The sequence below is a fragment of the Chiloscyllium punctatum genome, chromosome 21 (assembly GCF_047496795.1).
Source record: "Chiloscyllium punctatum isolate Juve2018m chromosome 21, sChiPun1.3, whole genome shotgun sequence".
NCBI lineage: Eukaryota > Metazoa > Chordata > Chondrichthyes > Orectolobiformes > Hemiscylliidae > Chiloscyllium > Chiloscyllium punctatum.
The window spans coordinates 83102550-83174638 of NC_092759.1; the positions used below are offsets into that span (position 1 = coordinate 83102550).

General features: G+C 48.6%; 1 protein-coding gene across 1 annotated transcript; it reads left to right on the forward strand.

The window, feature by feature from the left end:
- The first annotated feature begins 26275 nt into the window (after window positions 1-26275).
- On the forward strand, window positions 26276-33348 carry LOC140492682 (uncharacterized). Its single transcript, XM_072591713.1, has 2 exons — window positions 26276-31453; window positions 32824-33348. Exon 1 carries the CDS (start codon window positions 26571-26573, stop codon window positions 28083-28085), a length of 1515 nt encoding a protein of 504 aa, XP_072447814.1. The 5' UTR covers window positions 26276-26570; the 3' UTR covers window positions 28086-31453; window positions 32824-33348.
- The last annotated feature ends 38741 nt before the right edge of the window (window positions 33349-72089 follow it).

The window sequence follows — 72089 nt, forward strand, 5'->3', positions numbered from 1 at the left end:
GAAATACTGTGACACATGTCTGACATTCTTTGATTCTCTCTGACGGATTGTGACACTTTATGTCTCTCTCTGAGACACACTGTGACACTCTCTGACTCTCTCGCTGATGCACTGCGACACCCTCTGAGACACACTATCACACTCTCTGTCTCTCTTACTATGACACGCGTGACACTCTGAGACAAGCTTGGACACTCTCTGACAGAGTGTGAAAGCCTGTGACACTCTCGGATGCTCTCTGACACACTATGAGTAACACTGCCACACTCTCGGACTCTCTCTGACACTCTCTGAGGCACACTGTGGCAGTTTTTGAGACACACCGTGAAACAATTTGACATTCTCTGAACGTCTTAGAGACACTCTGACAGACTGTCACACTCTCTGATACTGTCTGAGACATACTCTGACACACTGTGACACTCTCTGACACACTGTGACACTCTTTGACTTTCTCTCTGACAATTTGACAATCTCTGACATGCTCTGAGACGCACTGTGACACTCTCTGACTCCCTTTGAGATACACTGTTACACTCCATGACAGGATCTGAGACAGTCTGTGACACGCTGACAGACTGTGATAAACTGTGAGTGTCTCTGTCTCTCTCTGATACTTTCTGAGATACGCTGTGCCAGTCTCTGACTCGCTCTGAGACACACCGTGATACGCTCTGTCTCGGTCTGAGACACACTGTGACACACTCTGACACCATGTGACACTGTATGAGATACTGCAACACTCTCAAACTCTCTCCGAGACTCACTGTGACACTCCCTGACACACTCTGAAACTCTCTGAAGCACTCCTGCTGACAAATTGTGACAATCTCTGACACACTGTGACACGTTCTGACTCCATCTGACGCTCTGAGACACTCTCTGTCACACTGAGACACTTTCTGACACTCTGAGACACGCGTTGACACTCTCTGACATTCTCGAAGACACACAGTGACATTCTCTAACACTCTCTGAGACACACTGTGACACTCTGACACACTGTGACACTCTCTGACTCTCCTCTGACACACAGAGATACTGTCTGACTCACTCTGAGACACACTGTGACACTCTCTGACTTTCTCTGAGACACACAAAGATGCTCACTGACACTCTCTGAGACACCCTGTGACACTCTCTGAGACACACTCTTGCACTTTTTGAGACACACCGTGAAATACTTTGACACTCTCTGAGCGTGTTGGACACACTCTGACAGACTGTGACACTCTCTGATGCTGTCTGAGACACACTCTGACACACTGTGACACTCTCTGACACTGTCTAACACACAGTCTGACATTCTCTGAGATACACGATGACAGTCTCTGACACTCTGAGACACGCATTGATACTCTCTGACACTCTGAGACACAGAGTGATATTCTCTAACCCTCTCTGAGAAAGGCAGTGATACTCTCTGACTCTCTTCGAGACACACTGTGACACTCGCTGACACACTGTGACACTCTCTGACAAACTGTGACACTCTCTGACTCTCTCTGAGACACACTGTGACACTTTGTTACTACCTCTGACACTCTAAGACATGCTCTGACAGAATGTGACACTCTCTGATTGTCTCCGACACTCTCTGAGACACACTGTGACACTCACTGACACACTGCGACACTCTCTGACTCTCTCTGAGACACACTGTGACACTTTGTTACTACCTCTGACACTCTGAGACATGCTCTGACAGAATGTGACACTCTCTGATTGTCTCGGACACTCTCTGAGACACACTGTGACACTCTCTGACACACTGTGACACTCTTTGACTTTCTCTCTGACACTTTGACAATCTCTGACATGCTCTGAGACGCACTGTGACACTCTCTGACTCTCTCTGAGACACACTGTGACACTTTGTTACTACCTCTGACACTCTGAGACATGCTCTGACAGAATGTGACACTCTCTGATTGTCTCCGACACTCTCTGAGACACACTGTGACACTCACTGACACACTGCGACACTCTCTGACTCTCTCTGAGACACACTGTGACACTTTGTTACTACCTCTGACACTCTGAGACATGCTCTGACAGAATATGACACTCTCTGATTGTCTCGGACACTCTCTGAGACACACTGTGACACTCTCTGACACACTGTGACACTCTTTGACTTTCTCTCTGACACTTTGACAATCTCTGACATGCTCTGAGACGCACTGTGACACTCTCTGACTCTCTTTGAGATACACTGTGACACTCCATGACTGGATCTGAGACAGTCTGTTACACGCTGACAAACTGATAAACTGTGAGTTTCTCTGTCTCTCTCTGATACTTTCTGAGATACGCTGTGCCAGTCTTTGACTCGCTCTGAGACACACAGTGATACTCTCTGTCTCGGTCTGAGACACACTGTGACACACTCTGACACCATGTGACACTCTATGAGATACTGCAACACTCTCAGACTCTCTCCGAGACTCACTGTGACACTCCCTGACACACTGTGACACTCTCTGACTCTCCTTCTGACACACTGAGTCACTATCTGTCACAATGTGACACTCTCTGACACTCTGAGACACGCGTTAATACTCTCTGACACTCTCTAAGACACACTCTAATATTCTCTAACTCTCTCTGAGACACACTGTGACACTCTCTGACTCTCCTCTGACACACAGAGATACTCTCTGACTCACTCTGCGACACACTGTGACACTCACTGACTCTCCTCTGACACACCGAGATACTCTCTGACACTCTCTGAGACACACTGTTACACTCTCTGACTTTCTCTGAGACACACAAAGATGCTCACTGACACTCTCTGAGACACCCTGTGACACTCTCTGAGACACACTCTTGCACTTTTTGAGACACACCGTAAAATACTTTGACACTCTCTGACCGTCTTAGACACACTCTGACAGACTGTGACACTCTCTGATGCTGTCTGAGACACACTCTGACACACTGTGACACTCTCTGACACTGTCTGACACGCACTCTGACACTCTCTGAGATACACGATGACACTCTCTGACACTCTGACACACTGTGACACTCTCTGACACTTTCTGAGACATACTGAGCCACTCTCTGTTATACATTGACACTCTCTCACTGTCTCTGAGACACACTGTGACATTCTCTGACTCACTGTTACACTATCTAACTCTCTCTGACACTCTGCGACACTCTCTGACATTCTCTGAGACACACTGTGACTCTCTTTGACGGACTGTGTCATACTGCAACACTCTCCGAAAATCTCTGAGACATGCTGTGACACTCTTGGACACTCTCTGACGCTGCCTGAGAGCATTGCGACACGCTAGGATTGACTGTGACACACTGCGACACTCTCTGACACACTGTTACACTCTTCTAGACACTGTGACACCTTCTGACACTCTCAGAGACATACTGTATCCCTCTCTAAGACATTGCCATAATCTCTGACTCCCTTTGACACATACTGTGTTACCCTCGGACTGTCTGTGACACTCCCTCACTCTCTCTGACACTCCCTGAGACATACTGTGACTCTCTCTGAGACACACTCTGACCCTCTTTGACACTCTCTGTAACACACTGTGATCGTCTCTGACTTTCTCAGACACTCTCTGACACCCACTGTGACACTCTCTGACACTGTCTGAGTCATACTGTGCCATTGTCTGATAAACCTTGACACTCTCTCACTGTCTCTGAGACAGACTGTGATATTCTCTGACTCAATGTGACAGACTCCACCTCTCTCTGACACTCTCTGAGACGCACTGTGACACTCTCTGACACTCTCTCTGACACCCCGTGACACTCTCTGGAGCACTGTGAGACATGCTGACCCTTTCTGAGACACACTGTGACCCTTTGTGACTACCTCTGACTCTCTGAGACATGCTCTGACAGACTGCGACACCCTCTGACTCTCGGACTCTCTCTGAGGCACACTGTGACACACGCTGACACGATGTGACACTCTCGAAAATCTCTCTCGGACACTCTCTAAGATACACTGTGACACATTCTGACACTCTCTGACTTTATCTCTGACACACTTTGACACTCTCTGACACGCTCTGAGACACACTGAGACACTCTCTGACCTAATCTGAGTCAGTCTGTGACACTCTGACAGACTGTGATAAACTGTGAATCTCTCTGTCTCTCTCTGATACTCTCTGAGATACGATGTGCCAGTCTCTGACTCTCGCTGAGACACACAGTTATACACCATGTCTCGCTCTGAGACACACTGTGACAGTCTCTGACACACTATGATGAACTGTGTCTCTCTGTCTCTCTCTGACACTCTCTGAGACGCACAGTGATACTCTCTGTCTTTCTCTGAGACACACTGTGACACTCTCTGACACAATGTGACACTCCCTGAGACACACTGTGACACTCTCTGAATCTCTGTGACACACAGTGATATTCTCTAACTCTCTCTGAGACATACTGTGACACTCTCCGACACACTCTGACGCGCACTGGCTATCTCTCTGACACACTGTGACAATATCTGTCACACTGTGAGACTCTCTGGCGCTCTGAGACATTCTGTGACACTTTGTGACTACCTCTGACACTCTGACACATGCTCTGACAGGCGGTGACACACTCTGACTCTCTAATACTCTCTGAGACACACTGTGACAATCTCTGACTCTCTCCGACACTCTCTGAGACGCGCTGTGACACTCTCTGACTCTCTCCGACACTCTCTGAAACGCGCTGTGACACACTCTGACACACTGTGACACTCTCTGACTCTCTCCCTCTGGCACCCAGTGACACTCTCTGAAGCACTGTGACACTTGCTGACCCTCTCTGAGACACACTGTAACACATTGTGACTACCTCTGACACTCTGAGACATGCTCTGACAGACCGTGACACTCTCTGACTCACTCTTTTACACCCTCTGACACTCATTAAAATACTGAGACACATTGCTGACACTCTCTGACTCTCTCTGACACATTGTGACACTTTCTGACTCTCTCTGAGACACACTGTGACACAGACTCTGACAGCCTCTGAGTCACACTATGGCACTCTCTGACTCTCTCATTGATACACTGCGACACTCTCTGACACACTATCACAAGCTGCAACGCCCTCGCTCTGACGCACGTGACACTCTAAGACAACTTGGACACGCTCTGTCAGACTGTGAAACACTGTGACACTCTCTGACGCTCTCTGACACACAATGAGAAACACTGCCACACTCTCGGACTCTCTCTCTGACACTCTCTGAGACACACTGTGACACTCTCTGAGACACACTGTGGCACTTTCTGAGACACACCGGGAAACACTTTGACACTCTCTGACCGTTTGAGACACACTCTGACAGACTGTGACATTCTCTGACCGTCTGAGACACACTCTGACACACTGTAACACTCTCTGGCACACTGTGACACTCTCTGACTCTCTGAGACACACTGACAAACTCCGACTCCCTCTGACACTCTGACAATTGCTCTGACAGACTGTGACGCTCTCTGCCGCTCACTGAGACTCTCTGACACACCGTTACAATCTCTGACAGACCGTGACACTCTCTGACTTACTCTTTGACACCCTGTGACACTCACTGAAATACTGTGACACATGTCTGACACTCTTTGATTCTCTCTGACGGATTGTGACACTTTATGTCTCTCTCTGAGACACACTATCACACTCTCTGTCTCTCTTACTCTGACACGCGTGACACTCTGAGACAAGCTTGGACACTCTCTGACAGACTGTGAAACCCTGTGACACTCTCTGATGCTCTCTGACACACTATGAGTAACACTGCCACACTCTCGGACTCTCTCTGACACTCTCTGAAGCACACTGTGGCAGTTTCTGAGACACACCGTGAAACAATTTGACATTCTCTGAACGTCTTAGAGACACTCTGACAGACTGTCACACTCTCTGATACTGTCTGAGACATACTCTGACACACTGTGACACTCTCTGATGCAGTCTGAGACACACTCAGACACTCTCTGAGATACACGATGACACTCTCTGACACTCTGACACACGCATTGATACTCTCTGACACTCTCTGAGACACAGAGTGATAATCTCTAACTCTCTCTGAGACACACAGTGATACTCTCTGACTCTCTCTGAGACACAGTGTGACACTCACTGACACACTCTGACTCTCGGACACTCTCTGAGACACACTGTGACACTCTCTGACTCTCTCTGGGACACACTGTGAAACTCTCTGACACAATGTGACACTTTCTTTCACTCTCTCTGACACCCTGTGACACTCTCTGAAGCACTGTGACACTTGCTGACCCTCTCCAAGACACACTGTGATACTTTGTGACTACCTCTAACACTCTGAGACATGCTCTGACAAAATGTGACACTCTCCGATTGTCTCGGACACTCTCTGAGACACACTGTGACACTCTCTGACACACTGCGACACTCTCTGACTCTCTCTGAGACACACTGTGACACTTTGTTACTACCTCTGACACTCTGAGACATGCTCTGACAGAATGTGACACTCTCCGATTGTCTCGGACACTCTCTGAGACACACTGTGACACTCTCTGACACACTGTGACACTCTTTGACTTTCTCTCTGACAATTTGACAATCTCTGACATGCTCTGAGACGCACTGTGACACTCTCTGACTCCCTTTGAGATACACTGTGACACACCATGACAGGATCTGAGACAGTCTGTGACACGCTGACAGACTGTGATAAACTGTGAGTGTCTCTGTCTCTCTCTGATACTTTCTGAGATACGCTGTGCCAGTCGCTGACTCGCTCTGAGACACACCGTGATACGCTCTGTCTCGGTCTGAGACACACTGTGACACACTCTGACACCATGTGACACTGTATGAGATACTGCAACACTCTCAGACTCTCTCCGAGACTCACTGTGACACTCCCTGACACACTCTGAAACTCTCTGAAGCTCTCCTGCTGACAAATTGTGACAATCTCTGACACACTGTGACACTTTCTGACTCCATCTGACGCTCTGAGACACTCTCTGTCACACTGAGACACTCTCTGACACTCTGAGACACGCGTTGACACTCTCTGGCACTCTCTAAGACACACAGTGATATTCTCTAACACTCTCTGAGACACACTGTGACACTCTGACACACTGTGACACTCTCTGACTCTCCTCTGACACACAGAGATACTGTCTGACTCACTCTGAGACACACTGTGACTCTCTCTGACTTTCTCTGAGACACACAAAGATGCTCACTGACACTCTCTGAGACACCCTGTGACACTCTCTGAGACACACTCTTGCACTTTTTGAGACACACCGTGAAATACTTTGACATTCTCTGACCGTCTTAGACACACTCTGACAGACTGTGACACTCTCTGATGCTGTCTGAGACACACTCTGACACACTGTGACACTCTCTGACACTGTCTGACACACAGTCTGACATTCTCTGAGATACACAATGACAGTCTCTGACACTCTGAGACACGCATTGATACTCTCTGACACTCTGAGACACAGAGTGATATTCTCTAACCCTCTCTGAGAAAGGCAGTGATACTCTCTGTCTCTCTTCGAGACACACTGTGACACTCTCTGACACTCTGTGCCTCTCTCTGATGCATTGTGACACTTTCTGACTCTCTCTGAGTCACACTGGGACAGACTCTGACACTCTGAGTCACACTATGGCACTCTCTGACTCTCTCCCTGATGCACTGCAACATTCTCTGGCACACTATCACACTCTCTGACTCTCTCACTCTGACACACGTAACGCTCTGAGACCGACTTGGACACATTATGACAAACTGAAACCCTGTGACACTCTCTGACACACTATGGGAAACACTGCCACACTCCCGGACTCTCTCTGACACCCTCTGAAACACACTCTGACACTGTCTGAGGCACACCATGAAACACTTCGACACTTTCTGACAGACTGTGACACTCTCTGACACTGTCTGAGATACACTCTGACACTCTCTGAGATACACGATGACACTCTCTGACACGCTGAGACATGCATTGATACTCTCTGACACTTTCTGAGACACACAGTGATATTCTCTAACTCTCTCTGATACACGCTGTGACACCCTTTGACACACTGTGACACTCTCTGACTCTCCTCTGACACACAGAGATGCTCTCTGACTCACTCTGAGACACACTGTGACACTCTCTGACTCTCTTTGAGACACACAGAGATGCTCTCTGACTCCCTCTGACACACACACTGTGACACTCTCTGAGACACACAGTGATACTCTCTGTCTCGCTCTGAGACACACTGTGAGACACTCTGACAAACACTGTGACACTCTCTGACAAACTCTGACATGCTCTGGTTATCTCTCCGACACACAGTGACAATCTCTCTGACACTCTGAGGCACACTGTGACACTTTGAGACTACCTCTGACACTCTGAGACATTCTCTGACAGACTGTAACACTCACTGACTCTCTCTGGTACACTCTGAGACGCGCTGTGACACTCTCTGACACACTGTGATACTCTATGACTCTCTCTCTGGCACCCTGTGACACTGTCTGAAGCACTGTGACACTTGCGGACCCTCTCTAAGACACACTAACACTTTGCGACTACCTCTGACACTCCGAGACTTGCTCTGACAGACCGTGACACTCTCTGACTCACTATTTGACACCCTGTGACACTCATTGAAATACTGAGACACATTGCTGACACTCTCTGACTCTCTCTGACTCATTGTGACACTCTCAGACTGTCTCTGAGACATACTGTGACAGACTCTGACACCCTCTGGTTCACACTATGGCACTCTCTGACTCTCTCTCTGAGACACACGTGACACTTTGAGACAAACTTGGACACGCTCTGACAGACTGTGAAACCCTGTGACACTCCAAGATGCTCTCTGACACACTATGAGAAACACTGCCACACTCTCGTACTGTCTCTGACACTCTCTGAGACACACTGTGACACTCTCTGAGACACACTGTGGCACTTTCTGAGACACACCGTGAAACACTTTGACACTCTCTGACCGTCTTAGACACACTCTGACAGACTGTGACACTCTCTGACACTCTCTGAGACACACAGTGTTACTCTCTTACTCTCTCTGAGACAAAGCTAAAAATCACACAACAACAGATTATAGTCCAACAGGTTTAATTGGAAACACACTAGCTTTCGGAGCGACGCTCCTTCATCAGGTGATTGTGGATGGCTCGATCGTAACACAGAATTTATCACAAAAACTTGCAGTGTGATGCAACTGAAATTATACATTGAAGAATTGATTGTCTGTTAAGATTTTTATCTGTTAGAATGCAGTGATAGTTTCACTTCTTTCATGTGTCTCTCTGAGACACACAGAGATACTCTCTGACTCTCTCTGAGACACACAGAGATGCTCTCTGACTCTCTCTGAGACACACTGTGACACTCTGACTCTCCTCTGACGCTCTGTGACAATGTCTGACAGACTGTAACATTCATGACGTACTGCAATGCTCTCTGACTTTCTCTGACACTCTCTGAGACACACAGAGATACTCTCTGAAACTTACTGTGACACTTTCTAACTCCCTCTGACACTCCCTTACACTCTCTGAGACACAGTGTGACAGTCTCTGACAGACTGTGACGCACTGTAGCACTCTCTGACTCTCTCTGAGACACACAGTAACACACTATGACACTCTCTGACACATTATGAGATAGTCTGTGACACTTTATTTCAGACTGTGCTAAACTATGACACTCTCTGACTCTCTCTGACACACTCTGAGACACACTGTGACACTCTCTGAAACACAGAGTGATACTCTCTGTCTCGTTCTGATTAACACTGTGACACTCTCTGACACAATGTGATACTCTCTGAGGCACTGTGACACACTCTGAGACACACTCTGACACGCTCTTCCTATCTCTCTGACACACTGTGACAATCTCTGTCACACTGTGAGACTCTCTGACATTCTGAGACAGACTGTGACACTTTGTGGCTACCTCTGACACTCTGGGACATGCTCTGACACTCTTTGACACTCCCTGACGCTCTCTGACAGTCTCAGAGACACGCTGCGACACTCTCTGACAAACTGCGACACACTCTGAAGCACAGTGACACTTGCTGACCCTCTCTGAGACACACTGTGACACATTGTGACTACCTCTGACAGACTGAGACATGCTCTGACAGACTTTACCACTCCCTGACTCTCTCTGACACTCTCTGAGACACACTATGACACTCTCTGACTCTCTTTGACTCTCTCTGAGACAACTGTGAAACTCTCTGACACCGTCTGACATTCAGAGACACTGTCTGACTCTCTCTGAGAAACACAGCGATATTCTCTGACTCTCTCTGACACACACTGTGATACTCTCTGACTCTCCTCTGACACACATAGATACTGTCTGACACAATCTGAGACAGTCTGTGACTCTCTGACAGACTGTGATAAACTGTGGCACTCTCTCTGAGACGCACAGTGACACTCTCTGATACAATGTGACACTCTCTGAGATACTGTGAAACTCTCTGATTCTCTCTGAGACACACAGTGACACTCTCTGACACAATCCGAAACGCTACGACTCTCTCCCTCTGACATACTGTGACAATCTCTTCCAAAATGTGACACTCTCTGACTCTCTCTGAAACACACAGTGATACTCTCTGTCTCGCTCTGAGACCCACTGTTACACTCTCGGGCACAATGTGACGCTCTCTGATTCTCTTTGGGACACACAGTGATACTCTCTGACTCGCTCTGAGACGCACTGTGACACTCTCTGACTCTCTCTGAGACGCTCTCTGACACTCTCTGACGCAATCTGAGACAGTCTGTGAGACTCTCTGAGGCACTGTGATAAACTGTGTCTCTCTATTTCTCTCTGACACTCTCTGAGACACACTGCGACACTCTCTGACACAATGTGACACTCCCTGAGACACACTGCGACACTCTCTGACTCTCTGAGACACACAGTGATATTCTCTAACTTTCTCTGAGACATACTGTGACACTCTCCGACACACTCTGACACGCTCTGGTTATCTCTCTGACACACTGTTACAATCTCTGTCACACTGTGACAATCTCTGTCAAACTGTGACACTTGCTGACCCTCTCGGAGACACACTGTGACACTTTGTGACTACCTCTGACACTCTGAGACATGCTCTGACAGGCTGTGGCACTCTCTGACTCTCTCTGACACTCTCTGAGATGCGCTGTGACACTCTCTGACACACTGTGACACTCTCTGACACTCTCTCTGACACCCTGTGATACTCTCTGAAGCACTGTGACACTTGCTGAACCTCTGTGAGACACACTGTGACACTTTGTGACTACATCTGACACTCTGGGACATGCTCTGACAGGCTGTGACACTCTCCGAATCTCTCCGACACTCTCTGAGACACACTGTGACACTCTCTGACACTCTCCGACACTCTCTGAGACGCGCTGTGACACTCTCTGATACACTGTGACACTCTCTGACTCTCTCCCTCTGGCACCCAGTGACACTCTCTGAAGTACTGTGACACTTGCTGACCCTCTCTGAGACACACTGTGACACTTTGTGACTACCTCTGACACTCTGAGACATGCTCTGACAGTCTATGACACAATGACTCTCTCTGACACTCTCTGAGACGCGCTGTGACTCTCGCTGACACACTGTGACACTCTCTGACACTCTCTCTGACACCCAGTGACACTCTCTGTCACACTGCGACACTTGCTGACCCTCTCTGAGACACACTGTAACACATTGTGACTACCTCTGACACTCTGAGACATGCTCTGACAGACCGTGACACTCTCGGACTCACTCTTGGACACCCTGTGACACTCTTGAAGTACTGAGACATATACACATTGTTGACACTCTGTGACTCTCTCTGATGCATTGTGACACTTTCTGACTCTCTCTGAGACACACTGTGACAGACTCTGACACCCTCTGAGTCACACTATGGCACTCTCTGACTCTCTCCCTGATGCACTGCGACACTCTCTGACACACTATCACACTCTCTGACTCCCTCGCTCTGACGCACGTGACACACTGAGACAAACTTGGACACGCTCTGACAGACTGTGACACACTGTGACACTCTCTGACACAATGTGACACTCTCTGACACTCTCTCTGACACCCTGTGACACTCTCTGAAGCACTGTGTAACTTGCTGATCCTCTCTGAGACACACTGTGATACTTTGTGACGACCTCTGACACTCTGAGACATGCTCTGACAGAATGTGACACCCTCTGACTCTCTCGGACACTCTCTGAGACACACTGTGACACTCTCTGACACATTGTGACACTCTTTGACTTTCTGTCTGACAATTTGACACTCTCTGACATGCTCTGAGACGAACTGTGACACTCTCTGACTCTCTCTGAGATACACTGTAACACTCTCTGACAGAATCTGAGACAGTCTGTGACACGCTGACAGACTGTGATAAACTGTGAGTCTCTCTCTCTCTCTCTGATACTCTCTGAGATACGCTGTACCAGTCTCTGACTCTCTCTGAGACACACAGTGATACTCTCTGTCTCGGTCTGAGACACACTGTGACACACTCTGACACCATGTGACACTCTATGAGATACTGCAACACTCTCAGACACTCTCTGAGACTCACTGTGACATTCCCTGACACACTGTGACACTCTCTGACTCTCTTTCTGACACACTGTGTCACTATCTGTCACAATGTGACGCTCTCTGACACTCTGAGACACGCGTTGATACTCTCTGACACTCTCTAAGACACACCCTAATATTCTCTAACTCTCTCTGAGACACACTGTGACACTCTGACACACTGTGACACTCTCTGACTCTCCTCTGACACACAGAGATACTCTCTGACTCACTCTGCGACACACTGTGACACTCACTGACTCTCCTCTGACACACCGAGATACTCTCTGACACTCTCTGAGACACACTGTTACACTCTCTGACTTTCTCTGAGACACACAAAGATGCTCACTGACACTCTCTGAGACACCCTGTGACACTCTCTGAGACACACTGTGGCACTTTTTGAGACACACCGTGAAATACTTTGACACTCTCTGACCATGTTGGACACACTCTGACAGACTGTGACTCTCTCTGATGCTGTCTGAGACACACTCTGACACACTGTGACACTCTCTGACACTGTCTGACACGCACTCCGTCACTCTCTGAGATACACGATGACACTCTGACACTCTGACACACTGTGACACTCTCTGACACTTTCTGAGACATACTGAGCCACTCTCTGTTATACATTGACACTCTCTCACTGTCTCTGAGACACACTGTGACATTCCCTGACTCACTGTTACACTCTCTAACTCTCTCTGACACTCTGCGACACTCTCTGACATTCTCTGAGACACACTGTGACTCTCTCTGACGGACTGTGTCATACTGCAACACTCTCCGAAAATCTCTGAGACATGCTGTGACACTCTTGGACACTCTCTGACGCTGCCTGAGAGCATTGCGACACGCTATGATTGACTGTGACACACTGCGACACTCTCTGAGACACTGTTACACTCTTTTAGACACTGTGACACCTTCTGACACTCTCAGAGACATACTGTATCCCTCTCTAAGACACTGTGACAATCTCTGACTCCCTCTGACACATACTGTGATACCCTCGGACTGTCTGTGACACTCCCTCACTCTCTCTGACACTCCCTGAGACACACTGTGACTCCCTCTGAGACACACTCTGACCCTCTTTGAAACTCTCTGTAACGCACTGTGATCGTCTCTGACTTTCTCTGACACTCTCTGACACCCACTGTGACACTCTCTGACACTGTCTGAGTCATACTGTGCCATTGTCTGATAAACCTTGACACTCTCTCACTGTCTCTGAGACAGACTGTGATATTCTCTGACTCAATGTGACAGACTCCACCTCTCTCTGACACTCTCTGAGACACACTGTGACACTCTCTGACACTCTCTCTGACACCCCGTGACACTCTCAGGAGCACTGTGAGACATGCGGACCCTTTCTGAGACACACTGTGACCCTTTGTGACTACCTCTGACTCTCTGAGACATGCTCTGACAGACTGCGACACCCTCTGACTCTCGGACACTCTCTGAGGCACACTGTGACACACGCTGACACGATGTGACACTCTCGAAAATCTCTCTCGGACACTCCCTAAGACACACTGTGACACATTCTGACACTCTCTGACTTTCTCTCTGACACACTTTGACACTCTCTGACACGCTCTGAGACACACTGAGACACTCTCTGAACTAATCTGAGTCAGTCTGTGACACTCTGACAGACTGTGATAAACTGTGAATCTCTCTGTCTCTCTCTGATACTCTCTGAGATACGATGTGCCAGTCTCTGACTCTCTCTGAGACACACAGTTATACACCATGTCTCGCTCTGAGACACACTGTGACACTCTCTGACACACTATGATGAACTGTGTCTCTCTCTGACACTCTCTGAGACGCACAGTGATACTCTCTGTCTTTCTCTGAGACACACTGTGACACTCTCTGACACAATGTGACACTCCCTGAGACACACTGTGACACTCTCTGACTCTTTGTGACACACAGTGATATTTTCTAACTCTCTCTGAGACATGCTGTGACACTCTCCGACACACTCTGACACGCTCTGGCTATCTCTCTGACACACTGTGACAATATCTGTCACACTGTGAGACTCTCTGGCGCTCTGAGACACACTGTGACACTTTGTGACTATCTCTGACACTCTGAGACATGCTCTGACAGGCTGTGACACTCTCTGACTCTCTCTAACACTCTCTGAGACACACTGTGACACTCTCTGACTCTCTCCGACACTCTCTGAAACGCGCTGTGACACTCTCTGACACACTGTGACACTCTCTGAAGCACTGTGACACTTGCTGACCCTCTCTGAGACACATTGTGACACATTGTGACTACCTCTGACACTCTGAGACATGCTCTGACAGACTGTGTCACTTTCTGACTCACTCATTGACACCCTCTGACACTCATTAAAGTACTGAGACACATTGCTGACACTCTCTGACTCTCTCTGACACATTGTGACACTTTCTGACTCTCTCTGAGACACACTGTGACACAGACTCTGACAGCCTCTGAGTCACACTATGGCACTCACTGACTCTCTCCCTAATGCACTGCGACACTCTCTGACACACTATCACACTCTGCAACGCCCTCGCTCTGACGCACGTGACACTCTAAGACAACTTGGACACGCTCTGACAGACTGTGAAACACTGTGACACTCTCTGACGCTCTCTGACACACTATGAGAAACACTGCCACACTCTCGGACTCTCTCTCTGACACTCTCTGAGACACACTGTGACACTCTCTGAGACACACTGTGGCACTTTCTGAGACACACCGGGAAACACTTTGAAACTCTCTGACCGTTTGAGACACACTCTGACAGACTGTAACATTCTCTGACCGTCTGAGACACACTCTGACACACTGTAACACTCTCTGGCACACTGTGACACTCTCTGACACTCTCTCTGCCACCCTGTGACACTCTCTGAAGCACTGTGACACTTGCTGAACCTCTGTGAGACACACTGTGACACTTTGTGACTACATCTGACACTCTGGGACATGCTCTGACAGGCTGTGACACTCTCCGAATCTCTCCGACACTCTCTGAGACACACTGTGACACTCTCTGACACTCTCCGACACTCTCTGAGACGCGCTGTGACACTCTCTGACACACTGTGACACTCTCTGACTCTGTCCCTCTGGCACCCAGTGACACTCTCTGAAGTACTGTGACACTTGCTGACCCTCTCTGAGACACACTGTGACACTTTGTGACTACCTCTGACACTCTGAGACATGCTCTGACAGTCTATGACACAATGACTCTCTCTGACACTCTCTGAGACGCGCTGAGACACTCTCTGACACACTGTGACACTCTCTGACACTCTCTCTGACACCCAGTGACACTCTCTGTCACACTGCGACACTTGCTGACCCTCTCTGAGACACACTGTAACACATTGTGACTACCTCTGACACTCTGAGACATGCTCTGACAGACCGTGACACTCTCTGACTCACTCTTTGACACCCTGTGACACTCTTGAAGTACTGAGACACATACACATCTTTGACACTCTGTGACTCTCTCTGATGCATTGTGACACTTTCTGACTCTCTCTGAGACACACTGTGACAGACTCTGACACCCTCTGAGTCACACTATGGCACTCTCTGACTCTCTCCCTGATGCACTGCGACACTCTCTGACACACTATCACACTCTCTGACTCCCTCGCTCTGACGCACGTGACACACTGAGACAAACTTGGACACGCTCTGACAGACTGTGACACACTGTGACACTCTCTGACACAATGTGACACTCTCTGACACTCTCTCTGACACCCTGTGACACTCTCTGAAGCACTGTGTAACTTGCTGATCCTCTCTGAGACACACTGTGATACTTTGTGACGACCTCTGACACTCTGAGACATGCTCTGACAGAATGTGACACCCTCTGACTCTCTCGGACACTCTCTGAGACACACTGTGACACTCTCTGACACATTGTGACACTCTTTGACTTTCTCTCTGACAATTTGACACTCTCTGACATGCTCTGAGACGAAATGTGACACTCTCTGACTCTCTCTGAGATACACTGTGACACTCTCTGACAGAATCTGAGACAGTCTGTGACACGCTGACAGACTGTGATAAAATGTGAGTCTCTCTCTCTCTCTCTGATACTCTCTGAGATACGCTGTGCCAGTCTCTGACTCTCTCTGAGACACACAGTGATACTCTCTGTCTCGGTCTGAGACACACTGTGACACACTCTGACACCATGTGACACTCTATGAGATACTGCAACACTCTCAGACTCTCTCTGAGACTCACTGTGACATTCCCTGACACACTGTGACACTCACTGACTCTCCTCTGACACACCGAGATACTCTCTGACACTCTCTGAGACACACTGTTACACTCTCTGCCTTTCTCTGAGACACACAAAGATGCTCACTGACACTCTCTGAGACACCCTGTGACACTCTCTGAGACACACTGTGGCACTTTTTGAGACACACCGTGAAATACTTTGACACTCTCTGACCATGTTGGACACACTCTGACAGACTGTGACTCTCTCTGATGCTGTCTGAGACACACTCTGACACACTGTGACACTCTCTGACACTGTCTGACACGCACTCTGACACTCTCTGAGATACACTATAACACTCTGACACTCTGACACACTGTGACACTCTCTTACACTTTCTGAGACATACTGAGCCACTCTCTGTTATACATTGACACTCTCTCACTGTCTCTGAGACACACTGTGATAATCCCTGACTCACTGTTACACTCTCTAACTCTCTCTGACATTCTGCGACACTCTCTGACATTCTCTGAGACACACTGTGACTCTCTCTGACGGACTGTGTCATACTGCAACACTCTCCGAAAATCTCTGAGACATGCTGTGACACTCTTGGACACTCTCTGACGCTGCTTGAGAGCATTGCGACACGCTATGATTGACTGTGACACACTGCGACACTCTCTGACACACTGTTACACTCTTTTAGACACTGTGACACCTTCTGACTCTCTCAGAGACTTACTGTATCCCTCTCTAAGACACTGTGACAATCTCTGACTCCCTCTGGCACATACTGTGATACCCTCGGACTGTCTGTGACACTCCCTCATTCTCTCTGACACTCCCTGAGACACACTGTGACTCTCTCTGAGACACACTCTGACCCTCTTTGACACTCTCTGGAACACACTGTGATCGTCTCTGACTTTCTCTGACACTCTCTGACACCCACTGTGACACTCTCTGACACTGTCTGAGTCATACTGTGCCATTGTCTGATAAACCTTGACACTCTCTCTTGACAATATCTGTCACACTGTGAGACTCTCTGGCGCTCTGAGACACACTGTGACACTTTGTGACTATCTCTGACACTCTGAGACATGCTCTGACAGGCTGTGACACTCTCTGACTCTCTCTAACACTCTCTGAGACACACTGTGACAATCTCTGACTCTCTCCGACACTCTCTGAGACGCGCTGTGACACTCTCTGACTCTCTCCGACACTCTCTGAGACGCGCTGTGACACTCTCTGACACACTGTGACACTCTCTGACTCTGTCCCTCTGGCACCCAGTGACACTCTCTGAAGTACTGTGACACTTGCTGACCCTCTCTGAGACACACTGTGACACTTTGTGACTACCTCTGACACTCTGAGACATGCTCTGACAGTCTATGACACAATGACTCTCTCTGACACTCTCTGAGACGCGCTGTGACACTCTCTGACACACTGTGACACTCTCTGACACTCTCTCTGACACCCAGTGACACTCTCTGTCACACTGCGACACTTGCTGACCCTCTCTGAGACACACTGTAACACATTGTGACTACCTCTGACACTCTGAGACATGCTCTGACAGACCGTGACACTCTCTGACTCACTCTTTGACACCCTGTGACACTCTTGAAGTACTGAGACACATACACATCTTTGACACTCTGTGACTCTCTCTGATGCATTGTGACACTTTCTGACTCTCTCTGAGACACACTGTGACAGACTCTGACACCCTCTGAGTCACACTATGGCACTCTCTGACTCTCTCCCTGATGCACTGCGACACTCTCTGACACACTATCACACTCTCTGACTCCCTCGCTCTGACGCACGTGACACACTGAGACAAACTTGGACACGCTCTGACAGACTGTGACACACTGTGACACTCTCTGACACAATGTGACATTCTCTGACACTCTCTCTGACACCCTGTGACACTCTCTGAAGCACTGTGTAACTTGCTGATCCTCTCTGAGACACACTGTGACACTTTGTGACTATCTCTGACACTCTGAGACATGCTCTGACAGGCTGTGACACTCTCTGACTCTCTCTAACACTCTCTGAGACACACTGTGACAATCTCTGACTCTCTCCGACACTCTCTGAGACGCGCTGTGACACTCTCTGACTCTCTCCGACACTCTCTGAAACGCGCTGTGACACTCTCTGACACACTGTGACACTCTCTGACTCTCTCCCTCTGGCACCCAGTGACACTCTCTGAAGCACTGTGACACTTGCTGACCCTCTCTGAGACACACTGTGACACATTGTGACTACCTCTGACACCCTGAGACATGCTCTGACAGACCGTGTCACTTTCTGACTCAGTCATTGACACCCTCTGACACTCATTAAAATACTGAGACACATTGCTGACACTCTCTGACTCTCTCTGACACATTGTGACACTTTCTGACTCTCTCTGAGACACACTGTGACACAGACTCTGACAGCCTCTGAGTCACACTATGGCACTCTCTGACTCTCTCCCTGATGCACTGCGACACTCTCTGACACACTATCACACTCTGCAACGCCCTCGCTCTGACTCACGTGACACTCTAAGACAACTTGGACACGCTCTGACAGACTGTGAAACACTGTGACACTCTCTGACGCTCTCTGACACACTATGAGAAACACTGCCACACTCTCGGACTCTCTCTCTGACACTCTCTGAGACACACTGTGACACTCTCTGAGACACACTGTGGCACTTTCTGAGACACACCGGGAAACACTTTGACACTCTCTGACCGTTTGAGACACACTCTGACAGACTGTAACATTCTCTGACCGTCTGAGACACACTCTGACACACTGTAACACTCTCTGGCACACTGTGACACTCTCTGACTCTCTGAGACACACTGACAAACTCTGACTCCCTCTGACACTCTGACAATTGCTCTGACAGACTGTGACGCTCTCTGCCGCTCACTGAGACTCTCTGACACACCGTTACAATCTCTGACAGACCGTGACACTCTCTGACTTACTCTTTGACACCCTGTGACACTCACTGAAATACTGTGACACATGTCTGACACTCTTTGATTCTCTCTGACGGATTGTGACACTTTATGTCTCTCTCTGAGACACACTGTGACACTCTCTGACTCTCTCGCTGATGCACTGCGACACTCTCTGAGACACACTATCACACTCTCTGTCTCTCTTACTCTGACACTCGTGACACTCTGAGACAAGCTTGGACACTCTCTGACAGACTGTGAAACCCTGTGACACTCTCTGATGCTCTCTGACACACTATGAGAAACACTGCCACACTCTCGGACTCTCTCTGACACTCTCTGAGGCACACTGTGGCACGTTCTGAGACACACCGTAAAACAATTTGACATTCTCTGAACGTCTTAGAGACACTCTGACAGACTGTCACACTCTCTGATACTGTCTGAGACACACTCTGACACACTGTTACACTCTCTGATGCAGTCTGAGACACACTCTGACACTCTCTGAGATACACGATGACACTCTCTGACACTCTGACACACGCATTGATACTCTCTGACACTCTCTGAGACACAGAGTGATAATCTCTAACTCTCTCTGAGACACACAGTGATACTCTCTGACTCTCTCTGAGACACAGTGTGACTCTCACTGACACAGTCTGACTCTCGGACACTCTCTGAGACACACTGTGACACTCTCTGACTCTCTCTGGGACACACTGAGACACTTTGTGACTACCTCTGACAGTCTGAGACATGCTCTGACAGACTGCGACACCCTCTGACTCTCGGACACTCTCTGAGACACACTGTGAAACTCTCTGACACAATGTGACACTTTCTTTCACTCTCTCTCTGACACCCTGTGACACTCTCTGAAGCACTGTGACACATGCTGTCCCTCTCTAAGACACACTGTGATACTTTGTGACGACCTCTGACACTCTGAGACATGCTCTGACAGAATGTGACACTCTCTGATTGTCTCGGACACTCTCTGAGACACACTGTGACACTCTCTGACACACTGTGACACGCTTTGACTTTCTCTCTGACAATTTGACAATCTCTGACATGCTCTGAGATACACTGTGACACTCCATGACAGGATCTGAGACAGTCTGTGACACGCTGACAGACTGTGATAAACTGTGAGTCTCTCTCTCTCTCTCTGATACTCTCTGAGATACGCTGTGCCAGTCTCTGACTCTCTCTGAGACACACAGTGATACTCTCTGTCTCGGTCTGAGACACACTGTGACACACTCTGACACCATGTGACACTCTATGAGATACTGCAACACTCTCAGACTCTCTCTGAGACTCACTGTGACATTCCCTGACACACTGTGACACTCACTGACTCTCCTCTGACACACCGAGATACTCTCTGACACTCTCTGAGACACACTGTTACACTCTCTGACTTTCTCTGAGACACACAAAGATTCTCACTGACACTCTCTGAGACACCCTGTGACACTCTCTGAGACACACTGTGGCACTTTTTGAGACACACCGTGAAATACTTTGACACTCTCTGACCATGTTGGACACACTCTGACAGACTGTGACTCTCTCTGATGCTGTCTGAGACACACTCTGACACACTGTGACACTCTCTGACACTGTCTGACACACACTCTGACACTCTCTGAGATACACTATAACACTCTGACACTCTGACACACTGTGACACTCTCTTAGACTTTCTGAGACATACTGAGCCACTCTCTGTTATACATTGACACTCTCTCACTGTCTCTGAGACACACTGTGATATTCCCTGACTCACTGTTACACTCTCTAACTCTCTCTGACACTCTGCGACACTCTCTGACATTCTCTGAGACACACTGTGACTCTCTCTGACGGACTGTGTCATACTGCAACACTCTCCGAAAATCTCTGAGACATGCTGTGACACTCTTGGACACTCTCTGACGCTGCTTGAGAGCATTGCGACACGCTATGATTGACTGTGACACACTGCGACACTCTCTGACACACTGTTACACTCTTTTAGACACTGTGACACCTTCTGACACTCTCAGAGACTTACTGTATCCCTCTCTAAGACACTGTGACAATCTCTGACTCCCTCTGACACATACTGTGATACCCTCGGACTGTCTGTGACACTCCCTCATTCTCTCTGACACTCCCTGAGACACACTGTGACTCTCTCTGAGACACACTCTGACCCTCTTTGACACTCTCTGGAACACACTGTGATCGTCTCTGACTTTCTCTGACACTCTCTGACACCCACTGTGACACTCTCTGACACTGTCTGAGTCATACTGTGCCATTGTCTGATAAACCTTGACACTCTCTCTTGACAATATCTGTCACACTGTGAGACTCTCTGGTGCTCTGAGACACACTGTGACACTTTGTGACTATCTCTGACACTCTGAGACATGCTCTGACAGGCTGTGACACTCTCTGACTCTCTCTAACACTCTCTGAGACACACTGTGACAATCTCTGACTCTCTCCGACACTCTCTGAGACGCGCTGTGACACTCTCTGACTCTCTCCGACACTCTCTGAGACGCGCTGTGACACTCTCTGACACACTGTGACACTCTCTGACTCTGTCCCTCTGGCACCCAGTGACACTCTCTGAAGTACTGTGACACTTGCTGACCCTCTCTGAGACACACTGTGACACTTTGTGACTACCTCTGACACTCTGAGACATGCTCTGACAGTCTATGACACAATGACTCTCTCTGACACTCTCTGAGACGCGCTGTGACACTCTCTGACACACTGTGACACTCTCTGACACTCTCTCTGACACCAAGTGACACTCTCTGTCACACTGCGACACTTGCTGACCCTCTCTGAGACACACTGTAACACATTGTGACTACCTCTGACACTCTGAGACATGCTCTGACAGACCGTGACACTCTCTGACTCACTCTTTGACACCCTGTGACACTCTTGAAGTACTGAGACACATACACATCTTTGACACTCTGTGACTCTCTCTGATGCATTGTGACACTTTCTGACTCTCTCTGAGACACACTGTGACAGACTCTGACACCCTCTGAGTCACACTATGGCACTCTCTGACTCTCTCCCTGATGCACTGCGACACTCTCTGACACACTATCACACTCTCTGACTCCCTCGCTCTGACGCACGTGACACACTGAGACAAACTTGGACACGCTCTGACAGACTGTGACACACTGTGACACTCTCTGACACAATGTGACATTCTCTGACACTCTCTCTGACACCCTGTGACACTCTCTGAAGCACTGTGTAACTTGCTGATCCTCTCTGAGACACACTGTGACAATTTGTGACTATCTCTGACACTCTGAGACATGCTCTGACAGGCTGTGACACTCTCTGACTCTCTCTAACACTCTCTGAGACACACTGTGACAATCTCTGACTCTCTCCGACACTCTCTGAGACGCGCTGTGACACTCTCTGACTCTCTCCGACACTCTCTGAAACGCGCTGTGACACTCTCTGACACACTGTGACACTCTCTGACTCTCTCCCTCTGGCACCCAGTGACACTCTCTGAAGCACTGTGACACTTGCTGACCCTCTCTGAGACACACTGTGACACATTGTGACTACCTCTGACACTCTGAGACATGCTCTGACAGACCGTGTCACTTTCTGACTCAGTCATTGACACCCTCTGACACTCATTAAAATACTGAGACACATTGCTGACACTCTCTGACTCTCTCTGACACATTGTGACACTTTCTGACTCTCTCTGAGACACACTGTGACACAGACTCTGACAGCCTCTGAGTCACACTATGGCACTCTCTGACTCTCTCCCTGATGCACTGCGACACTCTCTGACACACTATCACACTCTGCAACGCCCTCGCTCTGACTCACGTGACACTCTAAGACAACTTGGACACGCTCTGACAGACTGTGAAACACTGTGACACTCTCTGACGCTCTCTGACACACTATGAGAAACACTGCCACACTCTCGGACTCTCTCTCTGACACTCTCTGAGACACACTGTGACACTCTCTGAGACACACTGTGGCACTTTCTGAGACACACCGGGAAACACTTTGACACTCTCTGACCGTTTGAGACACACTCTGACAGACTGTAACATTCTCTGACCGTCTGAGACACACTCTGACACACTGTAACACTCTCTGGCACACTGTGACACTCTCTGACTCTCTGAGACACACTGACAAACTCTGACTCCCTCTGACACTCTGACAATTGCTCTGACAGACTGTGACGCTCTCTGCCGCTCACTGAGACTCTCTGACACACCGTTACAATCTCTGACAGACCGTGACACTCTCTGACTTACTCTTTGACACCCTGTGACACTCACTGAAATACTGTGACACATGTCTGACACTCTTTGATTCTCTCTGACGGATTGTGACACTTTATGTCTCTCTCTGAGACACACTGTGACACTCTCTGACTCTCTCTCTGATGCACTGCGACACTCTCTGAGACACACTATCACACTCTCTGTCTCTCTTACTCTGACACTCGTGACACTCTGAGACAAGCTTGGACACTCTCTGACAGACTGTGAAACACTGTGACACTCTCTGATGCTCTCTGACACACTATGAGAAACACTGCCACACTCTCGGACTCTCTCTGACACTCTCTGAGGCACACTGTGGCACTTTCTGAGACACACCGTAAAACAATTTGACATTCTCTGAACGTCTTAGAGACACTCTGACAGACTGTCACACTCTCTGATACTGTCTGAGACACACTCTGACACACTGTTACACTCTCTGATGCAGTCTGAGACACACTCTGACACTCTCTGAGATACACGATGACACTCTCTGACACTCTGACACACGCATTGATACTCTCTGACACTCTCTGAGACAGAGTGATAATCTCTAACTCTCTCTGAGACACACAGTGATACTCTCTGACTCTCTCTGAGACACAGTGTGACTCTCACTGACACAGTCTGACTCTCGGACACTCTCTGAGACACACTGTGACACTCTCTGACTCTCTCTGGGACACACTGAGACACTTTGTGACTACCTCTGACAGTCTGAGACATGCTCTGACAGACTGCGACACCCTCTGACTCTCGGACACTCTCTGAGACACACTGTGAAACTCTCTGACACAATGTGACACTTTCTTTCACTCTCTCTCTGACACCCTGTGACACTCTCTGAAGCACTGTGACACATGCTGTCCCTCTCTAAGACACACTGTGATACTTTGTGACGACCTCTGACACTCTGAGACATGCTCTGACAGAATGTGACACTCTCTGATTGTCTCGGACACTCTCTGAGACACACTGTGACACTCTCTGACACACTGTGACACGCTTTGACTTTCTCTCTGACAATTTGACAATCTCTGACATGCTCTGAGATACACTGTGACACTCCATGACAGGATCTGAGACAGTCTGTGACACGCTGACAGACTGTGATAAACTGTGAGTCTCTCTCTCTCTCTCTGATACTTGTAGGGGGTAGTGTAATTTTTAAACGGTTAGCTGCCTTTTAGTCTTTTCTACCTCATAGTAAACACAAGCAGACACTCGAAACTGTTGCCGGACCTCCCCCACGTTTATATGAATGAAACAGTTGTAACAGCTTTCCTCGATAGTTGAGAGGCCGCCCTTAACCACAGTTGTACAACATCATCCATATAAGGGAAGAATGGGAAGCTCAAACACTGATTGGCCAAGTGAATGATAAAAGAATCGCAGGCACCAGAACCCAAAAAAGGAAAACAGTGCGGAATCCGAGCACTCGTTGGTCAAGGCAGCAGTAGTAAACCCAGCCCACATATACATGTATATAATGTGTGGAGATTACTATGCTTGTGTGTGTGTACCTTTGGGAACAGCACCCGACTTTGCAAAGTTGAATGAAAAGTTTTGGACTGACTCCTCCGTGTCTTTGTTCCTGGGAAGGGAAATAAAAAGTGCCGTAGATGGGGCTGGATAGCCACATATCTCGCACAATTGGGGGCTCCTCCGGGATGAAATAATTATTGCCGGGGGGGGCAGTCTCTTCGGCTCACGGATCAAGCCTGATTACAACAAAGACGCGTCTAGTATATATTTATACTTCTCACTGATCGGCTTGGTCCGTTGGCCGTCGGCCAAGAGACGATGTGACCCGGCTCATTTAAAAATAATTTTGAATCCTGGAAAAGGAACACACGGACGAGTGCTGGGACGACCGGTTAGTGACTATACACGGGGGTACACACATTTAAAAAGGCCAGACAACTCCGTGCACGGATCAAGGTAAGAGATTCTTTTGTTCTTCCTTGTTGGCCGCGTGGTTTTGACGGTCATCTGTGAAAACGCTTTGGGCGTTTAAGACCAGGACTGAAGATAAACCACGGGAAATTGTGGTTTTGACGGTCATCTGTGAAAACGCTTTGGGCGTTTAAGACCAGGACTGAAGATAAACCACGGGAAATTGTGGTTTTGACGGTCATCTGTGAAAACGCTTTGAGCGTTTAAGACCAGGACTGAAGATAAACCACGGGAAATTGTGGTTTTGACGGTCATCTGTGAAAACGCTTTGGGCGTTTAAGACCAGGACCGAAGATAAACCATGGGAAATCAGACTTCTAGATTTACTAAGGAAAAGTCAGGGAAGACTGCAAATGGGAAAGAAATACCCCCCGATAGTCCATTAGGTCGGAAGTTAAGTCTATGGACGGACAGTAGTAGAACGAAGGACTTAAAGAAAGAGACCATGATAAAATATTGTTGTTTTATATGGACCAAAGAACCTATCCGCGCCCCCTCGGTAGTTTGGTCCGAGTATGGGTCTGATGAAGACTGGGTGTGTCAAATCCTAAATGTATATGTTAACAGAAAACAACCGTTTGACCCAGAGGAGAGCAAATATGCCGCCGCCTGGTTGGCGGGCGACGGCGAGAGTCCCACGCGTCTCTATCCTCTGACTCCCCAAACAGACCCGAGGAAGCCCCAGAAGTCTTGGGACATCCTCACCGACGGTTTGCCACCGTCTTCCCCGCCCCCATATATACCACCCGCGCACGACCAGGCGTCCAGCGCGGACCTCCCTCCTGCGACGGATAATTCCGAGTCCCAGCAGGCTACGACCAGTGAGGAAGGGACTGCTGGGGGGTGTACAGGAGGGGGCACAGAACTCACCCCAGGCACTAGGAAATCAGTCCGACTCGAGATGCGGAGAGGTCGAGAAGAGGGATTGAGAGCTGGGAGGAGTGACAATATTGAACAGCTGAACCCCTTACGAGAGGTGCCGTTTGGGAACGAACGGACCGGGTTCGTAGTACAACCTTTAAATTCTGGGGATATCCGGCAACTCCGTAATGAACGACCCCGTCTACTGGACGACCCCGTCAGTGTGGGAATACAACTGGACCAATTTCTGGGGCCCAGTATATACACATGGTCTGAACTGCAGGCCATGATGAGAATACTATTTAATTACGATGAAATTGTTATGATCCGGAATAGTGCAATGGCCATTTGGGATAGGGAGCATCAGGACGGCCCTCAGCGTGGAGAGCAGAAGTACCCCTTAGAGGACCCCCGGTGGGATCATAACGACGCGGGGGGAAGGGCCAATATGACAGACCTCAGAAGCCTTATAATCAGGGGGATCCAAACCTGCGTGCCCAGACAGCGGAATTTAGCAAAAGCATTTGAAGTTGGACAGAAAAAGGATGAATCCCCGAGTGAGTTTTTAGACCGTTTGCGGGAGTCCATGCAAAAGTATTCAGGTTTAGACCCTGATGGGGAAATAGGCAAGAGCATGCTTAAGGTGCACTTTGTGACTAAGTCATGGCCTGACATTCAGAAGAAATTACAGAAAGTGGAGGATTGGGCTGAAAAGGATGTTGCAGAATTATTACGGGAAGCACAGAAGGTGTACGTTCAGAGGGATGTAATAAGGGAGAAACATAAGACAAAAATGATGGTGGCAGCCGTACGGGAAGCTTGTAAGTCCACCGGAATGGGGGAGGGAGGTTATGGGGTGGAAAGAGGAACGTCGAAGAAAAGTTGGAGAGGGAGAGAAGCGAGACGGGGCAGAAGTGAGAGAGGAAGAATTAGCCGTTACCATGTCATACCTTAGTGAGTCCCGATTGACAGAGATAGACCCTAGGGTTTGGGTCGCCAAAGGGAACTGGGGGGGACTCGCAATTCGACCTGTGGAGGTAAAATTAAAGCCCCAGAGCCCCGACGTCAGAGTGCGCCAATACCCCATCTCTTGGGAAGGGAGGCAGGGCCTGAAGACAGTTATGGAAGACCTAATAAAAGATGGATTGGTAGAGCCCTGTATGTCACGATACAATTCCCCCATCCTGCCGGTCCGGAAGTCGGATGGGAGCTACCGAATGGTCCAAGACCTAAGGGAGGTAAATAAAATTGTCCAAGTACGGCACCCTGTGGTACCGAACCCATACACTATTCTGGGGTGAATCCCCCCGGACCACGGCTGGTTTAGTGTTATAGACTTAAAGGATGCCTTCTGGGCGTGTCCCCTGGACAAGGACAGTAGGGATCTTTTTGCTTTTGAATGGGAGGATCCTGATACTAGCAGAAAACAACAGTACAGGTGGACCGTACTCCCCCAAGGATTCACTGAGTCCCCGACTCTGTTCGGGCAGATTCTGGAACAATTATTGGAGGGACTAACCTTGTCCCCGGCCCTTAAGCTTATACAATACGTGGACGATCTCCTTTTATCCGGACCGGCGGAGGAGGACGTCCTACTTGGGACTAATGCCCTGTTAAATTACCGAGCTGAGAAGGGGTTAAGAGTGAGTCAGAAGAAGCTCCAATATGTCGAGAAAGAGGTTAAGTACCTGGGACACTTGATAAGCCAGGGACAGAAACGAATAAGTCCGGAAAGAGTGCGGGCAATAATCGAACTAGGCCTCCCAACGACCAAGAGGGAGTTGCAGAAGTTCTTGGGACTCTTAGGCTATTGTCGGTTATGGATAGACGACTATGCCCCCCTTACTAAAGACTTGTACCTAAAACTCATTGAGGAGGCACCCAACAGAATAAAATGGGAGAAGGAGGAGAAAAAGTTAATTGAAATCCGAAAAGGAAAATTGATGGCCGCACCTGTTTTAAGATTGCCGGATTTTAGTAAGACATTTCGCCTCTTTGTGAACTCCTGAGAGGGAACCGCTCTTGGAGTGTTGACCCAGGACTGGGGGGGTAAAAGGAAGCCCGCGGCTTTCCTGTCAAAAATTCTGGATCCAGTCTCCCGAGGGTGGCCGGAGTGTGTCCAAGTGGTGGCAGCCACGGCAAAGCTGGTAGAGGAAAGCAGGAAGTTGACTTTCGGGGCCCCCTTGACAGTCACTACTCCCCACCAGGTTAGAACTATCCTGAATCAGAAGGCCGGGAGGTGGCTGACTGACTCGAGAATTCTGAAATATGAAGCCATATTGTTAGACCGAGAAGACCTCCGAATAGAAGTCGGGGGCTGTCAGAACCCGGCGGACTTTCTTTGGAAAGGGGAAGGCGAGGAGGAACTGGAACACTGCTGTTCAGACATAATAGAGTACCAGAGTAAAGTGAGGGAAGATCTGAGGGATACTCCCTTACATGCAGGTAGGCGGTGGTACATTGATGGGTCCTCTCGAGTGATAGATGGGAAGAGACACAACGGTTATGCAGTCATTAGTGAGACTGGTTGGGAATTAGTGGAAAGTGGACGGCTACCGAATGCCTGGTCCGCACAAACGTGCGAATTGTACGCCTTGCACCGGGCTCTGAGGAATTTAAAGGGAATAGCCGGGACAATCTACACTGACTCTAAGTATGCCTTTGGGGTAGTACACACCTTTGGGAAGATCTGGAAAGAAAGGGGAATGATAAATAGTAGAGGAAAGGAGTTGGTCCACGAGGAACTAGTAGCCATGATCTTGGAGGATTTGTTGCTGCCACAAGAGATTGCAGTAGTACATGTGAAAGGACACCAGAAAGACGATAAAATAGAGACCCTGGGGAATCAATTGGCAGATGAACAGGCAAAATTGGCTGGGATGGGGAAGGAAGTAATAAACTGCCTGGTAAGGATTCCACAGATATCCAAAATTACCGAAGTGCCCACGTTTACTGACAAAGAAGAAACTCTTCTCGCGTCTCTGGGGGGTACAAAGGATAGGGAAGGCAAGTGGACCTTACCCGATGGCTGCCAGCTACTAAATCGACCGTTGACGCGGGACATTATTGCCCGTTTACACCAAGGGGGTCACTGGGGCGCCCAGGCACTGTGTGATGCCTTCCTGCGCTGATATGCTCACCCTGGTCTGTACACGGTAGCCAAGCAGGTCACAGGAGATTGTATAACATGTCGAAAGATTAACAAAAGGGGGCTGCGGCAGCATGCAAGACAAGGGGGTAGGAGTCCGGCCTATAGGCCGTTTGAGTATGTTCAGGTAGATTACACGGAGCTCCCCCCCATAGGTCGCCTGAAATATCTATTAGTAGTGGTAGATCACCTGACAGGATGGGTGGAAGCTTTCCCCACTACCACGGCAACGGGCAACTCAGGTTAGCAAGATTCTACTCGAGCAAATCATCCCACGATTTGGGCTACCCCGCGCTATTGACTCTGACCAGGGGAGCCACTTCACCTCGACCGTCCTCCAGAATGTAGTGCAAGCAATGGGGATTGACTGGGATTTGCACACCCCCTGGCATCCCTCCTCCTCGGGCAAGGTCGAAAGAATGAACCAGACCATCAAAAAGCAGCTAACCAAGCTCACTAGTGAAATCGGCCTGCCTTGGACCAAATGCCTACCCCTTGCCCTGTTGCAAATTCGCACCCAGCCAAGGCGGGATTTGGGCGTCTCCCCTTTCGAAATGTTATTTGGCCTCCCGTTCCATGGGCCGAAGGGGGAACCTCCTGTATTTGAGTCTCGGGATATGTTTGTGCAAAAATATGTGGTGGCTCTGGGGTCTGCTCTATCTCGTTTACGCCAACAGGGACTTTTGGCACAGACGCCGCCCCTCGAGTTTGCGGTGCACACCGTCAAGCCGGGTCAGTGGGTCCTGATTAAAAGCTGGAAGCAACGTACCCTCGAACCAACTTGGGACGGTCCCTTCCTGGTACTTTTGACGACCGAAACGGCTGTCCGTACGGCCGAAAAGGGCTGGACACATTACACTCGAGTCAAGGGACCAGTGCCACAACCGACGGAGGACGAACGAATCTCTCTGACAAAGGCATCTAAGGAACAGAGACCCTGAGAACGAACTAATCGGACTTTGGCGAGTCTAAAGGAACTGTGCCCTCGGGCTACGGGTGTCGCGACAAAATGCGGTCAATCGTATTGTTAACTTGCTATGCCATTATCCTTGGGCTGGGTCTTTGTGTGCGTGTTACCCAATTTGGCCTCTGGTTAAAACAAGCAGAGGACCGTCAGTGGTTCACCATCTCCGTGCTTGCCAACCAATCAACACAGACACTTAGCTTAGACCTATGTGAGTTGGTGCCCTGTAGGACTAAAAGTCAACTGAATCAAACTAAGCAGAATCTAGAGAGAGAAAGGGGATTCCAGGGTCAGACGTTAGTATTACAATTGCATGGTAGGGAAGGCCTAAGTAGGCTTCCAGCCCCCGGGGTCCAGGCTATGGTGTCAGTTGTCCGTGATCCCATCACCCCTGGACGGGATTGTGGGCAGAATCAGTGCAATCCGCTTTATCTGACCATAAGGAACTTGGAAAAGAACGAGGCGAGCCTTAATAGAACAATACTGGGTATTAGAGTTGGGGGCCAGGCAGGATGGGGGGGGGGGGGATGCAGCTGTGCTGCACGTATATCACGGTCATTGAAGCTGAGTCTGGGGGCTCATCCCCCACTGGTAAGCAGGAAAAGATTAGAATAATTGAGACAACGGATTTGGAAAAGACCTTTGAAATAGAAACGGGATACGGGGAGGCGAATGCCTGGATGGAATGGGTCAAATATACTGTGAGGAGCATAAAAAAGAGTGATTGCTACGCATGCACGAGTGCCCGCCCTAACCCTCAGGTGGTCCCATTCCCGCTGGGATGGGAGAAACACCCACGAGCCATGGACTGCATGATAAGGCTGTACCAGGACCGAGAGGCCTGGAACGACCCCACTTGTCGACCCTTGAGTTTGAAGTTTCCCCCCGTCAGGTCTGAGGGGGCGTCCCGCCCGCTATCATTCTCAGGGGTAACGGGTACGCATCAGGCCTGCGTCTCTCGGACGGGACTACAGTGGGACGACGATGTGGGGACATTTGACAAGTGCAGCGGATCAATCCGGCTGGTCAATGAAACTACCGGGGGCGGGAATTACTCCCACATTCATGTACCTAGGGCAGACCTCTGGTGGTACTGTGGTGGGAGGGTTCTGCGACCGACCCTGCCCCAAAAATGGACGGGCACTTGTGCGATCGTTCAATTGGCCATCCCATTCACCCTGGTATTCGAAAAACAAGAGCATCCCCGTTCTAGTGGAAGAACTGAGAGAGCTTTGGAGACCTCTTTTGATGATAACATATATTTAGATGCCATAGGGGTCCCCAGGGGTGTTCCTGACGAATACAAGGCTAGGAACCAGATAGCGGCGGGTTTTGAGTCGTCACTGTTTTGGTGGGTGACTATCAATAAGAACGTGGATTGGATTAATTATATTTACTACAATCAGCAGAGGTTCATTAATTATACCCGGGATGCAGTGAAAGGAATAGCAGAACAACTGGACGCCACGAGTAGGATGGCGTAGGAAAATAGGTTGGCCTTAGACATGATGTTGGCAGAGAAGGGGGGTGTTTGTGTCATGATAGGCACTCAGTGCTGCACTTTCATCCCCAACAACACAGCCCCTGATGGGTCCATCACCCGCGCCCTGGATGGACTCACCACATTGGCGGACGAACTGGCCGAAAACTCGGGCATCGACTCTGGCCTCATGGACTGGTTGGAAGCTTGGTTCGGTAAATGGACGGGGGTGGTCGTTCCCTTTCTTGTCTCATGTATAGTGGTGGCAGGGGTACTCACTGCCCTTGGGTGTTGCGTTATTCCCTGTGTCCGGGGATTAACTCAACGACTGATCGAAACCGCCCTTACTAAGAAAGATGTTCCCTATGGGCAGGTTGAACGAATAAATCTCGAGATGGAACAACGTGAATCCCTCTTGGGCGGGGGTAGTATTAGAGAAGGGCAGTTTGATGAACAAGCTCGGGAGTTATTAAATGCCCTGGAGAAGAAACTTACGGTTGAAAAATTACAGGCCGTAAGAAAAGACACGGGGGATTTGTAGGGGGTAGTGTAATTTTTAAACGGTTAGCTGCCTTTTAGTCTTTTCTACCTCATAGTAAACACAAGCAGACACTCGAAACTGTTGCCGGACCTCCCCCACGTTTATATGAATGAAACAGTTGTAACAGCTTTCCTCGATAGTTGAGAGGCCGCCCTTAACCACAGTTGTACAACATCATCCATATAAGGGAAGAATGGGAAGCTCAAACACTGATTGGCCAAGTGAATGATAAAAGAATCGCAGGCACCAGAACCCAAAAAAGGAAAACAGTGCGGAATCCGAGCACTCGTTGGTCAAGGCAGCAGTAGTAAACCCAGCCCACATATACATGTATATAATGTGTGGAGATTACTATGCTTGTGTGTGTGTACCTTTGGGAACAGCACCCGACTTTGCAAAGTTGAATGAAAAGTTTTGGACTGACTCCTCCGTGTCTTTGTTCCTGGGAAGGGAAATAAAAAGTGCCGTAGATGGGGCTGGATAGCCACATATCTCGCACATACTCTCTGAGATACGCTGTGCCAGTCTCTGACTCTCTCTGAGACACACAGTGATACTCTCTGTCTCGGTCTGAGACACACTGTGACACACTCTGACACCATGTGACACTCTATGAGATACTGCAACACTCTCAGACTCTCTCTGAGACTCACTGTGACATTCCCTGACACACTGTGACACTCACTGACTCTCCTCTGACACACCGAGATACTCTCTGACACTCTCTGAGACACACTGTTACACTCTCTGACTTTCTCTGAGACACACAAAGATGCTCACTGACACTCTCTGAGACACCCTGTGACACTCTCTGAGACACACTGTGGCACTTTTTGAGACACACCGTGAAATACTTTGACACTCTCTGACCATGTTGGACACACTCTGACAGACTGTGACTCTCTCTGATGCTGTCTGAGACACACTCTGACACACTGTGACACTCTCTGACACTGTCTGACACACACTCTGACACTCTCTGAGATACACTATAACACTCTGACACTCTGACACACTGTGACACTCTCTTAGACTTTCTGAGACATACTGAGCCACTCTCTGTTATACATTGACACTCTCTCACTGTCTCTGAGACACACTGTGATATTCCCTGACTCACTGTTACACTCTCTAACTCTCTCTGACACTCTGCGACACTCTCTGACATTCTCTGAGACACACTGTGACTCTCTCTGACGGACTGTGTCATACTGCAACACTCTCCGAAAATCTCTGAGACATGCTGTGACACTCTTGGACACTCTCTGACGCTGCTTGAGAGCATTGCGACACGCTATGATTGACTGTGACACACTGCGACACTCTCTGACACACTGTTACACTCTTTTAGACACTGTGACACCTTCTGACACTCTCAGAGACTTACTGTATCCCTCTCTAAGACACTGTGACAATCTCTGACTCCCTCTGACACATACTGTGATACCCTCGGACTGTCTGTGACACTCCCTCATTCTCTCTGACACTCCCTGAGACACACTGTGACTCTCTCTGAGACACACTCTGACCCTCTTTGACACTCTCTGGAACACACTGTGATCGTCTCTGACTTTCTCTGACACTCTCTGACACCCACTGTGACACTCTCTGACACTGTCTGAGTCATACTGTGCCATTGTCTGATAAACCTTGACACTCTCTCTTGACAATATCTGTCACACTGTGAGACTCTCTGGTGCTCTGAGACACACTGTGACACTTTGTGACTATCTCTGACACTCTGAGACATGCTCTGACAGGCTGTGACACTCTCTGACTCTCTCTAACACTCTCTGAGACACACTGTGACAATCTCTGACTCTCTCCGACACTCTCTGAGACGCGCTGTGACACTCTCTGACTCTCTCCGACACTCTCTGAGACGCGCTGTGACACTCTCTGACACACTGTGACACTCTCTGACTCTGTCCCTCTGGCACCCAGTGACACTCTCTGAAGTACTGTGACACTTGCTGACCCTCTCTGAGACACACTGTGACACTTTGTGACTACCTCTGACACTCTGAGACATGCTCTGACAGTCTATGACACAATGACTCTCTCTGACACTCTCTGAGACGCGCTGTGACACTCTCTGACACACTGTGACACTCTCTGACACTCTCTCTGACACCCAGTGACACTCTCTGCCACACTGCGACACTTGCTGACCCTCTCTGAGACACACTGTAACACATTGTGACTACCTCTGACACTCTGAGACATGCTCTGACAGACCGTGACACTCTCTGACTCACTCTTTGACACCCTGTGACACTCTTGAAGTACTGAGACACATACACATCTTTGACACTCTGTGACTCTCTCTGATGCATTGTGACACTTTCTGACTCTCTCTGAGACACACTGTGACAGACTCTGACACCCTCTGAGTCACACTATGGCACTCTCTGACTCTCTCCCTGATGCACTGCGACACTCTCTGACACACTATCACACTCTCTGACTCCCTCGCTCTGACGCACGTGACACACTGAGACAAACTTGGACACGCTCTGACAGACTGTGACACACTGTGACACTCTCTGACACAATGTGACATTCTCTGACACTCTCTCTGACACCCTGTGACACTCTCTGAAGCACTGTGTAACTTGCTGATCCTCTCTGAGACACACTGTGACACTTTGTGACTATCTCTGACACTCTGAGACATGCTCTGACAGGCTGTGACACTCTCTGACTCTCTCTAACACTCTCTGAGACACACTGTGACAATCTCTGACTCTCTCCGACACTCTCTGAGACGCGCTGTGACACTCTCTGACTCTCTCCGACACTCTCTGAAACGCGCTGTGACACTCTCTGACACACTGTGACACTCTCTAACTCTCTCCCTCTGGCACCCAGTGACACTCTCTGAAGCACTGTGACACTTGCTGACCCTCTCTGAGACACACTGTGACACATTGTGACTACCTCTGACACTCTGAGACATGCTCTGACAGACCGTGTCACTTTCTGACTCAGTCATTGACACCCTCTGACACTCATTAAAATACTGAGACACATTGCTGACACTCTCTGACTCTCTCTGACACATTGTGACACTTTCTGACTCTCTCTGAGACACACTGTGACACAGACTCTGACAGCCTCTGAGTCACACTATGGCACTCTCTGACTCTCTCCCTGATGCACTGCGACACTCTCTGACACACTATCACACTCTGCAACGCCCTCGCTCTGACTCACGTGACACTCTAAGACAACTTGGACACGCTCTGACAGACTGTGAAACACTGTGACACTCTCTGACGCTCTCTGACACACTATGAGAAACACTGCCACACTCTCGGACTCTCTCTCTGACACTCTCTGAGACACACTGTGACACTCTCTGAGACACACTGTGGCACTTTCTGAGACACACCGGGAAACACTTTGACACTCTCTGACCGTTTGAGACACACTCTGACAGACTGTAACATTCTCTGACCGTCTGAGACACACTCTGACACACTGTAACACTCTCTGGCACACTGTGACACTCTCTGACTCTCTGAGACACACTGACAAACTCTGACTCCCTCTGACACTCTGACAATTGCTCTGACAGACTGTGACGCTCTCTGCCGCTCACTGAGACTCTCTGACACACCGTTACAATCTCTGACAGACCGTGACACTCTCTGACTTACTCTTTGACACCCTGTGACACTCACTGAAATACTGTGACACATGTCTGACACTCTTTGATTCTCTCTGACGGATTGTGACACTTTATGTCTCTCTCTGAGACACACTGTGACACTCTCTGACTCTCTCGCTGATGCACTGCGACACTCTCTGAGACACACTATCACACTCTCTGTCTCTCTTACTCTGACACTCGTGACACTCTGAGACAAGCTTGGACACTCTCTGACAGACTGTGAAACCCTGTGACACTCTCTGATGCTATCTGACACACTATGAGAAACACTTCCACACTCTCGGACTCTCTCTGACACTCTCTGAGGCACACTGTGGCACGTTCTGAGACACACCGTAAAACAATTTGACATTCTCTGAACGTCTTAGAGACACTCTGACAGACTGTCACACTCTCTGATACTGTCTGAGACACACTCTGACACACTGTTACACTCTCTGATGCAGTCTGAGACACACTCTGACACTCTCTGAGATACACGATGACACTCTCTGACACTCTGACACACGCATTGATACTCTCTGACACTCTCTGAGACACAGAGTGATAATCTCTAACTCTCTCTGAGACACACAGTGATACTCTCTGACTCTCTCTGAGACACAGTGTGACTCTCACTGACACAGTCTGACTCTCGGACACTCTCTGAGACACACTGTGACACTCTCTGACTCTCTCTGGGACACACTGAGACACTTTGTGACTACCTCTGACAGTCTGAGACATGCTCTGACAGACTGCGACACCCTCTGACTCTCGGACACTCTCTGAGACACACTGTGAAACTCTCTGACACAATGTGACACTTTCTTTCACTCTCTCTCTGACACCCTGTGACACTCTCTGAAGCACTGTGACACATGCTGTCCCTCTCTAAGACACACTGTGATACTTTGTGACGACCTCTGACACTCTGAGACATGCTCTGACAGAATGTGACACTCTCTGATTGTCTCGGACACTCTCTGAGACACACTGTGACACTCTCTGACACACTGTGACACGCTTTGACTTTCTCTCTGACAATTTGACAATCTCTGACATGCTCTGAGATACACTGTGACACTCCATGACAGGATCTGAGACAGTCTGTGACACGCTGACAGACTGTGATAAACTGTGAGTCTCTCTCTCTCTCTCTGATACTCTCTGAGATACGCTGTGCCAGTCTCTGACTCTCTCTGAGACACACAGTGATACTCTCTGTCTCGGTCTGAGACACACTGTGACACACTCTGACACCATGTGACACTCTATGAGATACTGCAACACTCTCAGACTCTCTCTGAGACTCACTGTGACATTCCCTGACACACTGTGACACTCACTGACTCTCCTCTGACACACCGAGATACTCTCTGACACTCTCTGAGACACACTGTTACACTCTCTGACTTTCTCTGAGACACACAAAGATGCTCACTGACACTCTCTGAGACACCCTGTGACACTCTCTGAGACACACTGTGGCACTTTTTGAGACACACCGTGAAATACTTTGACACTCTCTGACCATGTTGGACACACTCTGACAGACTGTGACTCTCTCTGATGCTGTCTGAGACACACTCTGACACACTGTGACACTCTCTGACACTGTCTGACACACACTCTGACACTCTCTGAGATACACTATAACACTCTGACACTCTGACACACTGTGACACTCTCTTAGACTTTCTGAGACATACTGAGCCACTCTCTGTTATACATTGACACTCTCTCACTGTCTCTGAGACACACTGTGATATTCCCTGACTCACTGTTACACTCTCTAACTCTCTCTGACACTCTGCGACACTCTCTGACATTCTCTGAGACACACTGTGACTCTCTCTGACGGACTGTGTCATACTGCAACACTCTCCGAAAATCTCTGAGACATGCTGTGACACTCTTGGACACTCTCTGACGCTGCTTGAGAGCATTGCGACACGCTATGATTGACTGTGACACACTGCGACACTCTCTGACACACTGTTACACTCTTTTAGACACTGTGACACCTTCTGACACTCTCAGAGACTTACTGTATCCCTCTCTAAGACACTGTGACAATCTCTGACTCCCTCTGACACATACTGTGATACCCTCGGACTGTCTGTGACACTCCCTCATTCTCTCTGACACTCCCTGAGACACACTGTGACTCTCTCTGAGACATACTCTGACCCTCTTTGACACTCTCTGGAACACACTGTGATCGTCTCTGACTTTCTCTGACACTCTCTGACACCCACTGTGACACTCTCTGACACTGTCTGAGTCATACTGTGCCATTGTCTGATAAACCTTGACACTCTCTCTTGACAATATCTGTCACACTGTGAGACTCTCTGGTGCTCTGAGACACACTGTGACACTTTGTGACTATCTCTGACACTCTGAGACATGCTCTGACAGGCTGTGACACTCTCTGACTCTCTCTAACACTCTCTGAGACACACTGTGACAATCTCTGACTCTCTCCGACACTCTCTGAGACGCGCTGTGACACTCTCTGACTCTCTCCGACACTCTCTGAGACGCGCTGTGACACTCTCTGACACACTGTGACACTCTCTGACTCTGTCCCTCTGGCACCCAGTGACACTCTCTGAAGTACTGTGACACTTGCTGACCCTCTCTGAGACACACTGTGACACTTTGTGACTACCTCTGACACTCTGAGACATGCTCTGACAGTCTATGACACAATGACTCTCTCTGACACTCTCTGAGACGCGCTGTGACACTCTCTGACACACTGTGACACTCTCTGACACTCTCTCTGACACCCAGTGACACTCTCTGTCACACTGCGACACTTGCTGACCCTCTCTGAGACACACTGTAACACATTGTGACTACCTCTGACACTCTGAGACATGCTCTGACAGACCGTGACACTCTCTGACTCACTCTTTGACACCCTGTGACACTCTTGAAGTACTGAGACACATACACATCTTTGACACTCTGTGACTCTCTCTGACGCATTGTGACACTTTCTGACTCTCTCTGAGACACACTGTGACAGACTCTGACACCCTCTGAGTCACACTATGGCACTCTCTGACTCTCTCCCTGATGCACTGCGACACTCTCTGACACACTATCACACTCTCTGACTCCCTCGCTCTGACGCACGTGACACACTGAGACAAACTTGGACACGCTCTGACAGACTGTGACACACTGTGACACTCTCTGACACAATGTGACATTCTCTGACACTCTCTCTGACACCCTGTGACACTCTCTGAAGCACTGTGTAACTTGCTGATCCTCTCTGAGACACACTGTGACAATTTGTGACTATCTCTGACACTCTGAGACATGCTCTGACAGGCTGTGACACTCTCTGACTCTCTCTAACACTCTCTGAGACACACTGTGACAATCTCTGACTCTCTCCGACACTCTCTGAGACGCGCTGTGACACTCTCTGACTCTCTCCGACACTCTCTGAAACGCGCTGTGACACTCTCTGACACACTGTGACACTCTCTGACTCTCTCCCTCTGGCACCCAGTGACACTCTCTGAAGCACTGTGACACTTGCTGACCCTCTCTGAGACACACTGTGACACATTGTGACTACCTCTGACACTCTGAGACATGCTCTGACAGACCGTGTCACTTTCTGACTCAGTCATTGACACCCTCTGACACTCATTAAAATACTGAGACACATTGCTGACACTCTCTGACTCTCTCTGACACATTGTGACACTTTCTGACTCTCTCTGAGACACACTGTGACACAGACTCTGACAGCCTCTGAGTCACACTATGGCACTCTCTGACTCTCTCCCTGATGCACTGCGACACTCTCTGACACACTATCACACTCTGCAACGCCCTCGCTCTGACTCACGTGACACTCTAAGACAACTTGGACACGCTCTGACAGACTGTGAAACACTGTGACACTCTCTGACGCTCTCTGACACACTATGAGAAACACTGCCACACTCTCGGACTCTCTCTCTGACACTCTCTGAGACACACTGTGACACTCTCTGAGACACACTGTGGCACTTTCTGAGACACACCGGGAAACACTTTGACACTCTCTGACCGTTTGAGACACACTCTGACAGACTGTAACATTCTCTGACCGTCTGAGACACACTCTGACACACTGTAACACTCTCTGGCACACTGTGACACTCTCTGACTCTCTGAGACACACTGACAAACTCTGACTCCCTCTGACACTCTGACAATTGCTCTGACAGACTGTGACGCTCTCTGCCGCTCACTGAGACTCTCTGACACACCGTTACAATCTCTGACAGACCGTGACACTCTCTGACTTACTCTTTGACACCCTGTGACACTCACTGAAATACTGTGACACATGTCTGACACTCTTTGATTCTCTCTGACGGATTGTGACACTTTATGTCTCTCTCTGAGACACACTGTGACACTCTCTGACTCTCTCGCTGATGCACTGCGACACTCTCTGAGACACACTATCACACTCTCTGTCTCTCTTACTCTGACACTCGTGACACTCTGAGACAAGCTTGGACACTCTCTGACAGACTGTGAAACCCTGTGACACTCTCTGATGCTCTCTGACACACTATGAGAAACACTGCCACACTCTCGGACTCTCTCTGACACTCTCTGAGGCACACTGTGGCACTTTCTGAGACACACCGTAAAACAATTTGACATTCTCTGAACGTCTTAGAGACACTCTGACAGACTGTCACACTCTCTGATACTGTCTGAGACACACTCTGACACACTGTTACACTCTCTGATGCAGTCTGAGACACACTCTGACACTCTCTGAGATACACGATGACACTCTCTGACACTCTGACACACGCATTGATACTCTCTGACACTCTCTGAGACACAGAGTGATAATCTCTAACTCTCTCTGAGACACACAGTGATACTCTCTGACTCTCTCTGAGACACAGTGTGACTCTCACTGACACAGTCTGACTCTCGGACACTCTCTGAGACACACTGTGACACTCTCTGACTCTCTCTGGGACACACTGAGACACTTTGTGACTACCTCTGACAGTCTGAGACATGCTCTGACAGACTGCGACACCCTCTGACTCTCGGACACTCTCTGAGACACACTGTGAAACTCTCTGACACAATGTGACACTTTCTTTCACTCTCTCTCTGACACCCTGTGACACTCTCTGAAGCACTGTGACACATGCTGTCCCTCTCTAAGACACACTGTGATACTTTGTGACGACCTCTGACACTCTGAGACATGCTCTGACAGAATGTGACACTCTCTGATTGTCTCGGACACTCTCTGAGACACACTGTGACACTCTCTGACACACTGTGACACGCTTTGACTTTCTCTCTGACAATTTGACAATCTCTGACATGCTCTGAGATACACTGTGACACTCCATTACAGGATCTGAGACAGTCTGTGACACGCTGACAGACTGTGATAAACTGTGAGTGTCTCTGTCTCTCTCTGATACTTTCTGAGATACGCTGTGCCAGTCTCTGACTCTCTCTGAGATACACAGTGATACTCTCTGTCTCGGTCTGAGACACACTGCGACATACTCTGACACCATGTGACACTGTATGAGATACTGCAACACTCTCAGACTCTCTCCGAGACTCACTGTGACACTCCCTGACACACTCTGAAGCTCTCTGAAGCTCTCCTGCTGACAAATTGTGACAATCTCTGACACACTGTGACACTTTCTGACTCCATCTGACGCTCTGAGACACTCTCTGTCACACTGAGACACTCTCTGACACTCTGAGACACGGGTTGACACTCTCTCACACTCTCTAAGACACACAGTGATATTCTCTTACACTCTCTGAGACACACTGTGACACTCTGACACACTGTGACACTCTCTGACTCTCCTCTGACACACAGAGATACTGTCTGACTCACTCTGAGACACACTGTGACACTCTCTGACTTTCTCTGAGACACACAATGATGCTCACTGACACTCTCTGAGACACCCTGTGACACTCTCTGAGACACACTGTGGCAGTTTTTGAGACACACCGTGAAATACTTTGACACTCTCTGACCGTCTTAGACACACTCTGACAGACTGTGACACTCTCTGATGCTGTCTGAGACACACTCTGACACACTGTGACACTCTCTGACACTGTCTGACACACAGTCTGACATTCTCTGAGATACACGATGACAGTCTCTGACACTCTGAGACACGCATTGATACTCTCTGACACTCTGAGACACAGAGTCATATTCTCTAAACTTCTCTGAGAAAGGCAGTGATACTCTGACTCTCTTCGAGACACACTGTGACTCTCTCTGACACACTGTGACACTCTCTGACAAACTGTGACACTCTCTGACTCTCTCTGAGACACACTGTGACCCTCACTGAAACACTGCGACACTCTCTGACTCTCTCTGAGATACACTGTGACATTTTGTTACTACCTCTGACACTCAGAGACATGCTCTGACAGAATGTGATACTCTCTGATTGTCTCGGACACTCTCGGAGACACACTGTGACACTCTCTGACACACTGTGACACTCTTTGACTTTCTCTCTGACACTTTGACAATCTCTGACATACTCTGTGATTTTCTCTAACTCTCTCTGAGACACACTGTGACAGTCTGTGACGCTCTCTGACACACTCTGAGAAAGACTGCCACACTCTAGGACTCTCTGACACTCTCTGAGACACACTGTGACACTCTCTGAGACACACTGTGGCACTTTCTGAGACACACCGTGAAACACTTTGACACTCTGTGACCATCTTAGACACACTCTGACAGACTGTGACACTCTCTGATGCTGTCTGAGACACACTCTGACACTCTCTGAGATACACGATGACACTCTCTGACACTCTGACACACGCATTGATACTCTCTGACACTCTCTGAGACACAGAGTCATAATCTCTAACTCTCTCTGAGATACACAGTGAAACTCTCTGACTCTCTCTGAGACAGTGTGACACTCACTGACACGCTCTGACTCTCGAATACTCTCTGAGACACACTGTGACACTCTCTGACTCTCTCTGGGACACACTGTAACACTTTGTGACTACCTCTGACACTCTGAGACATGCTCTGACAGACTGCGACACCCTCTGACTCTCGGACATTCTCTGAGACACACTGTGAAACCTTCTGACACAATGTGACACTCTCTGACACTCTCTCTGACAGCCTGTTACACTCTCTGAAGCACTGTGACACTTGTGGACCCTCTCTGAGACACACTGTGATACTTTGTGACGACCTCTGACACTCTGAGACATGCTCTGACAGAATGTGACTCTCTCTGATTGTCTCGGAGACTCGCTGCGACACACTGTGACACTCACTGACACACTGTGACACTCTCTGAATCTCTCTGACACATACTGTGACACTCACTGACACACTGTGACACTCTCTGACTCTCTCTGAGACACACTGTGACACTTTGTTACTACCTCTGACACTCTGAGACATGCTCTGACAGAATGTGACACTCTCTGATTGTCTCGGACACTCTCTGAGACACACTGTGACACTCGCTGACACACTGTGACACGCTTTGACTTTCTCTCTGACACTTTGACACTCTCTGACATGCTCTGAGATGCACTGTGACACTCTCTGACTCTCTTTGAGATACACTGTGACACTCTCTGCCAGGATCTGAGACAGTCTGTGACACGCTGACAGACTGTGATAAACTGTGAGTGTCTCTGTCTCTCTCTGATACTCTCTGAGATACGCTGTGCCAGTCTTTGACTCGCTCTGAGACACACAGTGATACTCTCTGTCTCGCTCTGAGACTCACTGTGACACAATCTGACACCATGTGACACTCTATGAGATACTGCAACACTCTCACACTCTGTCTGAGACTCACTGTGACACTCTCTGACACACTCTGAAACTCTCTGAAGCTCTCCTGCTGACAAATTGTGACAATCTCTGACACAATGTGACACTTCCTGACTCCATCTGACGCTCTGAGACACTCTCTGTCACACTGAGACACTCTCTGCCACTCTGAGACAGGCTTTGATACTCTCTGGCACTCTCTAAGACACACAGTGATATTGTCTAACACTCTCTGAGACACACTGTGACACTCTGACACCCTGTGACACTCTCTGACCATCCTCTGACACACCGAGATACTCTGTGACACTCTCTGACTCTCCTCTGACACACCGAGATACTCTCTAACTCACTCTGAGACACACTGTGACACTCTCTGACTTTCTCTGAGACACACAAAGATGCTCACTGACACTCTCTGAGACACCCTGTGACACTCTCAGAGACACACTGTGGCACTTTCTGAGACACACCGTGAAACACTTTGACACTCTCTGACCGTCTTAGACACACTCTGACAGACTGTGACACTCTCTGATGCTGTCTGAGACACACTCTGACACTCTCTGAGATACACGATGACACTCTCTGACACTCTGACACACGCATTGATACTCTCTGACACTCTCTGAGACACAGAGTCATAATCTCTAACTCTCTCTGAGACACACAGTGATACTCTCTGACTCTCTCTGAGACACAGTGTGACACTCACTGACACGCTCTGACTCTCGAAACCTCTCTGAGACACACTGTGACACTCTCTGATTCTCTCTGGGACACACTGTGACACTTTGTGACTACCTCTGACACTCTGACACATGCTCTTACAGACTGCGACACCGTCTGACTCTCGGACATTCTCTGAGACACACTGTGAAACTCTCTGACACCCAGTTACACTCTCTGAAGCACTGTGACACTTGCTGACCCTCTCTGAGACACACTGTGATACTTTGTGACGACCTGTGACACTCTGAGACATGCTCTGACAGAATGTGACACTCTCTGATTCTCTCGGAGACTCACTGCGACACACTGTGACACTCACTGACACACTGTGACACTCTCTGAATCTCTCTGACACATACTGTGACACTCACTGACTCTCTCTGAGACACACTGTGACACTTTGTTACTACCTCTGACACTCTGAGACATGCTCTGACAGAATGTGACACTCTCTGATTGTCTCGGACACTCTCTGAGACACACTGTGACACTCTCTGACACACTGTGACACTCTTTGACTTTCGCTCTGACACTTTGACACTCTCTGACATGCTCTGAGATGCACTGTGACACTCTCTGACTCTCTTTGAGATACACTGTGACACCCTCTGCCAGGATCTGAGACAGTCTGTGACACGCTGACAGACTGTGATAAACTGTGAGTGTCTCTGTCTCTCTCTGAGATTCGCTGTGCCAGTCTTTGACTCGCTCTGAGACACACAGTGATACTCTCTGTCTCGCTCTGAGACACACTGTGACACACTCTGACACCATGTGACACTCTATGAGATACTGCAACACTCTCAGACTCTGTCTGAGACTCACTGTGACACTCCCTGACACACTCTGAAAGTCTCTGAAGCTCTCCTGCTGACAAATTGTGACAATCTCTGACACACTGTGACACTTTCTGACTCCATCTGACGCTCTGAGACACTCTCTGTCACGCTGAGACACTCTCTGACACTCTGAGACAGGCATTGATACTCTCTGGTACTCTCTAAGACACACAGTGATATTGTCTAACACTCTCTGAGACACACTGTGACACTCTGACACACTGTGACACTCTCTGACCCTCCTCTGACACATAGAGATACTCTGTGACTCACTCTGAGACACACTGTGACACTCTCTGACTTTCTCTGAGACACACAAAGATGCTCACTGACACTCTCTGAGACACCCTGTGCAACACTCTCTGAGACACACTGTGGCACTTTTTGAGACATATCGTGAAATACTTTGACACTCTCTGACCGTCTTAGACACACTCTGACAGACTGTGACACTCTCTGATGCTGTCTGAGACACACTCTGACACACTGTGACACTCTCTGACACTGTCTGACACACACTCTGACACTCTCTGAGATACACGATGACAGTCTCTGACACTCTGAGATACGCATTGATACTCTCTGACACTCTGAGACACAGAGTGATATTCTCTAACCCTCTCTGAGAAAGGCAGTGATACTCTCTGACTCTCTTCGAGACACACTGTGACACTCTCTGACACACTGTGACACTCTCTGACACACTGTGACACTCTCTAACTCTCCTCTGAACCACAGAGATACTCTCTAACTCTCTCTGAGACACAATGTGACACTCTCTGACTCTCCTCTGACACACCGAGATACTCTGACTCACTCTAAGACACACAAAGATGCTCACTGACACTCTCTGAGACACCCTGTGACACTCTCTGAGACACATTCTTGCACTTTTTGAGACACACCGTGAAATACATTTACACTCTCTGACCATCTTAGACACACTCTGACAGACTGTGACACTCTCTGATGCTGTCTGTGACACACTCTGACACACTGTGACACTCTCTGACACTGTCTGACACACAGTCTGACATTCTCTGAGATACACGATGACTGTCTCTGACACTCTGAGACACGCATTGATACTCTCTGACACTCTGAGACACAGAGTGATATTCTCTAAACCTCTCTGAGAAAGGCAGTGATACTCTCTGACTCTCTTCGAGACACACTGTGACTCTCTCTGACACACTGTGACACTCTCTGACAAACTGTGACACTCTCTGACTCTCTCTGAGACACACTGTGACACTTTGTTACTACCTCTGACACTCTGAGACATGCTCTGACAGAATGTGACACTCTCTGATTCTCTCGGACACTCTCTGAGACACACTGTGACCCTCACTGAAACACTGCGTCACTCTCTGACTCTCTCTGAGACACACTGTGACATTTTGATACTACCTCTGACACTCTGAGACATGCTCTGACAGAATGTGACACTCTCTTATTGTCTCGGACACTCTCTGAGACACACTGTGACACTCTTTGACTTTCTCTCTGACACTTTGACAATCTCTGACATACTCTGTGATATTCTCTAACTCTCTCTGAGACACACTGTGACACTCTCTGACGCTCTCAGACACACTCTGAGAAAGACTGCCACACTCTAGGACTCTCTGACACTCTCTGAGACACACTGTGACACTCTCTGAGACACACTGTGTCACTTTCTGAGACACACCGTGAAACACTTTGACACTCTCTGACCATCTTAGACACACTCTGACAGACTGTGACACTCTCTGATGCTGTCTGAGACACACTCTGACACTCTCTGAGATACACGATGACACTCTCTGACACTCTGACACACGCATTGATACTCTCTGACACTCTCTGAGACACAGAGTCATAATCTCTAACTCTGTCTGAGACACACAGTGAAACTCTCTGACTCTCTCTGAGACAGTGTGACACTCACTGACACGCTCTGACTCTCGAAAACTCTCTGAGAAACACTGTGACACTCTCTGACTCTCTCTGGGACACACTGTGACACTTTGTGACTACCTCTGACACTCTGAGACATGCTCTGACAGACTGCGACACCCTCTGACTTTCGGACATTCTCTGAGACACACTGTGAAACCTTGTGACACAATGTGACACTCTCTGACACTCTCTCTGACAGCCTATTACACTCTCTGAAGCACTGTGACCCTTGCGGACCCTCTCTGAGACACACTGTGATACTTTGTGACGACCTCTGACACTCTGAGACATGCTCTGACAGAATGTGACTCTCTCTGATTCTCTCGGAGACTCGCTGCGACACACTGTGACACTCACTGACACACTGTGACACTCTCTGAATCTCTCTGACACATACTGTGACACTCACTGACACACTGTGACACTCTCTGACTCTCTCTGAGACACACTGTGACACTTTGTTACTACCTCTGACACTCTGACACATGCTCTGACAGAATGTGACACTCTCTGATTGTCTCGGACACTCTCGGAGACACACTGTGACACTCTCTAACACACTGTGACACGCTTTGACTTTCTCTCTGACACTTTGACACTCTCTGACATGCTCTGAGATGCACTGTGACACTCTCTGACTCTCTTTGAGATACACTGTGACACTCTCTGCCAGGATCTGAGACAGTCTGTGACACGCTGACAGACTGTGATAAACTGTGAGTGTCTCTGTCTCTCTCTGATACTCTCTGAGATACGCTGTGCCAGTCTTTGACTCGCTCTGAGACACACAGTGATACTCTCTGTCTCGCTCTGAGACTCACTGTGACACACTCTGACACCATGTGACACTCTATGAGATACTGCAACACTCTCAGACTCTGTCTGAGACTCACTGTGACACTCCCTGACACACTCTGAAACTCTCTGAAGCTCTCCTGCTGACAAATTGTGACAATCTCTGACACACTGTGACACTTTCTGACTCCATCTGACGCTCTGAGACACTCTCTGTCACACTGAGACACTCTCTGACACTCTGAGACAGGCATTGATACTCTCTGGCACTCTCTAAGACACACAGTGATATTGTCTAACACTCTCTGAGACACACTGTGACACTCTGACACACTGTGACACTCTCTGACCATCCTCTGACACACCGAGATACTCTGTGACACTCTCTGACCTTCCTCCGACACACCGAGATACTCTCTGACTCATTCTGAGACACACTGTGACACTCTCTGACTTTCTCTGAGACACACAAAGATGCTCACTGACACTCTCTGAGACACCCTGTGACACCCTCAGAGACACACTGTGCCATTTTCTGAGGCACACCGTGAAACACTTTGACACTCTCTGACCGTCTTAGACACACTCTGACAGACTGTGACACTCTCTGATGCTGTCTGAGACACACTCTGACACTCTCTGAGATACACGATGACACTCTCTGACATTCTGACACACGCATTGGTACTCTCTGACACTCTCTGAGACACAGAGTCATAATCTCTAACTCTCTCTGAGACACACAGTGATACTCTCTGACTCTCTCTGAGACACAGTGTGACACTCACTGACACGCTCTGAGTCTCGAAACCTCTCTGAGACACACTGTGACACTCTCTGACTCTCTCTGGTACACACTGTGACACTTTGTGACTACCTCTGACACTATGAGACATGCTCTTACAGACTGCAACACCGTCTGACTCTCGGACATTCTCTGAGACACACTGTGAACTCTCTGACACAATGTGACACTCTCTGACACTCTCTCTGACACCCTGTTACACTCTCGGAAGCACTGTGACACTTGCTGACCCTCTCTGAGACACACTGTGATACTTTGTGTCGACCTGTGACACTCTGAGACATGCTCTGACAGAATGTGACACTCTCTGATTCTCTCGGAGACTCACTGCGACACACTGTGACACTCACTGACACACTGTGACACTCTCTGAATCTCTCTGACACATACTGTGACACTCACTGACACACTGTGACACTCTCTGACTGTCTCTGAGACACACTGTGACACTTTGTTACTACCTCTGACACTCTGAGACATGCTCTGACAGAATGTGACACTCTCTGATTGTCTCAGACACTCTCTGAGACACACTGTGACACTCTCTGACACACTGTGACACGCTTTGACTTTCTCTCTGACACTTTGACATTCTCTGACATGCTCTTAGATGCACTGTGACACTCTCTGACTCTCTTTGAGATACACTGTGACACCCTCTGCCAGGATCTGAGACAGTCTGTGACACGCTGACAGACTGTGATAAACTGTGAGTGTCTCTGTCTCTCTCTGAGATTCGCTGTGCCAGTCTTTGACTCGCTCTGAGACACACAGTGATACTCTCTGTCTCGCTCTGAGACACACTGTGACACACTCTGACACCATGTGACACTCTATGAGATACTGCAACACTCTCAGACTCTGTCTGAGACTCACTGTGACACTCCCTGACACACTCTGAAACTCTCTGAAGCTCTCCTGCTGACAAATTGTGACAATCTCCGACACACTGTGACACTTTCTGACTCCATCTGACGCTCTGAGACACTCTCTGTCACGCTGAGACACTCTCTGACACTCTGAGACAGGCATTGATACTCTCTGGCACTCTCTAAGACACACAGTGATATTGTCTAACACTCTCTGAGACACACTGTGACACTCTGACACACTGTGACACTCTCTGACCCTCCTCTGACACATAGAGATACACTGTGACTCACTCTGAGACACACTGTGACACTCTCTGACTTTCTCTGAGACACACAAAGATGCTCACTGACACTCTCTGAGACACCCTGTGCAACACTCTCTGAGACACACTGTGGCACTTTTTGAGACATATCGTGAAATACTTTGACACTCTCTGACCGTCTTAGACACACTCTGACAGACTGTGACACTCTCTGATGCTGTCTGAGACACCCTCTGACACACTGTGACACTCTATGACACTGTCTGACACACACTCTGACACTCTCTGAGATACACGATGACAGTCTCTGACACACTGAGACACGCATTGATACTCTCTGACACTCTGAGACACAGAGTGATATTCTCTAACCCTCTCTGAGAAAGGCAGTGATACTCTCTGACTCTCTTCGAGACACACTGTGACACACTGTGACACTCCATGACTGGATCTGAGACACTCTCTAACTCTCCTCTGAACCACAGAGATACTCTCTAACTCTTTCTGAGACACAATGTGACACTCTCTGACTCTCCTCTGACACACTGAGATACTCTGACTCACTCTAAGACACACAAAGATGCTCACTGACACTCTCTGAGACACACTGTGACACTCTCTGAGACACACTCTTGCACTTTTTGAGACACACCGTGAAATACATTTACACTCTCTGACCATCTTAGACACACTCTGACAGACTGTGACACTCTCTGATGCAATCTGAGACACACTCTGCCACGCTGTGACACTCTCTGACACTGTCTGACACACACTCTGACACTCGCTGAGATAAACGATGTCACTCTCTGACACACTGAGACACGCAATGATACTCTCTGACACACTCAAACACAGAGTGTTACTCTCTAACTCTCTCTCAGATACACAGTGATACTCTCTGTCTCGCTCTGTGACACACTGTGACACTCTCTGACGCTCTCAGACACACTATGAGAAACACTGCCACACTCTCGGACTCTCTCTGACACTCTCTGAGACACTCTGTGGCACATTCTGAGACACACCGTGAAACACATTGACACTCTCTGACCGTCTTAGACACACTTTGACAGACTGTGACACTCTCCGATGCTGTCTGAGACACACTCTGACACACTGTGACACTCTCTGATGCTGTCTGAGACTCACTCTGACACTCTCTGAGATACAAGATGACATTCTCTGACACTCTGAGACACGCATTGATACTCTCTGACACTCTCTGAGACACACTGTGACACTCACTGACACAGTGTGACACTCTCTGACTCTCTCTGACACACACTGTGACACTTTGTGACTACCTCTGCCAAATTGAGACATGCTCTGACAGTCTGTGACACCCTCCGACTCTCGGACACTCTCTGAGACACACTGTGACACACTCTGACACACCGTGGCACTCTCTGACGCATTGTGACACTCTGGCACTCTCTCTGACTCCCTGTGACACTCTCTGAATCACTGTGACACTTGCTGACCCTCTCTGAGACACACTGTGACACTTTGTGACTACCTCTGACATTCTGAGACATGCTCTCACAGAATGTCACACTCTCTGATTCTCTCGGACACTCTCTGAGACACACTGTGACACTCTTTGACTTTCTCTCTGACACTTTGACACTCTATGACATGCTCTGAGATGCACTGTGACACTCTCTGACTCTGTTTGAGATACACTGCGACCCTCTCTGGCAGAATCTGAGACAGTCTGTGACACGCTGACAGACTGTGATAAACTGTGAGTCTCTCTGTCTCTCTCTGATACGCTCTGAGGTACGCTGTGCCAGTCTCTGACTCGCTCTGAGACACACAGTGATTCTCTCTGTCTCGCTCTGAGACACACTGTGACACACTCTGACACCATGTGACAATCTATGAGATACTGCAACACTCTCAGACACTCTCTGAGACTCACTGTGACACTCCCTGACACACTCTGAAACTGTCTGAATCTCACTTGCTTACAAATTGTGACAATCTCTGACACACTGTGACACCTTCTGACTCCATCTGACGCTCTGAGACACTCTCAGACAGATAGTGACACTCTCTGACTCTCTCTGGCACTCTCTGAGACACACAGTGACCCTCTCTGTCACACTGTGACATACTCTGACACTCTGAGACACGCGTCGATACTCTCTGGCAATCTCGGAGACACACAGTGATATTCTCTAACTCTCTCTGAGACACACTGTGACACTCTGACACACTGTGACACTCTCTGACTCTCCTCTGACACACAGAGATGCTCTCTGACTCATTCTGAGACACACTGTGACACTCTCTGACTCTCCACTTACACACCGAGACACTCTCTGACTCACTCTGAGACACACCGTGACACTCTCTGACTTTCTCTGAGACACACAAAGATGCTCACTGACACTCTCTGAGACACCTTGTGACACTATCTGAGACACACTGTGGCAGTTTTTGAGACACACCGTGAAATAATTTGACACTCTCTGACCGTCTTAGACACACTCTGACACACTGTGACACTCTCTGACACTGTCTGACACACACTCGGGCACTCTCTGAGTTACACGATGACACTCTCTGACACTCTGAGACATGCATTGATACTTTCTGACACTCTGAGACACAGAGTGATACTCTCTAACTCTCTCTGACACTCACTGTGACACGCCCTGACACACTCTGAAACTCACTGAATCTCTCTTGCTGACAAATTGTGACATTCTCTGACACACTGTGACACTTTCTGACTCCATCTGACACTTTGAGACACTCTCTGACAGATTGTGACACTCTCTGACTCTCTCTGGCACTCTCTGAGACACACAGTATCACGCTCTGACACACTGTGACACTCTCTGACTCTCTCTCTGACACCCTGTGACACTCTCCGTCACACTGTGACACTCGCTGACACTCTGCGACACGCGTTGATACTCTCTGACACTCTCGAAGACACACAGTGATATTCTCAACTCTCTCTGAGACACACTGTGACACTCTCTGACTCTCCTCTGACACACAGAGATACTCTCTGACTCACTCTGTGACACACTGTGACACTCTCTGACTCTCCTCTGACACACCGAGATACTCTCTGACTCACTCTGAGACACACTTTGACACTCTCTGACATTCTCTGAGACACACAAAGATGCTCACTGACACTCTCTGAGACACCCAGGGCATCACTCTCTGAGACACACTGTGGCACTTTTTGAGACACACCGTGAAACACATTGACACTCTCTGACCGTCTTAGACACACTTTGACAGACTGTGACACTCTCCGATGCTGTCTGAGACACACTCTGACACACTGTGACACTCTCTGATGCTGTCTGAGACTCACTCTGACACTCTCTGAGATACAAGATGACATTCTCTGACACTCTGAGACACGCATTGATACTCTCTGACACTCTCTGAGACACACTGTGACACTCACTGACACAGTGTGACACTCTCTGACTCTCTCTGACACACACTGTGACACTTTGTGACTACCTCTGCCAAATTGAGACATGCTCTGACAGTCTGTGACACCCTCCGACTCTCGGACACTCTCTGAGACACACTGTGACACACTCTGACACACCGTGGCACTCTCTGACGCATTGTGACACTCTGGCACTCTCTCTGACTCCCTGTGACACTCTCTGAATCACTGTGACACTTGCTGACCCTCTCTGAGACACACTGTGACACTTTGTGACTACCTCTGACATTCTGAGACATGCTCTCACAGAATGTCACACTCTCTGATTCTCTCGGACACTCTCTGAGACACACTGTGACACTCTTTGACTTTCTCTCTGACACTTTGACACTCTATGACATGCTCTGAGATGCACTGTGACACTCTCTGACTCTGTTTGAGATACACTGCGACCCTCTCTGGCAGAATCTGAGACAGTCTGTGACACGCTGACAGACTGTGATAAACTGTGAGTCTCTCTGTCTCTCTCTGATACGCTCTGAGGTACGCTGTGCCAGTCTCTGACTCGCTCTGAGACACACAGTGATTCTCTCTGTCTCGCTCTGAGACACACTGTGACACACTCTGACACCATGTGACAATCTATGAGATACTGCAACACTCTCAGACACTCTCTGAGACTCACTGTGACACTCCCTGACACACTCTGAAACTGTCTGAATCTCACTTGCTTACAAATTGTGACAATCTCTGACACACTGTGACACCTTCTGACTCCATCTGACGCTCTGAGACACTCTCAGACAGATAGTGACACTCTCTGACTCTCTCTGGCACTCTCTGAGACACACAGTGACCCTCTCTGTCACACTGTGACATACTCTGACACTCTGAGACACGCGTCGATACTCTCTGGCAATCTCGGAGACACACAGTGATATTCTCTAACTCTCTCTGAGACACACTGTGACACTCTGACACACTGTGACACTCTCTGACTCTCCTCTGACACACAGAGATGCTCTCTGACTCATTCTGAGACACACTGTGACACTCTCTGACTCTCCACTTACACACCGAGACACTCTCTGACTCACTCTGAGACACACCGTGACACTCTCTGACTTTCTCTGAGACACACAAAGATGCTCACTGACACTCTCTGAGACACCCTGTGACACTATCTGAGACACACTGTGGCAGTTTTTGAGACACACCGTGAAATAATTTGACACTCTCTGACCGTCTTAGACACACTCTGACACACTGTGACACTCTCTGACACTGTCTGACACACACTCGGGCACTCTCTGAGTTACACGATGACACTCTCTGACACTCTGAGACATGCATTGATACTTTCTGACACTCTGAGACACAGAGTGATACTCTCTAACTCTCTCTGACACTCACTGTGACACGCCCTGACACACTCTGAAACTCACTGAATCTCTCTTGCTGACAAATTGTGACATTCTCTGACACACTGTGACACTTTCTGACTCCATCTGACACTTTGAGACACTCTCTGACAGATTGTGACACTCTCTGACTCTCTCTGGCACTCTCTGAGACACACAGTATCACGCTCTGACACACTGTGACACTCTCTGACTCTCTCTCTGACACCCTGTGACACTCTCCGTCACACTGTGACACTCGCTGACACTCTGCGACACGCGTTGATACTCTCTGACACTCTCGAAGACACACAGTGATATTCTCAACTCTCTCTGAGACACACTGTGACACTCTCTGACTCTCCTCTGACACACAGAGATACTCTCTGACTCACTCTGTGACACACTGTGACACTCTCTGACTCTCCTCTGACACACCGAGATACTCTCTGACTCACTCTGAGACACACTTTGACACTCTCTGACATTCTCTGAGACACACAAAGATGCTCACTGACACTCTCTGAGACACCCAGGGCATCACTCTCTGAGACACACTGTGGCACTTTTTGAGACACAGCGTGAAATACTTTGACACTCTCTGACCGTCTTAGAGACACTCTGACAGACTGTGATACTCTCTGATGCTGTCTGAGACACACTCTGATAAACTGTGACACTCTCTGACACTGTCTGACACACGCTCTGACACTCTCTGAGATACACGATGACACTATCTGACTCACGCTGAGACACACTGTGACACTCTCTGACTTTCTCTGAGACACACAAAGATGCTCCCTGACACTCTCTGAGACACCCTGTGACACTCTCTGAGACACACTGTGGCACTTTTTGAGACACACCGTGAAATACTTTGACACTCTCTGACTGTCTTAGACATACTCTGACAGACTGTGACACACTCTGATGCTGTCTGAGATACACTCTGACACACTGTAAAACACTCTGACAATGTCTGAGACACTCTCTGACTACTGTGACATTCTCTGACACTGTCTGACACACACTCTGACTACTGTGACACTCTCTGACACTGCCTTACACACACTCTGACACTCCCTGCGATACAGGATGACACTCTCTGACACTCTGAGACACGCATTGATACTCTCTGACAGTCTGAGACATTGAGTGATACTCTCTAACGCTCTCTGAGACTCAATGTGGCACTCCCTGACACACTCTGAAACTCTCTGAATCTCTCTTGCTGACAAATTGTGACAACCTCTGACACACTGTGTCACTTTCTGACTCCATCTGACACTCTGAGACACTCTCTGACAGATTGTGACACTCTCTGACTCTCTCTGGCCCTCTCTGCGACACACAGTGACACTGTCTCACACACTGTGACACTCTCTGACTCTCCTCTGACACACAGAGATACTCTCTGATCCACTCTGAGACACACTGTGACACTCTCTGACATTCTCTGAGACACACAAAAATGCTCACTGACACTCTCTGAGACACCCTGTGCATCACTCTCTGAGACACACTGTGGAACTTTTTGAGACACACAGTGAAATACTTTGACACTCTCTGACCATCTTAGACACACTCTGACAGACTGTGACACTCTCTGATGCTGTCTGAGACACACTCTGACACACTGTGACACTCTCTGACACTGTCTGACACACACTCTGACACTCTCTGAGATACACGATGACACTCTCTGACACTCTGAGACACGCATTGATACTCTCTGACACTCTGAATCACAGTGTGATATTCTCTAACTCTCTCCGAGACACACTGTGACACTCTCTGACGCTCTCTGACACACTCTGAGAAACACCGCCACACTCTCGGACTCTCTGACACTCTCTGAGACACACTGTGACACTCTCTGAGACACACTCTTGCACTTTCTGAGACACACCGTGAAACATTTTGTCACTCTCTGACCGTCTTAGACACACTCTGACAGACTGTTACACTCTCTGATGCTGTCTGAGACACACTCTGACACACTGTGATACTCTCTGATGCTGTCTGAGACACACTCCGAAACTCTCTGAGATACACGATGACACTCTCTGACACTCTGAGACACGCATTGATACCCTCTGACACTCTCTGAGACACACTGTGACACTCACTGACACACTGTGACACTCTCTGACACACACTGTGACACTCTCTGACTCTCTCTGAGACACACTGTGACACTTTGTGACTACCACTGACACTCTGAGACATGCTCTGACAGACTGCGACACCCTCTGACTCTCGGACACTCTCTGAGACACACTGTGACACACTCTGACACACTGTGACACTTGTTGGCCCTCTCTGAGACACGCTGTCACACTTTGTGACTACCTCTGACACTCTGAGACATGCTCTGACAGAATGTGACACCCTCTGACTCTCTCGGACACTCTCTGAGACACACTGCAACACTCTCTGACACACTGTGACACTCTTTGACTTTCTCTCTGACACTTTGACACTCTCTGACATGCTCTGAGACGCACTGTGACACTCTCTGACTCTATTTCAGATACACTGCGACACTCTCTGACAGAATCTGAGACAGTCTGTGACACGCTGACAGACTGTGATAAACTGTGAGTCTCTCTGTCTCTCTCTGATACTCTCTGAGATACGCTGTGCCAGTCTCTGACACGCTCTGAGACACACAGTGAGACTCTCTGTCTCGCTCTGAGACACACTGTGAGACACTCTGACATCATGTGACACTCTATGAGATACTGCAACACTCTCAGAATCTGTCTGAGACTCACTGTGACACTCCCTGACACACTCTGAAACTCTCTGAATCTCTCTTGCTGACAAATTGTGACAATCTCTGACACACTGTGACACTTTCCGACTCCATCTGACGCTCTGAGACACTCTCTGACAGATTGTGATACTCTCTGACTCTCTCTGGCACTCTCTGAGACACACAGTGACACTCTGTCACACTGTGACACTCTGTGACACTCTGAGACACGCGTTGATACTCTCTGACACTCTCTAAGACACACAGTGATATTCTCTAACTCTCTCTGAGACACACTGTGACACTGACACACTGTGACACTCTCTGACTCTCCTCTGACACACAGAGATAATCTCTGACTCACTCTGAGACACACTGTGACACTCCCTGACTCTCTTCTGACTACTGTGACACTCTCTGACACTGTCTGACACACACTCAGACACACTCTGAGATAGACGATGACACTCTCTGACACTCTGAGACACGCATTGATACCCTCTGACACTCTCTGAGACACACTGTGACACTCACTGACACACTGTGACACTCTCTGACACACACTGTGATACTCTCTGAGACACACTGTGACACTTTGTGACTACCTCTGACTCTCTGAGACATGCTCTGACAGACTGCGACATCCTCTGACTCTCGGACACTCTCTGAGACACACTGTGACACACTCTGACACACTGAGACACTCTCTGACACAATGTGACACTCTCTGACACTCTCTCTGACACCATGTGACACTCTCTTAAACACTGTGACACTTGCTGAACCTCTCTGAGACACACTGTGACACTCTGTGACTACCTCTGACACTCTGAGACATGCTCTGACAGATTGCGACACCCTCTGACTCTCGGACACTCTCTGAGGCACACTATGACACACTCTGACACGCTCTGACATTCTCTGAATCTCTCTCCGACACTCTCTAAGACACACTGTGACACATTCTGACACTATCGGACTTTCACTCTGACACATTTTGACACTCTCTGACACGCTCTGAGACACAGTGTGACACTCTCTGACACTGTCTGAGACATAATGTGCCACTGTCTGATAAACTTTGACACTCTCTCACTGTCTCTGAGACAGACTGTGATATTCTCTGACTCAATGTGACAGACTCCACCTCTCTCTGACACGCTCTGAGACACACTGTGACACTCTCTGACACAATGTAACACTCTCTGACACCCTATGACACTCTTTGAAGGACTGTGACACTTGCCGACCCTCTCTGAGACACACTGTGACACGTTGTGACTACCTCTGACACTCTGAGACATGTTCTGACAGAATGTGACACTCTGATCCTCTCGGACACTCTCTGAGGCACACTGTGACACACTCTGACACACTGTGACACTCTCTGACTCTCGCAGACACTCTCTGAGACACACTGTGACACATTCTGACAATCTATGACTTTCACTCTGACACTCTCTGACACGCTCTGAGACACAGTGTGATACTCTCTGACAGAATCTGAGACAGTCTGTGACACTCTGACAGACTGTAATAAACTGTGAGTTTCACTGTCTCTCTCTGATACCCTCTGAGATACGCTGAACCAGTCTCTGACTCTCTCTGAGACCCACTGTGACACTCTTTGAAAAAATGTGACACTCTATGAGATACTGCAACACTCTCAGAATCTCTCTGAGACTAACTGGGACACTCCCTGACACACTCTGAAACTCTCTCAATCTCTCTCTCTCTGACACATTGTGACACTCTCTGACACACTGTGACACTTTCTGACTCCATCTGACACTCTGAGACACTCTCTGACAGAATGTGACACTCTCTGACTCTCTCTGACACTCTCTGAGACACACTGTGACACTCTCTGACACCCTCTGAGACACACTGTGACACTCTCTGACACTGAGACAGACTGTAAAACTCTCTGACACACTGTGACCCGCTCGGAGAAACACTGTGACACGCTCTGAGACAAACTGTAACACTCTTTGACGCACTCTAAGATACACGGTGACACTCTCAGACACGCTCCGAGACATGCTGTGACACTCTCTGACACACTGTGACACTCTTCTAGACACTGTGACACCTTCTGACACTCTCAGAGACATACTGTATCCCTCTCGAAGACACTGTGATAATCTCTGATGCTCTCTGAGACATACTGTGATACTCTCGGACTGCCTGTGACACACTGTGACACTCCCTCACTCTTTCTGACTCTCCCTGAGACACACTGTGACACTCTCTGAGGCACACTCTGGCCCTCTTTGACACTCTCTGACTTTCTCTGACACACACTGTAATACTCTCTGACACTGTCTGAGACATACTGTACCACTCTCTGTTATACATTGACACTCTCTCACTGTCTCTGTGACACATAGTGACATTCTCCGACTCACTGTTACACTTTCTAACTCTCTCTGTCACTCTGCGATACTCTCTGACATTCTCTGAGACACACTGTGACTCTCTCTGACGGACTATGTCTCAGTGTGACATTCCTGGACACTCTCTGACACTGTCTGAGACATACTGTGCCACTGTCTGATATACTTTGACACTCTCTCACTGTCTCTGAAACAGACTGTGACATTCTCTGACTCAGTGTGACACACTCCACCTCTCTCTGACACTCACTAAGACACACTGTGATACACTGCGACACTCTCTGACATTCTCTGAGACACACTGCGACACTCTCTGACACCCTCTGAGACACACTGCGACACTCTCTGACACTTACTGAGACACACTGTAAAACTCTCTGACACACTGTGACCCGCTCTGAGACACACTATGACACGCTCTGAGACACACTGTAACACTCTTTGACGCACTCTGAGATGCACGGTAACACTCTCTGACACGCTCCGAGACACGCTGTGACACTCTCTGACACACTGTGACACTGTTCTCGACACTGTGACACCTTCTGACACTCTCAGAGACATACTGTATCCCTCTCAAAGACACTGTGATAATCTATGACTCTCTATGAGACATACTGTGATACTCTCGGACTGACTGTGACACACTATGACACTCCCTCACTCTCTCTGACACTCCCTGAGACACACTGTGACTCTCTCTGAGACACGCTCTGACCCTCTTTCACACTCTCTGTAATACACTGTGATCGTCTCTGACTTTCTCTGACACTCTCTGACACCCAATGTGACACTCTCTGACACTGTCTGAGACATGCTGTGAAACTGTCTGATAAACATTTACACAATCTCACTGTCTCTGAGACAGACTGTGACAATCTCTGACATTCACTGACACTTTCTGATACACAGCGACACACTCTGACTCTCTCTGACACTGTCTCAGACACACTGTGACACTCTCTGACTCTCTGAGACACACTGTGACACTTTTCGTCTCTCTCTGACCGATTGTGAGACAGTGAGACAGACTGTGACACTCTCTGTCTGACAGTGACTCACTGCGACACTCACTGACACTCTCTGAAACAGACTGTGACACTCTCTGAGGAACATTGCGACACTCTCTGACAGACTGTGACACACTGCGACACTCTCTGACACACGGTTACACTCTTCTAGACACTGTGACACCTTCTGACACTCTCAGAGACATACTGTATCCCTCTCTAAGACACTGTGATAATCTCTGACTCTCTCTGAGACATACTGTGATACTCTCGGACTTCCTGTGACACACTGTGACACTCCCTCACTCTTTCTGACTCTCCCTGAGACACACTGTGACACTCTCTGAGACACACTCTGGCCCTCTTTGACACTCTCTGACTTTCTCTGACACACACTGTAATACTCTCTGACACTGTCTGAGATATACTGTACCACTCTCTGTTATACATTGACACTCTCTCACTGTGTCTAAGACACACTGTGACATTCTCTGGACTCACTGTTACACTCTCTAACTCTCTCTGACACTCTGCGATACTCTCTGACAATCTTTGAGACACATTGCGATTCTCTCTGACGGACTATGTCTCAGTGTGACATTCTCGGACACTCTCTGTCACTGTCTGAGATATACTGTGCCACTGTCTGATAAACTTTGACACTCTCTCACTGTCTCTGAGACAGACTGTGACTTTCTCTGATTGAATGTGACACACTCCACCTCTCTCTGACACTCACTAAGACACACTGTGATACACTGCGACACTCTCTAACATTCTCTGAGACACACTGTGACTCTCTCTGACAGACTGTGATACACAGCGACACTCTCTGACAATCTCTGAGACATGCCATGGCACTCTCGGAGATCTCTGACACTCTCTGAAAGAAAGTGTGACACTCTCTGACCGACAGTGACACACTGTGACACTCTCTGACATTCTCTGAGACACACTGTGACACTCTCTGACTGACTGTGACAATCTCTGACATTCTCTGACACGCTCTGAGACACACTGTGACACTCTCTGACACTCACTGAGACAGACTGTGATACTCTCTGGCTCTCCATGACCGATTGTAAGACACTCTTTATAACAAACTGTGACACTCTCTAACTGACTGTGACAATCTCTGACATTCTTTGACAGACTGTGACACACTGCGACACTTCTGACACTCTCTGAATCAGACCGTGACCCTCTCTGACAGTCTCCAAGGCACACTGTGACATTCCCTGACTGACGGTGACAATCTCTGAGATTCTCTGACTCGTTCTGAGGCATACTGTGACAATCTCTGACTCTCTCTGAAACGTTCTGTGGCACTCTCTGAAAGACTGCAAAACACTATGACACATTTTGACTCGCTGTAAACAACTTTGACAGTCTCTGACTCTTTGAAACATGCTGTTCCACTCTCTTACACACTGTGCCACTCTGTGACTCTCTCTGTCACTCTCTGAGAAACATTGTGACACTCTCATACAGACTGTGTGACACACTATGACACTCTGTGAGACATCCTGTGACACTCTCTGAGACACACTGTGGCACTTTTTGAGACACACCGTGAAATACTTTGACACTCTCTGACCGTCTTAGACACACTCTGACAGACTGTGACACTCTGTGATGCTGTCTGAGACACACTCTGACACACTGTGACACTCTCTGACACTGTCTGACACACACTCTGGCACTCTCTGAGTTACACGATGACACTCTCTGACACTCTGAGACATGCATTGATTCTCTCTAACACTCTGAGACACAGAGTGATACTCTCTAACTCTCTCTGAGACTCACTGTGACACGCCCTGACACACTCTGAAACTCACTGAATCTCTCTTGCTGAAAAATTGTGACAATCTCTGACACGCTGTGACACTTTCTGACTCCATCTGACACTCTGAGACACTCTCTGACAGATTGTGACACTCTCTGACTCTCTCTGGCACTCTCTGAGACACACAGTATCACTCTCTGACACACTGTGACACTCTCTGACTCTCTCTCTGACACCCTGTGACACTCTCCGTCACACTGTGACACTCTCTGACACTCTGGGACACGCGTTGATACTCTCTGACACTCTCGAAGACACACAGTGATATTCTCAACTCTCTCTGAGACACACTGTGACACTCTCTGACTCTCCTCTGACACACAGAGATACTCTCTGACTCACTCTTAGACACACTTTGACACTCTCTGACATTCTCTGAGACACACAAAGATGCTCACTGACACTCTCTGAGACACCCTGGGCATCACTCTCTGAGACACACTGTGGCACTTTTTGAGACACACCGTGAAATACTTTGACACTCTCTGACCGTCTTAGACACACTCTGACAGACTGTGACACTCTCTGATGCTGTCTGAGACACACACTGATACACTGTGACACTCTCTGAAACTGTCTGACACACTCTGACACTCTCTGAGATACGCGATGACACTCTCTGACTCACGCTGAATCACACTGTAACAATCTCTGACTTTCTCTGAGACACACAAAGATGCTCACTGACACTCTCTGAGACACCCTGTGACACTCTCTGAGACACACTGTGGCACTTTTTGAGACACACCGTGAAATACTTTGAAACTCTCTGACTGCCTTAGACACACTCTGACAGACTGTGACACACTCTGATGCTGTCTGAGACACACTCTGACACACTGTAACACACTCTGACAATGTCTGACACACACTCTGACTACTGTGACACTCTCTGACACTGTCTGACACACACTCTGACACTCCCTGCGATACACGATGAAACTCTCTGACACTCTGAGACACGCATTGATACTCTCTGACACTCTGAGACACTGAGTGATACTCTCTAACGCTCTCTGAGACTCACTGTGGCACTCCCTGACACACTCTGAAACTCTCTGAATCTCTCTTGCTGACAAATTGTGACAACCTCTGACACACTGTGTCACTTTCTGACTCCATCTGACACTCTGAGACACTCTCTGACAGATTGTGACACTCTCTGACTCTCTCTGGCCCTCTGCGACACACAGTGACACTGTCTCACACACTGTGACACTCTCTGACTCTCCTCTGACACACAGAGATACTCTCTGACTCATTCTGAGAGACACTGTGACACTCTCTGACATTCTCTGAGACACACAAAAATGCTCACTGACACTCTCTGAGACACCCTGTGCATCACTCTCTGAGACACACTGTGGCACTTTTTGAGACACATCGTGAAATACTTTGACACTCTCTGACCGTCTTAGACACACTCTGACAGACTGTGACACTCTCTGATGCTGTCTGAGACACACTCTGACACACTGTGACACTCTCTGACACTGTCTGACACACACTCTGACACTCTCTGTGATACACGATGACACTCTCTGACACTTTGAGACACGCATTGATACTCTCTGACACTCTGAATCACAGTGTGATATTCTCTAACTCTCTCCGAGACACACTGTGACACTCTCTGACGCTCTCTAACACACTCTGAGAAACACTGCCACACTCTCGGACTCTCTGACACTCTCTGAGACACACTGTGACACTCTCTGAGACACACTCTTTCACTTTCTGAGACACACCGTGAAACACTTTGTCACTCTCTGACCGTCTTAGACACACTCTGACAGACTGTGACACTCTCTGATGCTGTCTGAGACACACTCTGACACACTGTGACACTCTCTGATGCTGTCTGAGACACACTCCGAAACTCTCTGAGATACACGATGACACTCTCTGACACTCTGAGACACGCATTGATACCCTCTGACACTCTCTGAGACACACTGTGACACTCACTGACACACTGTAACACTCTCTGACACACACTGTGACACTCTCTGACTCTCTCTGAGACACACTGTGACACTTTGTGACTACCACCGACACTCTGAGACATGCTCTGACAGACTGCGACACCCTCTGACTCTCGGACACTCTCTGAGACACACTGTGACACACTCTGACACACTGTGACACTCTCTGACACATTGTGACACTCAGACACTCTCTCTGACACCCTGTGACACTCTCTGAAGCACTGTGACACTTGTTGGCCCTCTCTGAGACACACTGCGACACTCTCTGACACACTGTGACACTCTTTGACTTTCTCTCTGACACTTTGACACTCTCTGACATGGTCTGAGACGCACTGTGACACTCTCTGACTCTATTTCAGATACACTGCGACACTCTCTGACAGAATCTGTGACACGCTGACAGACTGAGATAAACTGTGAGTCTCTCTGTCTCTCTCTGATACTCTCTGAGATACGCTGTGCCAGTCTCTGACACGCTCTGAGACACACAGTGAGACTCTCTGTCTCGCTCTGAGACACACTGTGAGACACTCTGACATCATGTGACACTCTATGAGATACTGCAACACTCTCAGACTCTGTCTGAGACTCACTGTGACACTCCCTGACACACTCTGAAACTCTCTGAATCTCTCTTGCTGACAAATTGTGACAATCTCTGAAACACTGTGACACTTTCTGACTCCATCTGACGCTCTGAGACACTCTCTGACAGATTGTGATACTCTCTGACTCTCTCTGGCACTCTCTGAGACACACAGTGACACTCTGTCACACTGTGACACTCTGTGACACTCTGAGACACGCGTTGATACTCTCTGACACTCCCTAAGACACACAGTGATATTCTCTAACTCTCTCTGAGACACACTGTGACACTGACACACTGTGACACTCTCTGACTCTCCTCTGACACCCAGAGATAATCTCTGACTCACTCTGAGACACACTGTGACACTCCCTGACTCTCTTCTGACTACTGTGACACTCACTGATACTGTCTGACACACACTCAGACACTCTCTGAGATACACGATGACACTCTCTGACACTCTGAGACACGCATTGATACCCTCTGACACTCTCTGAGACACACTGTGACACTCACTGACACACTGTGACACTCTCTGACACCCACTGTGACACTCTCTGACACGGTCTGAGACATACTGTGCCACTATCTGATAAACGTTGACACTCTCTCATTGTCTCTGAGACACACTGTGACATTTCCTGACTCCATGTGACACTCTCTAACTCTCTCTGACACTCACTGAGACACACTGAGACACACTCTGACAATCTCTGCGACATGCTGTGAGACTCTCGGAGATCTCTGACACTCTCTGAAACAAACTGTGACACTCTCTGATCGACAGTGACACACTGTGACACTCTCTGACATTCTCTGAGACACACTGTGACACTCTCTGACATTCTCTGAGACACACTGTGACACTCTCTGAGACACACTGTGATACTCTCTGGCTCTCTCTGACCGACTGTAAGACACCCTCTGAAACAAACTGTGACATTCTCTGATTGACATTGACACAGTTTGACACTCTCTAAGACTCACTGTGACACACTTTAACCCTCTTTGACACTCTGAGACAGACTGTGACACTCTCTGACACTCTCTGAAACACACTGAGACCCTCTCTGATATAGTGTGACTCAGTGTGACACTATGTGACTCCCTCTGAGACTCTCTGAGAAACACTGTGACACTCTCTGACACGCTCTGAGACCCACTGTGACACTCTCTGACTCTCTCTGAGACACACTGTGACTCTCTCTTTCTCTGCAACACATTGTGCCACTCTCTGAGACGTACTGTGACACATTCTGAGTCTCTTTGAAACTCTCTGAGACACAATGTGACACACTCTGACCCTCTTTGACACTCTCTGTAACACACTGTGATAGTCTATGATACAAGCTGACACCCTCTGACTCTCTCTGACATTGTCTGAGACACATTGTGACACTCTCTGACCCTCTGAGACACACTGTGACACGTTCTGTCTCTCTCTGACCGATTGTGAGATAGTGAGATACACTCTGACACTCTGTCTGACAGTGACTCACTGCGACACTGTCTGACACTCTCTGAAACAGACTGTAACACTCTCTGAGGCACACTGTGTCACTCTATGACTGACTGTGACACACTGTGGTAATCGCTGACATTCTCTGACACTCTCTGAGACACACTGACACTCTCTTACTCTCCCTGACACTGTCTGAGACACATGTGACCCTCTCTGACTCTCTCTGAAACTCTCTACCACTATCTGAGTCAGACTGTGACACTCTCTGACAGACTGTGATACACTTTGGCACTCTCTGCCTCTCTCTGACAATCTCTGAGACAGACTGTGACACTCTCTGACACATTCTGACACTCTGTGACTCTCTCTGACACACTGTTACACTCTTTAAGACATTGTGACACTTTCTGACACTCTCAGAGACATATGGTTTCCCACTCTAAGACACTATGATAATCTCTGACACTCTCTGACACAGACTGTGATACTCTCTGACAGACTGTGACACACTGTGGCACTCCATGACTCTCTCTGACAATCCCTGAGACACACTTTGACACTCTCTGAGACACACCGTGACACACTCTGAGAACCTCTCTGATAGAGTGTGACACTGTGTGACACTTTTTGACTCTCTCTGACACACTATTGCACTCTCTGAGACACACTGTGACACACTCCGACCTTCTTTGACACTCTCTGTAACACACTGTTATAGTCTCTGACTTTCTCTGAAACCCTGACACCCACTGTGACTGAGGCACAATGTGACAGACTGTGACAATCTCTGACATTCTCTGACACTCTCTGATACACGGTGACACTCTCTGATTCTCTCTGACATTATCTGAGACACATTGTGACACTCTCTGACGATCTGAGACACACTGTGACACGTTTTGTCGCTCTCTGACCGATTGTGAGACAGTGAGACACACTCTGACATCCTCTGAGACAGACTGTCATACTCTCTGACAGACTGCGACACACTGAGTCTCACTCTGACAATCTCTGCGACATGCTGTGACACTAAGTGAGATCTGAGAGTGACTCACTGCGACACTCTCTGACACTCTCTGAAACAGACTGTGACCCTCTCTGAGGCACACTGTGACACTCTCTGACAGATTGTGACACACTGTGGCAATCGCTGACATTCTCTGACACTCTCTGAGACACACTGACACTCTCTGACACTCACTGGCACTGTCTGAGACGCATGTGACACTCTCTGACTCTCTCTGACACTCTCTACCGCTATCTGAGTCAGACTGTGACACTCTCGGACAGACTGTGATACACCTTGGCACTCTCTGCCTCTCTCTGACACTCTCTGAGACAGACTGTGACACTCTCTGACACGTTTTGACATTCAGTGCCTCTCTCTCTCTGACACACTGGGACACTCTTTCCACATTATGACACTATCTGACACTCACAGAGACATATGGTATTCCTCTCTAAGACACTATGATAATCTCTGACACTCTCTGACACAGACTGTGATACTCTCTGACAGACTGCGACACACTGTGCCACTCCGTGACTCTCTCTGGCAATCCCTGAGACACACTGTGAAACTCTCTGAGACACACCGTGACACACTCTGACCCTCTTTGACACTCTCTGACTTTCTCTGACAACCACTGTGACACTCTCTGATGCTGTCTGAGACACACTCCGAAACTCTCTGAGATACACGATGACACTCTCTGACACTCTGAGACACGCATTGATACCCTCTGACACTCTCTGAGACACACTGTGACACTCACTGACACACTGTAACACTCTCTGACACACACTGTGACACTCTCTGACTCTCTCTGAGACACACTGTGACACTTTGTGACTACCACTGACACTCTGAGACATGCTCTGACAGTCTGTGACACCCTCTGACTCTCGGACACTCTCTGAGACACACTGTGACACACTCTGACACACTGTGACACTCTCTGACACATTGTGACACTCAGACACTCTCTCTGACACCCTGTGACACTCTCTGAAGCACTGTGACACTTGTTGGCCCTCTCTGAGACACACTGCGACACTCTCTGACACACTGTGACACTCTTTGACTTTCTCTCTGACACTTTGACACTCTCTGACATGCTCTGAGACGCACTGTGACACTCTCTGACTCTATTTCAGATACACTGCGACACTCTCTGACAGAATCTGTGACACGCTGACAGACTGAGATAAACTGTGAGTCTCTCTGTCTCTCTCTGATACTCTCTGAGATACGCTGTGCCAGTCTCTGACACGCTCTGAGACACACAGTGATACTCTCTGTCTCGCTCTGAGACCCACTGTGAGACACTCTGACATCATGTGACACTCTATGAGATACTGCAACACTCTCAGACTCTGTCTGAGACTCACTGTGACACTCCTTGACACACTCTGAAACTCTCTGAATCTCTCTTGCTGGCAAATTGTGACAATCTCTGAAACACTGTGACACTTTCTGACTCCATCTGACGCTCTGAGACACTCTCTGACAGATTGTGATACTCTCTGACTCTCTCTGGCACTCTCTGAGACACACAGTGACACTCTGTCACACTGTGACACTCTGTGACACTCTGAGACACGCGTTGATACTCTCTGACACTCCCTAAGACACACAGTGATATTCTCTAACTCTCTCTGAGACACACTGTGACACCGACACACTGTGACACTCTCTGACTCTCCTCTGACACCCAGAGATAATCTCTGACTCACTCTGAGACACACTGTGACACTCCCTGACTCTCTTCTGACTACTGTGACACTCACTGATACTGTCTGACACACACTCAGACACTCTCTGAGATACACGATGACACTCTCTGACACTCTGAGACACGCATTGATACCCTCTGACACTCTCTGAGACACACTGTGACACTCACTGACACACTGTGACACTCTCTGACACCCACTGTGACACTCTCTGACACGGTCTAAGACATACTGTGCCACTATCTGATAAACGTTGACACTCTCTCATTGTCTCTGAGACACACTGTGACATTTCCTGACTCCATGTGACACTCTCTAACTCTCTCTGACACTCACTGAGACACACTGAGACACACTCTGACAATCTCTGCGACATGCTGTGAGACTCTCGGAGATCTCTGACACTCTCTGAAACAAACTGTGACACTCTCTGATCGACAGTGACACACTGTGACACTCTCTGACATTCTCTGAGACACACTGTGACACTCTCTGACATTCTCTGAGACACACTGTGACACTCTCTGACTAACTGTAACAATCTCTGATGTTCTCTGACATGCTCTGAGACACACTGTGACACTCTCTGAGACACACTGTGATACTCTCTGGCTCTCTCTGACCGACTGTAAGACACCCTCTGAAACAAACTGTGACACTCTCTGACTGACATCGATACGGTTTGACACTCTCTAAGACTCACTGTGACACACTTTAACCCTCTTTGACACTCTGAGACAGACTGTGACACTCTCTGACACTCTCTGAAACACACTGAGACCCTCTCTGATATAGTGTGACTCAGTGTGACACTATTTGACTCCCTCTGAGACTCTCTGAGAAACACTGTGACACTCTCTGACACGCTCTGAGACACACTGTGAGAATCTCTGACATTCTCTGAGACACACTGTGACACTCTCTGACTAACTGTAACAATCTCTGATGTTCTCTGACATGCTCTGAGACACACTGTGACACTTTCTGAGACACACTGTGACACTCTCTGAGACACACTGTGATACTCCCTGGCTCTCTCTGACCGACTGTAAGACACCCTCTGAAACAAACTGTGACATTCTCTGATTGACATTGACACAGTTTGACACTCTCTAAGACTCACTGTGACACACTTTAACCCTCTTTGACACTCTGAGACAGACCGTGACACTCTCTGACACTCTCTGAAACACACTGAGACCCTCTCTGATATAGTGTGACTCAGTGTGACACTATTTGACTCCCTCTGAGACTCTCTGAGAAACACTGTGACACTCTCTGACTCTCTCTGAGACACACTGTGACTCTCTCTGACTCTCTCTGAGACACACTGTGACTCTCTCTTTCTCTGCAACACATTGTGCCACTCTCTGAGACGTACTGTGACACATTCTGAGTCTCTTTGAAACTCTCTGAGACAC

Bases quoted from the DNA above. Each gene is read 5' to 3' on its own strand.
- LOC140492682 (XM_072591713.1), top strand. From the start codon at position 26,571: ATGGGAAATCAGACTTCTAGATTTACTAAGGAAAAGTCAGGGAAGACT.